The 72089-nt window shown below is 33.8% G+C and overlaps 2 non-coding genes across 2 annotated transcripts; both read right to left on the reverse strand.

The window, feature by feature from the left end:
* Positions 1-10834: 10834 nt before the first annotated feature.
* Positions 10835-10913, reverse strand: LOC149534386 (small nucleolar RNA snoR118). Its single transcript, XR_016358246.1, has one exon. It is a non-coding gene; the product is annotated as a small nucleolar RNA snoR118 (small nucleolar RNA).
* Positions 10914-10981: 68 nt separating this feature from the next.
* On the reverse strand, positions 10982-11058 carry LOC149534387 (small nucleolar RNA snoR117). Its single transcript, XR_016358245.1, has one exon. It is a non-coding gene; the product is annotated as a small nucleolar RNA snoR117 (small nucleolar RNA).
* Between the last annotated feature and the right edge of the window lie 61031 nt (positions 11059-72089).

Raw genomic sequence — 72089 nt, forward strand, 5'->3', positions numbered from 1 at the left:
CAAGGGTCAAGGAACCTTTGAAACTCCAAAATTTCAAAGGTTGGCCCAAGGGAAAAGAATAGAGAATAAAAAGATGTGTTGTTAGACCTTTCAAGGTTTTGGGGGTCTAGAGACCACTGAAATGCCAAAAGTCTAAAAATAACACAAACAAAAAATAAAAGGAAAAACAAGACGAAAAGTAAACCAAATAGAAGACATGTCATGACCTAAAGACCTAAAAGACTCTAGAAGGCTACCAGAAACCACTAGAAATATATCTAACTATGAAGAGTTCCTAAAAAGTGCTTACAATTTGACCCAATAGGAAACTAACCTAGCGAGACCTCAAAGGCTCACAACAACAAAGAAAACCAAAAGACTCAGTGAAAAATGGGGTCTCCATTTTAGACAAGTCCTTAAAATGGGGTGTGCATTGTGGAACCACAATAGACACCAACTTTAATATAAAAATTGTTTGATTGGAAAGAGGTTGGTTGTTGAATCTAATAAATAGAGTAGCATAATAAGGTAACATCTTCATATTATGAGAGGAATGATGAAAGTGTCAATACCTTCTAAAACATACTCCTTGTCATCAACTATCTAAATTAAATCTCCAATTTGGTGAGTAGCAAGAGTAGTCCTTTATTTGTTAGTACCAAAGTTAATCAACCAAACATCTTGTGAGGGTTTGGAGATTTGGGAGACAATTTCCAAATTTGGTTGGTAATACTAGGGTTTTTTACAAGTGCATCCTCATCATATACCTTGTTGGGTTGTGACATGTCCTGTATGCTTTTGTCGATGAGAACAACCTCTTAACTATCTAGAATAGATACGACCAAAAGCACCTTTTGTACTAGAATAGCCTTGGATAAAATCCTTATACCAAAAATGATTAGTGTTGGTATGGAAAATGTAACAACGTCCACTATTATGTGGAGACTTCTATTATGGTTGAAGCTACTTTTTTTAGGGTCCTTTAGATACTTTTGATCACATTTTTTGCTGAGAAACTAGTGCTTTGTCTTAAAAGTCACCTTACAATGATTAAATAATGTTTTTTCATTGAAGTAATTTCATCCATTCTTCAAATGGCTTGCTTGTGATATTCAATGTGATGAAGAACATCCTGAACTAGGGAGAAAGATTTCTAAGGGTGATCGCAATGAGAAGTTTCTCTTACACCTCTGTAAGGGTGACAAGCTCTATCCAGAGCTTGAACACACAACACAATAATTCCTCAAATTTCTTTCTAGCTTTCATATCAAGGGTATGAAGCTTGGGTTAGAGATAGTGGAAGTTAATATAGTTCTTTGTCTTTCAAACGGAGAAAGCATCTTAAGCCTTGATTGATGTCATCTCATATTGAATAAGGGAGTTAATCCTAGTTAGAGATACTAACAATAATCAATCTCAAAGTTTTGGCATCAACTTTTTCAAGATTCTTTATTCATCTCCATAAGTTGAACATTTTCTTGCACTAGTAAATATCCCATAGTTCTTCAAAATGAATAAGTATATGCATATTTGTCTTCCACGTCACATAATTAATCCCTTTGAGAAGTTGCACATCTAAAAGAAGTACCCTAGAAACAACATGATATCACCCAAAGGAAAAAATGTACTAAAAGAGATTGTTATTATTAAGAATATGATGACATACATGTATTATTGATGAAGACATGTCCTTTCATTGATGAAAAAATGCATTGCTGAGATTAGTTCAATAAGCTCATGGAGTGAGAGGGAAACACTTATGCACGTGTTCGTCTTTTCCTCCTCCATCATCATCATAGCCTTGTTTGAGTTGTACACATGTATTCTTAGTGTGGTAGCATATATTAAAGAGAAAATACTCCAAAAGTTGTTGCAAATTGACGCATCTGGTTGTGGGTCACCATTGTTCTGAAGAGCATCTAGCAAGGCAAAAGAAAAATTAGTGCTCTCATAGGCTGCATTTTATTCTTCCTGATTATTAATGACACTATTGATATCATCTGACATGCTTGACATTCACTTTCTCTCCCACATATGCTAATATGAATGCAAACCTTCACCTTCTGATATGCAATTTCTATTGTAGTACTTACAGGTAGATTATTTGTTCTTCATACATTATTTTCCAAAGTTAGGGGAAAGTTATTCTTTTATTATTTTCGTATGCAACCTTTGGGTATTGTATACTCTAAAAAATGCTATCATTTCTTTTCCTTTTCAAACTGCACCAAATGTGTAGTTGGATTGCAGATAATGTCTGTCAATAATTACATGTGGAACACTTACAATTTGATGTGAATTATGCATCTTTTTGCACTTTTATTTTGTATTCACTCACTCCTTTTATTGCAAAAGACTCGGAACTTATTCACCAACTCAGCCTGCTCATTCATTCCATGTACATCCATTCTTAAGCATTCAAATAGGAAATCTGCAATAAAGAGGGAGAAGATAAACATAACACATTCAATGATTTACATAGAGAATGTTATATTGTTGTAAACATGACAGGTAGTTCGAAACAATTATAGAAATGGTAGAAATGAGATAACTAATAGTAGACATTGAACACTCACAAAGAGGTGAAGAAGGTGTAATAGAATGCTGAACTGGTGCAATTTGTTGTAGAGTTCTGGGAAATGCTTTAGGTTGTTTGAGAGAGCCCAAGTTTGCATGATGAATGAGAATCAATATTTGGAAGATGTTGGTGATTGGTTGTCTCATAATGGAGAAGAGATCACTTTGCAAACTCTCATTTTTCTCTTTATGTTACAGGTGAGTTGTGTACCCATTCTTGACGTGGGTTACTAATTGCGTCAATAGTCGTCTTTGACCTTTTGTTGTAAACAATTACTTTGGTATTTGATTTTGATGCCTTTAGGGAGGGATACTCTGTAAGGGAAAACTTCTTTGTTTTAATATATTCTTGTGTAAAGATGGTATTCTCTAACTTTCTTATTTACATATATTCTCACACATTAAGCATATCTTATCCTTATTATTTGCAATTAAGTTTTATAATTTACCAATTCCATAATTTAGTACTCTTACAATTAGAATCTCTTCTAAATTAATTGTCCACCTTAATATTTATGCTTTCCTATCCCACTCATGCACCATGTCTAATTTATGTTTAAAATTAAAAAAAGTCAATTCAATTTTTGTTATTTTCTACCTAATTTTCTAGTCATTATGAGTGAAATTGATATATATTTGCACAATGTATTATTGTGCCATGACATATAAAAGAATTTAATATCTAGTTGATTCAAAAGAAATGATCCAAATGATTTCAAGGCAGGGGTCATTCTAGGATCATTAAAAGGAATCTAATCTCCATAACCTAAGACACTTGTGCACCTAAGATTGTAATATTTGATACTTTTTCACTATAGGATAGAGATTCTAATCAAGAAGGTTAATCTAAAAGAACACAACCTTCAAAATCCCTTTCACATTATCAAAAATCACAGATGGAAAATTTAGTTGAACAAGAACATAGTTCACTACATTAACCTTGCGTATTACAAATAGAATCCATGAATTAGGGCAATTTCATAGATTGTGGGATTGGTTGCGCAAGATGTACATATTTGATTCACATGTTATTTGGGGTTTGTTATAGTTCCCAAGTAGCAAGCACATTGTCTTTGTTATATTTGAGTATCATAAATTAGGCTTTCATGACATTAGACTATTTTCTTCATCACAACTCTCGTAATTATATATCCAAGATCCTCATTTAATCTTGAATACTCACTTATATTATAAATTTACCTTTTATCAATGATATTATTTTTTCCAAGTTAATTTATACTTTGAATGTGTATATTTATTTAATTTCTTAGTTACCATAAATTTCGTCGTTACTCTTACGGCCTTTAAGGTTTGAGCTTAGGTATATACATTCTTTTTCTATAGGGTTTTCAAATACAACATAGTTTCAATTTTATCATTCATTGTTGTATATCGCGAGATTTGCATTTAATCATTTTTCACATACTTTGATTATAGTTTTAGGTATACATAATTATGTACATATTTCACCCACCCTCCTAACCTTGTATAATCGACATATATGGCTCCTTCTAGTCATTTCTCTAAATTGATAAACATATAGATACTTAAAAAAATTATACTTCCCTTTTTTGATAATATATTGCCCTTCCATCTTGGTCTGTAATAGTTTGGCTATTTTTTTGTGTTAGAATGCCTTTGTTGGTTATGTTTTTCTTTTAAACCATTTTGGTTTTTTGTGGACATTAATAATTTTATCTTATCTTATCTTATCTTATCTTTAATCTCCTAGCAATGCACTATGTATCTTATGTTGTAAATGGTTTTGGGGACCTTTAATAATTTTTACCTATAGTAATAAAACGTATCACCCCTTCATCTTTAATACAATCCTAAAGTTTCATGTATGGATGAGGATGAATTCTCAATAGAGATTTTTTTAATAATTTATGTATTCACTTTTCCCTTATGTATTGTGTTGCTTAGGATTTGATGAACATATAACTAATGAGGAGTTAAAATATAGGGGTAACGTATCTAATATGATAGTTATTGACGATGTTACACGTAATGTTATTGGAAATTTTGATGATACTTTTTGTAGTTGGTGTGATGTATTTATAGCTTATGAAGAACTAGATTTAGCATTGAGATTCTACTCTAAAATAAACTGAAATTTTGCAGTTGTCAAATAACATAAATATGTGCATGTCACAATTTATAGTTATGGACATAGTAGAGTTTAAAGAGATTCAATGGCCATTGAGTAAAGATTGTATATTTGTAGTAAGCACTTCTAAGATTTGACCCAAGTTGAATGCTCTATCCTCCCTAAGGTAAAATTTAAAGAGATTTCAAATGTGATACAAAGGCCTTGTTGAGGAATATACATGTTCTAATACCAAAAATTGTGAAATTCAATATCTATCCAAATGACCAATCAAAAAATGAGATAAAAGGATTAGACTACTACAACATGAAAATCTAAAACTCATATAAGTTATCTTAATCTAGAAAATCCATCTTTAGATCCTCCTTATGAAGTTAAAAATTAGCCTTCAAATCATTCTTAATGACACTACCTTAAGTAAACTTATAATAGCAATAATTCATTCCTAACATCACTGCATGATAGAAGCAAAGAGGCACAATTGTTCACATGAATGTTGATGGTATTCCTATGGGGGAGTATGTTAGAATTGCAAGAGACATGATTCAGTGCTTATGTATTACATTCATAATAGATGTCAACATATACCTTATTCTATAAAAATTATCAGAGTTGTAGAGGAAGATCCGTTTAGTGCGATCAACGAGTTGGGTTATGTACAGTCAGGAATGTATTTGGTGATGTATATGGATGCTACAGTTATGAGAGAGAGAGAAAAAATGAAGATATGCTAGAGTTATGTGATGGTTTTTGGAGGTAGCTTTTAGAGAGAGTTTCTGAAAACGGGTACTAGTAAATTGATTATATATTTTAGAAAAGATGGAATTTGGTTAAGTGAGCTTAGAGGATGGTTAGAGACATGTTCAAGATGCCATGTTTCAAAGGGTGAAAACAAATGTTCATTTTGTGAGGTTTGGCAAAGAGTGTTCAATGTATGATTCCCTAGAGGGTTTTAATTGTAATGTAACATGTATTCATAGTTACACTGCCTAGGGGGGCAAGGGGGCGTTAGAACAAGGGAACAAAGGGGCCAAATTTGGGGACAGTGGGGGGATAGCGACAAGGGACAGGAGGGTGTGTGTGTGTGTGTGTGCGTGTGTATTCAATATTGAGATGTCCCCCATCCTCGGTGGAGGTGGCAGAATTTGGTGGCGCCGATGGGGATAGGGGGATGGACTCCCCGGTGAGTTGGGACAAAGGGACATACTCCCCGATGAGTTGAAGTCTCTAGGACATAGGGAAAATAAGGAGGGACATAGGGCAAAAAAGGGGTGGTGGTGTGGGGGGGCGGGGTGGGTGATGCATCCGCATGTTACTATGCATGTATTGTAATATTTTAATGATGTCTTATATTATCATTATAAATTGAGAAAGCCTCAAAGCTAACTCAATTAGTTATTAGGACATAGAATAAAGGAAAAATTATTTCCTTGGTTGTAATCATAGTGAGATCATTTTGTTGGTTATGCAAACTTGGATGTGAATTTGTACATGAACAGAGCAGAGATTGATGTTGAGGACGTATTGTGAGCTTCAAAGGAACTATATTGGCAAAGGATTGTTCTTTAGTCGGTTTAGATCTTGGATATGCTTATTCGAAAAATTATCTAGTGACAACTGTTTTGAGGCTATTTGAACAATGCGTTCAATTGCCCTCCTTTCAATTCCTAACAGGGTTAGAACATTCTAACAAGGATTCACAGTCTCCTAACAGGGACTCTATGTATTGATTTTATTTCATTGACTCCTAACGAGGTTTATCCTTTCACAAGGAGCTTCTATATTAATACATTATCTTGTGGGCATCATTCCCATTGGAGTTTTCCCTTTGATCAATAGATTCCCTAGTTAACACATCTAGTATTATTGTGCATGGTTATATTTCTATGGTTGTTGCATCTATTATTTATATGTTTCAACATTAGTAAAGATATTGAGAGTTATTTTAAGTGTATAATTGATAAGTGTATAACATGATGTGCAAAGAATGTGTATTGGCAAAAAGAAAAGTTCATTTCCAAGCTAGATATTACTACTTAGGCGAAGTTGAAGTGCAAAAACAAGTCTTTTACGCCGAAAGGTATTTCATGCTTCTGATTAATGATTTCACTAGAATGATATGGGTTGCATTTCTTAGAAAGAATTTTGAAGCTTTTGAGAACTTCAAGATAGTAGAGTTGAGATTGAATTGGTTTGAAGATTAAATGATTGAGATCTAATAGAGGATAATTTATTTCAAATGAATTTGACAACTTTTGTGAGGATAATGGTATAAAGAGACAACTTTCAACACCTAAAACTCTACAATGATAGAGGCAACTATAACAATGATGTTTGAGAATAATGTAGCAATTATATTTTGGAAAGAAACAATCAACACAACAATATACACTATGAACAAAGTACAAATTAGACAAGGTACTGGTAACAAACATTATATAAACTTTGGTTTGGACATACACCTAATCTGAAATACTTCAAAATTTTTGGAAGTAAATGCTGTATTAAGAAGAATCATGATATTGAAAAGTTTGATTCTAGAAGTGATGAATGAATTTTTCTTGGTTATTCATTTAAAATCAAAGCATATAGATGTTTTAATTAGAGATTGAAGACTATTGTTGGAAGTGCTAATGTGAGACTTGATGAAAGGTTTAGAATTCAAAAGAGGGTGCTTGATTAAACTAATCAAGAGAGGATGAAATGTTTAGAATTCTTGTGAAGAGACTAATAAGAGGACTGGCGATTAGAATGTTGAGCAAGATTTATTTTATGAAATCGACATTGATTTGTAGACTAAATTACAAGGAGAAGTATAGAGAAGAACATAGATTTGAACCTAATATAGAAATCAAAATTGAGCGACACCTAACGAGAATATTGCACAGATTCACCCTATTGAACAGATCATTGTTAGTGTGAACAAAGGAGTTGTGGCAAGAAACAAGGTTAGTGAAGAATTGTGTTTAATTTCTCACATTGAGCCTAAGAATGTCGATGAAGCTTATAAAGATGACTACTGGATAAAAGCAATGAAAGTGGAATTAGAGAAGATTGAAATGAACAATACTTTGGAATCGGTCCCCAAATCTAAAGATAAGAATGTTGTTGAAACTAAATGGGTATTTATAAACAAGATGAATGAACAAGGTGACGTTGTGAGAATAAAGCAAGACTAGTTTGTAAAAGATATCCACAACAAGGAATTGATTTCTTTTGCACCTCTTGCTAAATTAGAGGCAATGAGAATGTTTTTGGCATATGCAACTAACAAGAACTTTAAAGTTTATCAAATGAATGCTAACTTTTCTTAATGGAGAACTTGAAGAAGAGTATACAATGAACAACATGATGATTTTCCCTTAACAAATGAAGAACATATGGTTTGCAAATTAAAGAAGACATTGCATAGACAAAAACAAGTACCTAGAGCTTGGTATGCAAGATTGGATAAACATTTGACAAATTTAGGATTTGTGAAAGTAATGTTGATAGTAAGTTGTACCTAAGAAAGAATGAGGATGGTTTATTGATTGGTTTAGTATTTGTGAATGACATTATTCTTGAGGTAATGATGAAGCTAGCAAGACATTTTTTCAGAAGAAATGAAGAAATTTTTTGAGATGAGTATGATTAGAGAAATGAAATACTTCTTGGGATTGCAAATTGTGCAAAATAAAGATTGAATTTTCATATCACAAACTAAGCATCTTAGAGATTTGTTGAAGAGATTATGATTGGAGAATTGTAAAACTATTGTTAATTGGATGCAAGTTATCCAACAAAGATGAATCCCCTAGTGCAAAACAAACAAGGTACAAATCTATGATTGGTGGATTGCAATATTTGATTCATACTAGACCTAATATAGCAAATGCAGTTGGAATTGTGGCAAAAATTTATGTAGATCCTGGAGAGATACCTTGCAGCAAAAAAAAAAAAAAAAAAAATTCAAAAATTTGAAAGGAAGACTTTGATTATGGTTTATGGTATGATAGATCACATGATTTCACATTGTGTGCGTACACTAATGCTGATTGGGCAAGTAGTGGGGAAGATAGAAAGAGCACCAATGGTGGAGCATTCTTCTTGGGAGAAGAATGGTTTCTAAATTGAGCAAGAAACATGATTTCATTTTCACATTTTCATTTTCTATGTTATTCACATTTTCATTTTCCCAACTTGTTCTTGTCCAAGGCCATGAACAAGGCCATGAACCTTCTTTGGTCCATATTTTCTATCATATCAAAGCCTTGTATCCATATCTTCCTCATCATATCCATATCCCATTAATTTTATGTCCATATCTATTTGTAAGTTTTTATTTTTTATTTTAAATGTAAGGCACATCATATTCTCTTTGCCTTGGGGAGCGCCTAGGAATCTCATTATTTGGCAATCCCAATCTAGAAAAATGTGGGAATGAGTTTAAAGAATAAAATAAAATAAATGGTAATACTTATCTCTTGTTAGAAGGTTTCAAATATTAAGATATCATCTTTCTGACATTATTACTTTTGTCAATACAAAAGTCTTCTGCAATGATAGATATTTCTAAATCTACACTTTTGTAATATAAAGCTTCAACGATGCTTCAAAATCATTCAGCAGCATATCCCTTCCACCCCCATACATGTAAATATATAGACACTTCAAATGTAACTCACCCAGATGTCCCCGAATGCATTTTTATCATTTTAGTACTTCCAATGATAAAAACGCACTTAAGACTCGAAAAAGTCCGAGGATTACCACTTAGTGGTGTTGTACAACGGCACAACAGAAATTCGATGGTAGCTTCCTGTAAATAGTGATCGTGTAGTTGCCTTAAGATATATTATCAATTTCACATGCTAAGCTGTTCCTATCATTGCATTGCAAAATTTCAGGTATTGATACAGTCCGAAATCATTTTCCTGATGCCATAAAAAAGGGTCAATGATTTCTTGTTGCCAGCTTTGCTCTTTCCAGTTGACGACATGCCCAATGTTTATCATCTTCAAGCGATCTTTGATCATGAGACAATCTGCATATAATCGTGCTTCTCCAAAAACTAAATTTATCTTTACAGTGATTTTCTAGTTTAGCTGTTGAAATGCTTGAATCGTACTTTATTTTCTTCAAATTATATCTAGGATGATAAGATTACCTAAGACGGGAACTAAAATATGCTTCACCCTCTTAGCAAGACAAGATCACAAGTTTAAACCTCGGAATCCGTTGGAAACCCTCCTAAATTGTCTTCATCTTCACCAGTCGGTTGTTTCTAGCTCAAAGTTCAGCACTAGGAAATCTTGCACTGACACTTGAAATAGCTGTCTTTGCACAAACGCACAATCATGAACACACTAATTGTAATGTGGAAACTAATGTCTAATACCCATCCATTAGAACCAAATGATCATGAACCTTCCAACTGCTATCTAGGGTTCATAAGGATAATGAATCAAAGCATAAACCCTAATGGCAGGTATATTTTATTCTAATACAAATTAAGGGGTTCATCCCCTCTGTTAGTATCTGCACGATGCAATTGAATTTGTACACACTAAAGGCCAGACCAAAAACAAATAAGGGTAATGAAAGCGAACAAAGAGAGAAGCAATATCTCAATATCTTTTTTCAATAAAGACCTAATTGGCCCCGAAATAGATCTAACAGGGTCCCAATAATATACATATGCATAAAATGTACAATTGTGATATTTACTTGTAACCAGTCTGGAAAGAAACAAACGGGGATTTCAGTAATTTAAATTTCCGTAAAACTCACAATTTTGAAATTTACTTGTAGCCAATTAGACAGAATCGCCTACCCAACCTAATCCAGCAAGTAATTTCAACCTATACACCTTACACAAGCAAACATCCATCAGAGACGAATACTCAAACCCACAAGATAATAATAACCAACACGAAAAAATAGCAGAGACATGCCTACAAACACTGTTAGGATGCTGCATAAAACAGAATGCAACTAACCCCAGATGCTGAAAGCTGAAACAGCAATCAATCTTCTAACATGTTTTTATATCTGGAATAAAACTAATTACCGAAATTACAATCCACCCTTTGACAAAACGATTGTAAAACATTCTATGCAGCTTCGAATTTACACTCCTAAATTATTAGATTCATTCAAAAAATTAGCTATTCCTCTAATTCATGCAAGTCAGAAAAGGCTTTCTAGGCCGAGTATCTCTCATAGAAGCCAAAAGGCTCGGTGCCCAGTGCGTTTCATCAACCTTGCATAGAGATAAAATCAGACAGAAAAATAAAGAATCTAAGGAACTTGATCAATTAATCGATTGATTAACGGCCTCGGTAAGCTAGAGGTAATAATCTGCATAGACAATGTCTAAGATGGTACGGACAATTTTTTCGTCATCGGCCATTACAATAAATTAGACTGCGCCATAAAAATCGAAGATTTGTTTAAAAACACTGATCGCATTCCAACATAAACAGGGAGAGAGGGAAAAACTGAGGGAAAAATACCTAAGTTTAGGTTTTATAAAAGAAAAAAAAAAGCCTCCACTGTTACGAACCAGATTCAACACGAGCATGGGCAAACAGAAAGCCAACGAAACTACCAATGAGATCGAAAACAGATTAACCTAGACACCGCTGTGGTCGAAATACTACCCTGTACACCTCTAGTAAAATAGCTCTCCGATAATTTATGAATCGGCGGAAACCCCTGATTGGTAATACTTCAAACCCTAACCCTAATGCACACAAATTTGCTTTAGGGTAAACAAAGAAAACTAAGATATGCGAGCTTCGGAGATTAAATCCGTATAGGTAGGAGAGGATCTTACCGTTCTTATCATTTATTAGTTTTGGATGAGTTATTGAGACCTTCGCATCGGATTCCTCCTTGTACAGGAAATATCCCTCTACAAAATATTCAGGGTAAACAAATGAATGCGTTAGCAATTTGAGTACTCCACTACACCGGAGGAGCCGGAATGAGGGAAACGAATGCGCAGCTGGAAATTTGTTAGTATTCTTCTCAAGTTACAATTTTAAGTCGATAGGATTATTATGGTAATCCAGATTTTTTTGGGATAGGCTATTTTGATGGGGAAAGTTGTCACTTCGTCTGAAAGGGCAGTTTTTATCTTACTCCACTTTTATTAATTGTTATCTTCATTTTTAACTATCGTTTTTCTTTTTCTATTTATTTAACAAAAATTAATTACCTTCATTTCTATTTATTTAAATTTTGATTTTCAAAATAGATTTACCTTCATTTCTATTTATTTAAATTTTGATTTTCAAAATAGATTTAGATTTTAGTTCTAAAATTATTTAAAATTATTTTTATATTAGTTTAGTTTTCTTTTAACATTATTTTTTTAGTTTATATAGTTTATTTAGTGAATAAAATATTTGTTAGAGACATTGTTATTTTTTCATATTAATTTTTTAAAATTTTTCTAATTAATTTTTCTTAATAGATTTTTTGATTGGGTTTTACAAATATTTTTTTTCATATTTGATAAATTGAATTTGAATAAATAATATTTATTAATCTACTTAAAAGATTTGAGTAAATATTATGTTATTTAAATTAAAAATTAATAATAATATAATTTGTTCAAATTAGATTATATTTTAAATCTCTAATTTTAATTATTATTTAAAAAATAATTACTTGTGATCTCCATATTAGCTCATGTTGTGATCTATATTTATTTAATTTTTTATTTTTAAAATTGATTTTAGTTTTAGTTTTGTATTTCTCTTGTTAATTTTTCATAATAGATTTTATGATATGATTTTTTTTGATATTGTATTTTCATATTTGATAAACTGAATTTAAACAAATAATATTTATTAATCTATTTTTTAAAAAGTTATAGTAAATATTATGATATTTAAATTGAAAATTATTAATAATCTAATTTGTTCACGTAAGATTATATTTAAAAATAATAATTTTATTATTGAGCACCTATCAGCTTATCGTCACAAAAGCATGCAACTGTTAATTTTTTTATGTGGGAAATTTTGTAAAACTTTTTTTGTTTGATGGATGAAATATAAAAATCCTTTCATTTTCTAGCTGTTAAAAAAAATATATTAATTAGAAACTTCCTAAAATTTAAATTTCTAAGTTTGTCACTATTTGTATAAATTATTTAGATGATTAATGTTAAAATAAGAGCATGTAAAACTTGAATATTTGTTTCAATTATTGATTCTGATGCAATTTCTTGGGGTGAGTAATGTCATTTGCATATAATTTGTCTCATAAATAGAGTCATTATAGCACAAAAAAAATTATTTGTAGCTAAGAAGCAGGTATGTTTTCTTAAACTCCAAATCTTGGGGAGGTGGAATAATATTTTTGTATAGAGCATCTAGAGCTTATTCCATAGTTATATTTTCTTTTATTTATGTGCATAATATCATCTTCCCTCATATTGTAGAAAAAAGTAGGTTTCTTCAAATCTATAAACAAATTTATTGTAAATTCAACAAAATGAATTTATTGTAAATCCAACAAATGAAAAAACTTATTTTCAATTTCTTCATTCTTGATTTATTAATATAGCGTCAAATAGCACTGGAAGCATTCCATTGGTTGAGTGATAAAGATGTAGTCTTGTTTATGAACAACATTTTTGTTTTGTTAATGGTGAGCAATGGATCGATAAAATGCCCACTTGTTTCACAAGAGCAATCGATGTTATTCTCAAAAAATGGTTGATGGAAAAAAAATTTGTTTCAATGTTTTAAAAGTATTCATGGTATTTTCTATAGCATGTATTTTTTATGTGTTTACATCCATGTCATAGTAATGAAGTTTAATAAGTTTTTAAAAAATAAAATATTTTGTTGAAAGTGTTTTATTATAATAATGTTTAGACATAATTTCAATAATTTGTTAAATTTGATTTTAAATAAAATCAAAATTTTATAAATTTATAAATTTGATTATATTTTAATATTTATAAATCATTTAATTCAAATGCAAAAAGGGGAAAAAACACAAATTTAAATCTATTTAAATTAGTCAATCAACAAACATATCAAATTTAATTTGAAGTCATCAAATTTGTTATTGTTGTTAAATTTGTGAGAAGTATAATTGATACATTTATTTTCCTTTTTAATTTTCTCAAAGTGTGTTAAAATTAGTATGAAATTACTATTATGAAAAAAAATATGTAATAAAAATAAATCTAATATAAAATTATTCTTTTAAATAGACAATATTCATTTGCTAATTAAAATTGTATTTTCTACATTTTTTATAATGCATTTAAAACTTATTTTTACTAATTTCTAAAAAATTAAATTTATTCTTCTCCAATAATTAAACATTCTTGTTAGCATTCTCAAATTATTGACAAGTTTCTAGTTTTTGTTTTATATCCTTTATGCAAAACCACTCGCAATCTAGTTCTTTTACAAGAATTATTTTTAAGTAATTATTTATATAGAACATTTATGTTTCAATTGTACATATCTATATTTCTACAACAAAAATTAAATTTAATATTGTATTAAAAGAACCTTCCCCTAAATTAAGGGACTATTGAAACAATGAGAATACATTCATAGTTTGTATAGTTACCATATGCTACATTACCTTTTATTTACATATTGTATTATAGAGACTGATTTAGGTTGACACTTTTTTGAAGAAGTATCTTTGTTTTTAATCTTTCTTATCTTTATCTATTTTTACTCATATGTCAACTCAACACATTATTTGTCTCTTCCTCTCCGTAACATAATAAAAAATTTCTTCCTTTGCTTGTATTTAGTTAGACAAATCACTTCTATCGACTCCTATCGACTAATTGTTGCATGCACATAAACGTGCAATTGTTAGTTACATTAGTTTGTTAACTTCTTTTATTAAAGTGAGAAAGTTATTTTCACTTTCTTTTTTTCTATTGGTCATGGCTTGGCTTTTATGTTTTAGAGTCTTCTTTTTTACATTAGAAAATTAGCAGAAAATGGTTAGGGAGGTCGAAGATGTGATAGTAATCAATGAGAATAACACCTCTATAGTTTCAAAAAGGTTTACAAGGACCTCACCATTAGTGACTTTTGCACTTGTTAAACAAGAAAAGAAGGAAGAGAAGAAGGAAGAAATAATACCCAACATATCTAGAAGGATAAAAAAAATGGCTAGTGGGCTAGGACCTATGAAGAAACCAAAGATGTTAATGATTTATGATGCGAGGAAAATAGTAGAATAGAAGAGGAAGAGACTCCACCAAAGAGAATGAGAGCGTAGATTACCCCACCATAATCTCAGTCACAAACACAACTATAGCCACAACAAGTAGAGAAAGAGGAAAAGAAAGAGTTGGAAACCAAAGATTGACAAAATGAATCAAATGATAAACAAAGATGGAAATCTAACGAAACTTAAAAAAATTATGATCCATGTGATCCTTTGCAAAAGAGGCAGTTGGAGAATGCAGTGCTAAGATATATGATAGACTATAAACAACTATTTGTACATGTACATGGAAACATTTTAGAGGACTTGTCTAAAAGATTAGTTGAGAGGAAGGACAAAATCAAGGAAGAGGACAAGAAGTAAGAGAGCAAGCGATTAGGAAGCTTTGTGACATTCGAAGTGATGAAGAAATGGAAACCATATTGAAGAATATTGAACCTATTAAGGAATAAAAAGCCTTCAATTTTGATTATGAGAGGCTTGTATGAAAAAGTACTAAAAGAAACAGAGGGTGTACTATTAAAGTGATGACATAATCCACTTCTACTTTAGCAAAAGATGAGCGAGGTCATATTGCAATGGATACAAAAAGATGCATCAAACATGGAAGACAACACAATGATGATAGGGGGAGAAACAATTGCTCTTGATACTAGTGAAGATCTCTTTGCTAGTACTATGGATGACCCCTTTGCAAAACAAAAAGATCACGAGGTTGGCAATTGGGTGATAGTTGTAATTAAAGATTATAGTAGTTCAGAAGAAGAAGAGGATAAAAAGAGAAAACATGACCCTACAGTTAAGTGCGAACAAATAACACCTATAGAGTTATTTTTGATAACTAACCCTGTGAGCCCAAAGATTAACTATAAATCTAATTGGTCAAACATGGTGGAGAAAGCCACATCCAACACCATTCAGTTTAAGAAGATAGAAAGAGAAGAAGAGAAGAAAGAAGAAGAACAAACAGAGAAAGATAAGAAAGAAGAAGGAAAGGAAGAAGAGGAAAAGAAATAGGAAGTAAACGAACAAAAATATTAGATCGACACCCAACCATCATAGTCACCTAAAATTCAAGCACCTATAGTTGAGGAAAGACAAATAGTAGTTGTGCAAATACCTGCTAAGACAATAGAAACATCCCAAGCTAGTACTTCAAGATCACCTCTTGAAGCACTAATTAAAGATTTTCCACATGATCTTACCAAAGTGTTTGATGGTAACATGGATATTCAAAAATATCTTCAATTAACAACATTTTTACTTGGAAAGATTGCATAAGAATCAAGCAAGATGAGTAGGAGTGCATTGAACACACTTGACCAGATGACAAAGAAAATGCTAGATACCATTTAGATTCATATTGATGAGCCGAATATAGAATATAGAGCAAAAAAAATGGAAGAATTTGATAAAAGGTCATCTATATTAGTAGAAGTTGCTACAACAAAGGCTCCAACTACTCATGATGCAAAGTTAGTTAGCAATGTTTGCAATAACATTGCTTGAGACTTGTCACCATAAGATGCATGCAATAAGATACAATGAATTGTATGGTAAATTTACTTTGTCATTTGAGTGCAAAAAAGGTATTTAGAAGGAGATCAAGAAAAAGGAAGCAAAGTTGAAGAGCATTGTGGATGAATTGACAAATCCAAATGCACAGATCACGGACCTGGAATCAAGGATCAAGAACTTTCATGATGAGTTGAGAATACTTGAGTTGAGGAAGGAAAGGACCATAAAGAAGTTTTCATTGTTAAGGGAACACTTGATAGTGGGAATTGATCATGTGCAGAGGCAGCTTAAGGAATGTACAAATGCAAAAGAATCTTTTGCCAAATTTATTTATTTTTATGATAACACAGCTGAATTAGCATCCTATGGTTTATGCGCATTGGTCAACATTTCTGAGGTAGTAAAGGAAACTTGGTAGAAAGAATTTACCATCTTGAAGTAGAATTTTGGAGAGTGCATGACACTCATTAGCATGCCACAAGCTTGAAGGAAGGAAGGTACCAAAATTTTGACATGTATATAAGTTTTGACTAACCATTTATGTTCATGTCAAAGGGGGAGAATACCAAGGAAAATTGTAAACTATTATTTATACTTTATTGTAAGGAGTTATAAGTAGGATAAAGTATAGTGAAAGGGGGAGTAAATATCAATATAAGATGAAGATGATCCATAGTTTTTGAATTTTTTTACAAGGCTACAATTTTGAAGAATGTTATAATTTAGCCAAATTTTTTACATGTTGCCATCAATGCCAAAGGTGGAGATTGTAGGAATTTTTTCTAGGAAGATATGTAAGGATGATATAGGGTTGTTATTTATGGAAACATGTACTTTCTATGTAGAAGATGAAACATAATACTAAGTTTTGGATACTTGGACTTAGAAAATTGTCTGAGTATTATTGAGGAAAATAGGGAACAATTATACATTTTTCTTTAGTGTGGTTCACTTGAAGCACTTTAGAGTATGCATAGTTGAGGAAAGGAAGTACATGGTGTAATGAGAACATGGTTAAAAGTGCTAAAGTATATTGTATGTACAAACATAGTTATGGCAATTTTTCGTATAGGTTATACATGCAAAACAGAGAAGATAACATAATGAAGGCATTTTGGTTAAGGAATTGTTTTGGTTTATGAAAACAGTGACTTAACAAGGTTGGGACAATATCCTATATGTTAACCCTTAATCAACAAAAAATTATTTCAAGTTTTTGGGAAACATGCAAGATTTTGAAGGCCAACTGGTTAAGTAGTTTGGTATAAAGGAAGACATTTTTGTTTGTAATAAGTGTGGCATTGTAATGTGATGCTATAATGTTTGAATTCACACTTTGTATAATTAATAATGATGTGAACTCGATGATAGTACAATACAATACAGATGCATGATTAGTTTTTTGAAGAAAGCTACAAAGGACAAATTAGATATTGAAGATATCAACACAGTTAGAAAGGTTTTTGTATCTATACCTTTTTGTATATAGATTGTACTATTGTATATGTATGTTTGAGAAGTGGGATCAAATTGCTAATTTTTTTTTATAAAAAATATTAGGATCATCTTGTTACTTTTGTATTATAAAACTAACTCCTAATATGGTTCAGGCTTCTAACAAGGCCTAGTCCTCTAACAAGGACATATACATTATATGAATGTAATATAATCCTAATAGGTTTAATATCTTTCACAATATACTTTTGATTAGTGAACCATTTTGTGGATACTATCCCCACTAGGGTTCTTGTTGGCAATGGGCCAACATCTCTCACAAGGTTTGTGATATGGCTTAACCGCCTCTTGTGGTTCTATAAGAATATTGGTTGTATTAGGAATTAAGAGGCCAATCTTTTGGTGCAACGACAACACTGACCTTTCTAACAATTGGTATCAGAGTTTGGTTACAAGTTTGAATCCTGCAAGCCACAACAAGTGACCCTAGGAGGGGGATTGTTGGCAGTGAGCTAGCATCCCTTGTAGGGTTCGCAATATGGCTTAACCACCTCTTGTGTTTCTATAAGACTATTGGTTGTATCAGGCATTAAGAGGTCGATCTTTTGGTGCAACGACAATCCTAGCCTTTCTAATAGATTTTCCTTGGCTAGGGTTTCCCTAGTCAACAAATAATGGTGTTATGAGTTACATTGTGTTATTGTTATGTTTACTTTTTAGTTTGATCATTTATGTGAGTTTAAAGGTTGTTAATAATATCCATAGTTGGGAGAAAGTTTGTGGAACATTGATTCACCCCCCACCTCCCCTTAGTATTACCTATTTCTAATAGTGGAAATGTGGCAGGGCTACTCAAAACACAACATGTTGCATGAACCTTCAATAGTAGGAAACATTTCTAAAAGGCAAATGTCCTCTTTTTCATATTTCATATTCTTGAATTTATTGTGATCAATTTTAACGTGGTTTAATTTATGTATAGAGATTGAATTCAATACATCTTTTGAGCTAAACTCAAGCTAGAATGTCTCTTATGCATTTTCTCAACCACTTAAGAAGTTTCTTTTCAATACAATTAGCTCACTATATTGTAACAATGCACCCTTTTCAAAAAAGATTGAATGGTAATAGTGGTTGAGTCGTGCTTCATAATAAGATTTTAATTTCCACATGTAAAAATGCTATATAGAAACATATATGATATTTCATCCACATAAGCAAAATATTTGAAAGTGTATTGATTTTTCATTACCAGTTCATATTTGGAAGTTTTGTCTTCAATTGGCATTTGATACTCTAGAGTTTATTGTTGGAAAGGTGAAGATTGTTTTGATTCAAATAGAAATTTGATAAATAAACCCTAAATAGATAAAAAATTAGAATTAAAGAAGTAGATCAAAAACCACATTCCAAGGGTGAATAACATTGAGACCTTACTGAATAATTAGTAGAAATTAGTGTGAATTCAAAGGAAAACTCATAAATCTAATATTTTAAAGTGAAAAAATATTTCTATTAATTTTAAGTAGGAAAAAAAGTGAATCATATTTGTTGAAGTTGATGAAAGATCAACCCCACAACTCTTAAGGATCACCTGAATGCAAACACCTATCACAGAAAGAGAGAAGAAAAAGTTATGGAGTTTGGAACTCCTAGATCCACAGATGAGACATTCTTGATGAGAAAATAAATAAATTTCTCTTAGCAAAATTGAATGAATAAATTACAAAGAGATCAATCCTTATAAAAGGAGATCAAAACTCTAATAGGTAAAACCTAGGTTGCATGATAATAATTAATAAAAGAATTAATTATTATATGCCCAAAGTTTAGCTTATGTAAACTAGAGAAAATAAGTGACTTAAATCAATCTGATTTAATTAATAAGAAAAAACTTTATTACTCTAACAACCCCCCTTAAGATAAACTTAGGGAGTAGCTAAAAATCTAGAAACTACCGCTGAAAGTAAATTTGGGTCCCGACAACAAGGCCTAAGGAGGTACCCAAGCACAACCAAACCTCTGAAAAGAGGAGAAATAGAGAAAACCACATGGGAAAAACCCTACTCCAAAAAGAGATGGAAAGAATGTTCTAGAAGATAGGAACAAAATGATGATCATGAAGAACACCACTGAAGCATGAATGTACAAACACTGTGAAACTATTGATCTGAAGAACCTCCACTGTATAGAACATGACCAGGTAGAGAAGACTAAGTGTTAAGAGATGATCAATTGAAGATGGAAGGTATCTTCATGGCCTCCAAAATAGGAATGAAAGAATGTATATATGGTAAATGATCCACCTCACTAAAATGCATAGGTATCCAGCCACTGCAATCGCCTAGTACTTAGGATAAAATATTGAATACATAGCTAACTCCATCAAACCAAGAAAGCAATAAAACCAACATAACCAATGTTGAGAGGTAAGACATGAGCACTGAAACTGAATGCAATATCTCATGCAAAAAGAAGAACCAAGAACATCAAGAGTGCAAAAGAAGTACAAACACCTATAATGGCATATGTCATTGACACATCATGAGGCTAATGTCATGGAAGGAACACTTACTAGACAAAGTGATGCAAGATGCTCCTACATAAGACACCCATGGTAGGAAAATCACATTTTGTCATCTCTTTGTCTTCATATTTTTACGTTCTTGTTTGTGAGTTGGTAAGGGTGGTGTGTCCCTTTGTCACAAAGGAATATGGTGAATGTGGCTAACATGAAACCCCTCAAGGCACTTTATAATATAGTGCAAGTACAAAAAACACAAAGATGTGTAAGATCCTATAATGCAATAGAGTAACACTTTATCTTAGCATGTTTGCAAATATACTACAAAAGGATGTCAACAAAGATCAAAAGAGACATTAGGTTGATACAAAAGATAGTACAACCCATGAAAAATCATTTGAAGCAACAAAATAGAACTCTAGACTTGAAACAACCAAGATATCCACCAGAATGCAAAAAAAAATAAAAAACTAAATGGGATGTGCCTAGAGTAGAATCTGGAAAATAGAATATCTCAAGATATGTCTCTCGGAGTGCAAAATAGAACCTCTAATTTCAACTACATAAAATAGCAACCAAACAACATCAAAATTCCAAATAAATTATACTATCATGATTGGCTCGGAATTGACTTTCTAATGATATCTTGTTTGCAAACAACAGAGTTTGGATGAGCAAGTTACGACCAAAAAACCACATGTAGGTCAAAAAAGAACTGAAAGGACAAATTAAAAATTATTGCCTTAGGATCCATGCTGGATGCATCGAAAAGTGTGCCCACCACCACCAAAATTTACCTAGAGAAGTGCAATAGTTTCATACAAAATTGTCTCAATTTGTGTGCCAAGAAAATCTTGATTTGTGTGCTGAAAGATCATGATTTGTGTGCTAACAAATCTTGATTGTGTGCTAGAATTCTCGATTTGCATGTTAAAAAAAATCAACTTGTGTGCCGAAAATCTTGATTTTCATGCAAAAATCATCGATTTATGTGTTGAAAAATCTCAATTTCCATCCCAAAAAATATGTAAATCTTTGCCTAAAATTCCAACTGTGTCCAAATTGCACAAATTTTATATGAAAATATGGGTTTTTGGGTGCTCTGAGTTCAATGGTGAGGTCCGTTTGGGCTCAAAGTGCACCGAAAAGGTGACCTCTTAGATCCAATACAAAAAAAAAACTTTGAAAAATGAAAACTTTTGAAAGAAAAAACACATATCTGAAAGCCAAGACAAACTTATCATAAACAAAATAGGGGCATGAAGATCTAGAGCTCTGATACCATGTTAAATTTTAGCTTAACCAACAAATAATCTACGCTAGTGGAAAGCAAGAAAATTAGAACCAAAGATGAAAAATGAAATGTATCATTAATTACAATGAAGGAATTACAATAATATAGGCTTCCTTAAAGGATAAAGTAGAGGAAAAATAGGAAAACTGAAAAAAAAGAAGAAGAAGTATTCCTTTGTTAGCTTACACACTAAGAAAATAAACTTTATTCAATAAAATCATGGATAAAAACAAAAAACATGTTAAGATTTATTTTCTAACACACCTCTTTAGTCTAACTAAAGAGACAAAAGCCTAAGAATAGGAAAAAGGAAAGAGGGAAAACCCAGTAGGAGCAAAATTCCCCCTCAAAAAATGCACCTGAAAAGCATCTTTTGATACACAAGGAAAGTGTGGATGACTGTCAAATTATAACTATTACAGTGTTGAATGAAAAACTCCCTTTGAAACTAGGATGAAAATCAGGATCCACTAGTACATTTGACCTCATTTTTCGACCAAATTTTTTGACCATCTATTAAAATGTTTTAGATTGGTTGAAATATGGAAGGAAAAATATCTTTTTAAAAAAAATCCATGCCCATGTTGGTCAAAATTTTGACCAACATGAGCTTAACATGTTAAAATGAAAAAGGGTTTCCTATTTCATTGTTATATTTCACAGAGCGCATGCAGGAGCTACACAAGCATTCAATTTGGTTTTCATAGAGCGCGGGAGTTGTAGGAGTGAAGGAGCTAGAGCACCTTATACCCTTCAAGCAACTTATATCTGTTGATAAAATCTTTCAGTAACTTGTTCAAGGCATGCCCAATATGCAAATCTCCATTGGCATAAGGGGGACCATCGTGAAGAGTAAAAATATCCCCTGTGTTCTTGTTTTCAACCCTATTTAATATATGTTTCTCATCCCACAACTTCTCTATTTCTCATTCACGTGTTTTTGAATTGGCTCTGAGGGTGAAGCCTGTCAGAGGTAAGTCAGTCGTATGCTTCCATGGATACTTTTCAACTTATTCTAGTTAGGAAGAACTGGGTAGAAGTAATTTTAGAATAAATGCATATCTAACATCATTTGCAGTATTTATAGAGGGCTTTTTGAATATATTGAGTGTGTTCATCCTATAAAATTCCTTAACCTCCTCCAAGGAGAGCTTTATCACTCTATTTTCTAGCTTAATTGTAATGACACTTCGATTTGTTGTAGATAGATTCTAGAATCCTTGGGAATAGTATTAATCTGATTCATGACATCTCTTCAAAGAATCTTGCAATGTAATGAAATGATGCTCAAAATTTGAAACTGTTTCTTTCTCTAAGTTAGCATCTTGAGTAAATAGATCAGGTGAAGTAGCAAAGCTAGGAACTTGTCCCAATTTGACTCTAATGGTGACATTCTTTAAGATGTTCTTACAAATGACATTTGTCCTGAAGCCTATGCAGGGCTATTGAGTTCTAATCTAAAATTAAATGACAATTTTTTCTGTGATGTTTCCATTCAACTCCAAATAAAGTTCCTTGGGTAAAAATCCTATTGATTGTACCATTTCTTTACCCTCTGGAATCTTCATATTTTGTGACCTATTTCAACTTTGTTAGCAAAGACATTATGCATTTTGAAGTAGTATTTCTAGGTGAAATCAAGTTGTTGATAATATGATACTAAATATACTATTTGTTGTCTTTGGGATGGATTCCATTTCCTTTTCTTCCTATGGTGAAGATGATGGCTTGGACTTAAGTATAGGTTATTATTTTCCACTTCCTAAGAACAAACAATCATCTCCATATTATTATATACTTATAGTATAGGAATATGTTTGAGACCCTTCATTCAGAAATTATTAATGGAAGTAGGTAAGTTATTGATGGAATCAAGAATAGTAGATTTCTCTCTATCATTGCTCTCTAGTTTATCTTTATATTTCAAGTGTTGAAAGTATGTATTATAGGTGGCCCAGAATCAAATAACCATCCTTTTATAGATGAGGAATTAGATTCCTCAAATTCTTTTAATTGTAAATTGTTACTAGATATAATCTTTTGGCTCATTTCCTTCTGCAGATTGATAGAGTTTGCCATTTTTGATGCATTCTTGATGATATCATACTCCTGGCTATATTTTTTGAGTTACAATACACAAAAATGTTAGTCAGATAGGATAAATGAAATGGATTCTATGGTGACATCCTTTTTGAACCTAAATTGCCTAATATACTGCAAGAATTTTTTACAAAATTCTGACCTTTATTAGGCTCAGAAAGAGATTGAAAACAAATTTTCTTTGTGGAAACCTATTTTCTTTTGATAGAATTCAGCTATTGTTATGATGTTTGGATGTTGTGATTTGTCATCCAGCACAAATCTACTACTATATTCTCTGCACTTCACCTCTCAAGTGTCTTCTTTACTCACTTGGTAACTAACATCTATTGTTGATAAGAGAGGGTGATTCAAAAATAGAAAATATAGATTTTGTTCCTATTTGGTGTCTACATGAAAATTTGAGGATAATAATTTATTTCACACTTGGTATCAGTGACATCACAACAATTGCTATCATTGAATGGATGAAAAGACTATTATTATGATTTTAAATGTGGGATAAAAAAAAAAGAATGTTTGAAAAAATGATTAATGGATGGGAAATATTTCAATCCAGATTGATAGCAATAAAATCAAAGTGAATGTTAGATCCAAGGCTTTAAAATGTTGTGGTGGAAACATAAAGATTGTCATAGTTTGAAGACAATGTATGAATGCACTTCTATAGATGTTGAAACCATATTTATGTTTATGTCTACTAGGCTTAAACTTTAAAGCTTAGAGAGAGTAAAAAGGTAATAAAATGGAAACATTTCCCTTGAAAATGAATAGATGGAGAATTTTAAAAGTAGAAAGATGACATTTTTTCTCCAGCTAGAGTTTCTTCATATTTTTAGTTTTTTTTGGTCCTCGGGTTCCCAAGGTCATATACACTATGGATAATATTGAAAGTGATGTTCTATCATTCTAGGCGAATAGATGAGTAACAAAGGAACATACAATTCCTTATTACAATCAAATGTATGAAGATCACGACACTATCACCAAAAGGATACATACCCTTGATCTGAAGGAAAGTTGGCTTTGTCATTCTTAAAGAGTCTGGAGTAATGATTTTCAAACTAGTAAAGGTAGGCATATCAATGAAAGTAAAATGTGTGCTTATGGATCAATATGAAAAACACCATATGATTGTAGAATAGTGATGTAAACCCTTACAAAAAAACTATATGTAAACCCTTAAAAGTCAACTCAGACACCAAGACAAAAATGTAGAAAATTTCTTCTTAGTCATCATCTAGATACCGTGCCTATTGATGAATATGTGAGAACACTATCAACACCCACTTTATGAGATGGTTGTCAAATCCTGCAATTATAAAATTGAAATTTCCAAAATACATTATGAAATTGATACCAACACTATATATATAGAAAGCTATGTCTGCAAAGAGACCAAATTTCTTTGAGGCATTCTATAAAATAGTTCACATGCCTTGCCTATGATTTGACATTTTGCATGCATCCTGCACTCTGTCATCTTAATGATGGATTACAGAGAGTGATCTAAAATGATGATGCTAAAAAAAACACACAATCAAATCCAAAATGAACTTGCATTACAAATGGATTGTGGAAATATGATATTGTTAATTTTGCATGCATGTCTACTAGGACAATCACAACTTGAACATATATATAATCTCATCAAATCTATTTTGATGCATTTTTGGCAATCATGGCATGCCATGACCACACTTTGTTTGTGAATTCTATCAAAAAATTCACATGCCTTGTCTATATATGCTTCCATTTTTCAAACATGTCTACCATGGCAATTGTGAGTACAACATCTAAGAAAAATTCTTTATGCTTTAATGCATGTCCATAGCTTATTCCAAAGCTCTTGTTTTGGCATAGGCAACAATAATACTGGCAAAGTTTGTGTAATTTAGCTTTATACCTGCCAATTGCATTTTCTTGAATATAAACACACATGTTATATATGTGTTTAAACATATATACTTATATGTACATATCTACATATGTATGTATGTATATATGTATGAATGCATTGCTGCCATGACATAAACCTTCTCTCCAAATGAAAGAGTTGAGCAAGACCTATCAGAAACTAAAACAAGAAATGGGTATTGTTTTTTGCAACAAATAGATGCATTTCCAAATTGCTTGAAACTGGGGATGGATGTAGAGTTGTGTTTAAGAAAAACCCGCAAAGAAGAAAGTGCAAGGCCTGAAGAAGCAACCTTAAATCAACAAAAGTTGAGATTAGAAAACCAATAAGTTATATATATATATATACAAACTATCTCTCATAAGTATATATAGCTATATATGTATACATATGCAGATCAATAGTATAGCAAGTGTCTTTAACAAGCCTACTATAATCAGAGGTATCAAATATACTCAACTGATCTGTATACATATCTGTGTGTATATATGTATGCATATACATATATGCAAACATATATATACACAAGTATGTATATGTGAGTTAGATAATTACTTTGATAGATGCTAAACTTCAACAACAACAAAATCACATGCTCCAGCTCCTTTGTGTGCTCCGTGAAAACCAAACAATGAAATAGAAAACCTTTTTTCATTTTACCTAGACTACTGCATAAAGAAGCTGACCATTGATTGCAACAACAATGTTTCTAGGAATTGTCCATGGGGTTGTTAATTTTGCATGCATGTCTACCAGGACAATCACAACTTAAACATATATATAATCTCATCAAATCTATTTTGATACATTTTTGGCAATCATGGCATGCCATGACCACACTTTGTTCATGAATTCTGTCAAAAAATTCACATGCCTTTTCTATGCTTCCATTTTTCAAACATGTCTACCATGGCAATTGTGACTACACCATCTAACAATTTTTTTTTATGCATTAATGCATGTCCATAGCTTATTCCAAAGCTCTTGTTTTGGCACAAGCATCAATAATGTTGGCAAAGGTTGTGAGATTTAGCTTTATACCTGCCAATTGCATTTGCTGGAATATAAACACACATGCTATATATGTGTTTAAACATATATACATATATGTACATATCTACATATGTATGTATGTGTGTGTGTGTGTGTGTATGTTATCCAAATTGACCAAATTTGGCCAAATTGAGAGCAAGTGTCTCTAAAGCAAGAATTTGGTCTTAGTTTTCCAAGAGTCCCTAGGAAAAGGGAAGTAGCCTTAGGGAAGTGTAATCCACTTGAGAAGGAAAGATGTGGTAGGCTAGGATAGACTAGCTAGTCTATGCCTCTCATCCAACAATAGGATCTTGGTGTTTTCTCTACACCTATGTGGTCTATAGGATCGCCCCTTACCTTTCCTAACCTCCTCACCAGGTTAACTGATCCAAACTTGTAGCGTCACTCCCTTGCTCTTTTAGGAACACTATCCCTCCAAAGGTTTTATAGGTCTACTAGGGTACCATAGAACTCACTAGTCCAAAAAAGGTTTCCATGATGTCCTTAGGTGATATTGGAACACTCTCAACACAATAAAACTAATGGAAATGATGGGTTAGTACCTGATTTAGTAGTTTCTTCATAAAAAGTCTACTAAAAGAGCCCCAAATTAGGCCTCCACCCGAATTTGTAGGGCTTATAACTTCTTACCCTTAAGGATTAAAAATCTTTGGTAACAAGGAAATTTTCTCCCCTAGACACCTTCTACAAGATCATTAGGGTCTTGGGCTCCAAAAATGTCGTACAACAAATTTTGTAAAAATGAGGGTTTTGAAGGACTGCCTGTTGTCCTCTTGTTTTGAATGCCTTACACAACTCACAAAAAATTCTCCTCTTTCACACAATACCTTTAAATACTCCCCTTTATCCTCTCCAAAGGGAAATTCTTGATCTTACTCCCATTGCTCATGAGAACAAATTCTTTGTTGCTTGCTCCTAATTGGGCATCACCTAGCTCGCCTAGGGCTTTGTCAAATGATCACCTACACTTTCTTGTTGGGCCCTTACTTGAATAATGTTACAAGTTAGGGTATATAGTATTAGAATCCAAAGGAACAAGATTTAACCATAGTTGAAACAAGAATTACAACCCATTTTCCATTTGCACACCTCAAAACTAGGAATTTACAAACAAAACTTGAAAGTTGGAAACAAAACACTAACGCACTAAAACTAAAGTAATCTAATGAAAATACAATGAAAAAATAACTATGTAAAAACTATACCAATTCATAATTATGAATACCATATTGTAAATTTCTTCCAAATAAGACAAAAACCAATATTTTCTAATGCAAAATCATGCACAGTCTGTTGTAACAGCACTATGCCATACAAGGAAATGATTACCAACCCTTCATTAATGTTCCAAAGCCATTAAATAGGCTCCTCCTTGGTGTATGGGTTGAGTTAGTGAATTTTTAGCCACTTAAACAAGTTAACTTGCTTTCTAACAAAAGTTGCTCAACACTTTTACACAAGTTGCTAGCAATTTAGCAGTTCATTTTTTTCTTTCTTGCTTTTTTTGGAATTCCTTCACCAAGACCATTTTTGGGTCTTCCCAAGGAATTATTGGGCTTCAAAATTCCCCCAATACACCATTAAAATATTTTAGGAACACCCTATGCACTTAAAAAGCAAAAAATCACAAAACGACAATACATTGCCAACCACCTAGACCAAAAGCCTAAACTAGAGCAAAACATACCAAATGAGTTAGAAACTCTTATTCTATCTACATACTTCTTGGAAGAAGTTCATCACCCCAAAATTTGATATGGTGGAAGCCTTGAAAGGGTGCTCCTACATCAAGGAAGAAGCCACCTTTGGCAAAAGTTGGAAGATCAAGATTTGGTCTTGCAGTGGGTTTGGGTGCCACTTGAGGTCTAGGAACCAAGTGGATATATAAGGCTATAGACTTCACATCAGATTGGGTTCTTAATTATTGATATTTCTATGATTTATTATGGAATCTAATGGTGGATTAGACTATATGTTATCTCAAGCAAAGTTTGATATCAAATGGTTATACAATGTTTAGGGGCAGTATGAACCAACCCTATTCTAGATTCCATTGTTATGTAATCTCCACCCACAATAATAGGGCATTCCATGTTTTCTAAGGGATGGATATAACTGAAATTTTGAAGATCTAAACCACAAAATGTTCCCAACACATCAAGCTCAACCCCCACTTTAATTGTAGAGTACTAACTAAATCTGCTGCAACAACAATATTTTGGTTGCCTTCAGAAATATGCTTTTTAACACCTTCTATAGTAGTATCTATAGATGATTTTGTTCTTACCTAGACCACTGCATAAAGAAGCTGACCATTGACTGCAACAGTAGTGTTTCCAAGAATTATTTATGGGGTTTTAGTCTAGATAGCCAAACCCAAACTAGGTAGAAGTCCTTTGAGAAAATTAGGAGTTGTGTCTGCTATGTTAACCACTTTGAAAACAACATAAAAACTTCTTGATATGTGTCCCTTTGGATACTCCAACTCAACCTCAGCCAAAGCTGTGCCAAATGAGGGACTCTAATGAACTAGTTTTTGGCCTCTATAAATGTGGCCTTGAAAAAACATTTGCCCAAATACTTCAATCTATGTAGCTTCATAATCTGGAGCAAATATCAGATAGGGATTGTCCCACTCTCCCCATATTCTGTATCTCCTAAATGATTTCCTTTGAGCATCAACAGTTTTCTTAGCAGATTGAGAAGCTTTCTTTCTTAATTTCAATGGTGTGAGCTCTTTCCTTACCTCTTGTTGTATGGACTACAGAACTTTGAGCTCAAGCAACTTAGATCAATTTTACCTTGAGATATTTTATGCACTGTTGCCATGACGGAAACCTTCTCTCCAAATGAAGAATTGCCCAGTCCATAGGCCACAACAAAGATGAAGATCATCGGTTCGTGGTGCAAGTTAATCACTATTAATCATTGGTGCATGTTAATCTCTTGTATATATATGTATGTATGTATGTATGTATAGAGATTTATATATGTATATATAAATGTATATTTATATATATATTTGCAATTGTATTGATGTAGATATATATGTTTAAATGTATGTTTCCATATATGTATATATGTATGCATGTCTACACACACACACACACACACACACACACACACACACACACACACACACACACACACACACACACACACACACACACACACACACACACACACACACACACACACACACACACACACACACACACAAACACACACAAACTATCTCCGATAAATATATATACCTGTATATGTATACATATGCAGATTTGGATCATTCATACGCTCTCTTCTATATATGTATATTTCTATTTGTGACCAAAGCTAGAAGTGTAAGGTGCTAAATAGTTTTACAAATTCTTATTTTGAGAATAGGTGACTTGTCAGATATTTGTTTTAGGGGGGTAAGACCTATTAACCCCTTACCCCACTTCTTTTCATTGCCATGGAATATTCATTGCAAATCATTCAAAGATTGCAACATTTACCTCTAGTGTCCACCATTTCTTTAACCAGACTAGAGATCTCCTCAAAATTTTGTCGCTCCAATTTCCTCCAACATTAATATTTTTAACCCTCTTAGCCACTATTATTTGTAATCCCCAATATGTTGGGAAGGGAATCTGGCTGAGATAGATTTTGATCCAACATTGTATTTTTTTTTGGAGGTTCTTCTATCATAAATTCTCCCCTTGTATAAAAGGAGGTATGCCTTATTAAAGACCCTTATAAAGGGCATCTATAATGTATATAGGACTTCGATCCTAGGCTATACTGGGGGTTTTCTTTGCCCTATTCTTTTTCCCCCAGTGCCTACAGTTGAACAGGGCAAAACTTTTGTAAAATTTTCTGATAATATAATATAAAGTCTTGATTACTATTGCATATTAATGAATTTTATATCATATTAATGAATGTTATGTGATTATATTGATTGAATGTTATAGTTCATAAATGGATGAATGAAATGAATGAAGTATGTAATTAGATGTTAATGGGGAATTTAGATTGATGTCAGGGGGAGCGGGGTGAGGCCATATGAGCTTCCACCTTCACGTGGTTGGCCTTGTTAAGTAGATAATATTAAAGTATTCTTGAAATGAAGTGAAGCTCAAACTAACATACCTTATTTCCTTTATTATTAATGTTTTTTTAGTTGTTCTCTTAATTTTGTATGAAATAGAAATTATCATCTTCATCTTCAATTGGCTCTGAGGGTGAAGCTTGTTTGAGGTAAGTCAACCGTATGCTAAACTTGACACATCTTTTTGTTCCAATAAGTTATTGTTTCCTACTTGGGTTCTATCTAAAATTTGCTAAATTTTTAGGCTCTCATGCATATGTATAGAGGACATTGTGAAAAAGGATGGTTTGGATAAGTAATATTTCTTATTCATAATGGATGATTGAAATGTTTATGAAAGTGGAATGATGCTTTTCTCTTTGGTTTGGAGCATGGTAAATAACTAATGTCATTCAATTCATATTGTAGGGCATATGGTAGTGGAAAGGAAGACAATCCTTTGTGTGATGTCCCTGGATTTGAAAATGCATGCATGAAGCTTTTATGATATGTTTCATTTGTTGATTGCTCAGTGTGTATAATAATAACTTAGTTTAGTGTGCATATTATTATTCTACAAAAAAAATTGACCTAATCTAGGAGAGTGTAGCAAACAACTAGCACAAGGCAATTCATAAATTTATTCAGGTAATTTGAAATTCATTTTGTGCATTTTAAATATATTTAATCTCAATGCTAAATGCATTGATGATTGTTACCAATTTTGATATTGGCATTTGTTTTTCCTTGTGATACCATTGCTGATGGAGCTCTAGTTGTACCAATATTTGCACAACTGAAGTTCAACATTGATGTTGTATGTGAATACATAACAAAGAAGATTCCTATTCCTGAGCATAATTTAGGTTTATTTGTCATTAATAGGTTCTCTAATCTTTTCCTATTGTTTTTAATCTCAATAGTTCCTAATTTGATTTTCCAATCTTTTTTGTCCTCCAATCATAAGGATATTTATGTTTGTATGCTTCTTCCATGATAAGACATGAGTGTTCATCTAAGCTCTTAAAAATTGCCACATTTTCATCACCCAAGACATCCAAACCAGAAAACTCCCCACTTTCTTCAGTAAACTTGCCATTATCATCTACAGGAGACGATACTGGAAGCTTATATTTCATGCCAATCAAAAAATCTTCTTGGCTATGGCCTGGGGCAGTATGAACTAGCCCTATTCTAGATTCCATCACTATGTAATCTCCATCCACAACAATAGGGCATTCCCTATTTTCTAAGGATGGATATAACTACAATTTTCAAGGTCTGAACCACAAAATGTTCCCAACACATCAAGCTCAAGTACCCCCCACTTTAATTGTAGGGTACTAACTAAATCTACTACAACAACAATATGTTGGCTACTTCCAAAAATAGGCTTTTTAAACACCTTCTATAGCAATATCTACATATGATTTTGTCCTTACCTAGACCATTGCATAAAGAAGTTGACCATTGACTGCAACAAGAACATTTGTAGGAATTGTCCATGGTGTTGTAGTCCAGATAGCCAAACCAAACTGGGTAGAAGTTCTTTGAGAAAATTAGGAGCTGTGTCTGCTATGTTAACCACTTTGAAAATAACATAAACACTTCCCCTCTGGATACTCCAACTCAGCCTCAGCCAAAGCCATGCTAGACGAGGGACTCCAATTTGCCCAAATACTTCAATCTATGCAACTTCATATATACTCTCGAGCAAGTGTCAAATAGGGGGACCAGGCACATGGTGCACCTTATACCCTTCAAGTAGCTTATATCTATTGATAAAATCTTTCAGTATCTTGTTCAACGCATGCCCAATATGAAAATTTGCATTGGCATAAGGGGGACCATACGAAGAGTAAAAATATCCCCCATGTTCTTGTTTACAACCCTATTTAATATCTATTTCTCATCCCATAGCTTCTATATTTCTAGTTCATGTGCTGTTGAATTGGCTCTGAGGGTGAAGCTTGTTTGAGGTAAGTCAACCATATGCTTGTACTCATTTTCATCTTTAGTTTTTCCTTAAGATATTTTATGTGCTACTGCCATGACAAAAACCTTCTCTCCAAATGAAAGATTTGAGCAAGACCTATCATAAACTAAAACAAGAAATGGGTATTGTTTTTTTGCAACAAATAGATGCATTGCCAAATTTCTTGAAACTGGGGATGGATGTAGAGTTGTGTTTAAGAAAAACCCGCAAAGAAGAAAGTGCAAGGCAAGAAGAAGCAACCAACAACCTATTTCCTCCTAGGGTTGTACATGTAACAGTTAAAGAGGATGTAATGCTGCCCCTAATTGGACATTGAAGAATTTCCTAGTCCATAGCCCTTAAATAAATAATGTTGACCAATTTGAGATTAGAAACCTTATTCAACATGCTTTCTTTTATTTTTTCACTTTGGCTTCTACATCAACACTCACATAGGGGATAAGAGCCCACAACAAAGATGAAGACTGATGGTTTGTGGTGCAAGTTAATCAGTGAGGAGGAGGAGTTCTTAATCCTTTTTTTGTGTATCCTACAATCATGGCTTGCAAAGAGACCACATTTCTTTGAGGCATTCTATAAAATAGTTCACATGCCTTACCTATGATTTGATATTTTGCATGAATCTTGCACTCTCTCATCCTGATGATGGATTATAGAGAGTGATATGAAATGATGATGCTAAAAAAAACACACAATCAGATCCAAAATGAACTTGCATTACAAATAGATTATGGAAATCTGATATTGTTAATTTTGCATGCATGTCTACCAGGACAATCACAACTTAAACATATATATAATATATTTGAGATTATATATATGTTTAAGTTGTGATTGTCCTGGTAGACATGCATGCAAAATTAACAATATCAGATTTCCACAATCTATTTGTAATGCAAGTTCATTTTGGATTTGATTGTGTGTGTGTTTTTTAGCATCATCATTTCAGATCACTCTCTATAATCCATCATTAGGATGAGAGAGTGCAAGATGCATGCAAAATTTCAAATCATAGGCAAGGCATGTGAACTATTTTATAGAATGCCTAAAAAAAAAATTGACCAAGCATTGGTCAAAATTTTGACCAATGTCTGGTAGTTTTCTACCAAGCATTAGTCAAAATTTTGATGAATGCTTGGTATTTTTCTACCAAGCATTGGTCAAAATTTTGACCAATGCCTAATAGAAATTGTGCTAGGGCTTTTGAAAGATTTTGACCAATGGATTAGTCAAAATTTTGACCAAATAGTGAGTTGGTCAAAATTTCAATGAGAAATTTTTTGACAAACTGGTTGGTTGACATTTCAACCAATCGGGGTCAAAATTTTGACCAATATTTGTCAAAAAATGAGGTCAAATGTACTAGTGATCAATCTGCATGAGTGCCCCCAATGACATTACTCGAACAATAAGCAGATGACAAACTAGGCAAAATATCTGTCAATAGAAGATACAAAAGACAATAATCTTCATAGAAGCCCACAAACAATGAATTGATGGAAAACAAAGACAAAACATCTATTAGTTAAGGATGTAGATGACACATAAATATATATGAGTAACTTGAACAATGCTACTCAACCATGTAAAAATTAATTACTAGTTGAAAATAAAGGTGTCTTGTCTACAAAATCAACTATGGAACCAAGGAAGCATCAACACAAATAGTAGAAAACCCTCCAAAAATCTTGAAATTAAAGGCATAAAAGGTCCACCGAAATTATGTGTCACTAAGAAGAACATGAAGGTAAGGCCCATGCAAAAAGAGTATGATCTTGGCCTATCTGTGATGGACCAAAAGAATTTAGTTCAACCTCTATTGCCATTACTATTCCATGCAAGTCTCTACTTCTGAGCTTAAGAAAAATCTTTGGCTTCCATTTAAAATAGCAATATAGCTTCAAGAAAGCAAAGGTAGAAAACTCCATTCTTCAAAAGCTCTAAGTTTCTTCAATACCTAAAGAAAAAATAAAATGCATTCTTCTTTCTAGCGGCCATGAGCTTTGATAACATGTTGAAGTTGATAAAATATCAACCCCACAACTCTCAAGAATTAGCTGCATGCAAAAACTTGTCATAGAAAGAGATAAGCAAAAGCCATGTAAGCTAAAATTCCTAGATCTATAGATAAGACATTCTTGATGAGAAAAATGATAAACTGCTATTATCAAAAGTGAATAAATAAATTACAAAGAGATAAATCCCTATAAAAGGAGATTAAAACCCTAATAAGTAAAACTTAGGTTGCATAATAATAATTAATAAAATAATTAATTATTATATGCCCAAAGTTTAGCTTATGATGCAGTGCAAAGTAGGAGAATCCCCAAAGGAGATGTCCTAGCCCCCAACAATATAACCATGCAACGGAAACACAACAACAATGCAATAATGATACAAGATCTAATACCAAATTACAATATAACTAATTACATGCAATATGTTTGGCTATAAGGCCTTCTAGGTTAAGGCCAAATACAAATAGAAATTACAAAATTAGTTCTACAAGATCCAACTAGATCCAACTTACAAGTTGATCTTAGCTAGCCCCTATCTGTAACATAATAACAATCTGGAAGAAAACCACCAAGGAAATGTAAACTTGTGCTTGCAAGCCTACAAATAAATCTCCTTATTTTCCATCTTCAACCCTAGCTCTACTCCAATTTATCCAAGATCCAAGTGTAAACTACCTCACATTTGGTGCTCTATCCACACATTCACAATTTCATCACAATCTTGTTGTAAACTACCTTACATTCGGTGCTCTACTCATAGAATTAGGAAAATTCACCCTTCAACTACTCCCACACTCACTCCTCTTCTGAATGAATGACTAAAAGACTCCACAAGACCCCTACTTATACCAATCTAAGCCAAAAGTTGGCCCATAACACAAATTAAATACAAATACATAAATTAAATGCCCAAAAATCGATATCTGAGTAAAATAGCAATATCTCCTAGCTCTGATGGAATTAGAACTTGTGCTTTGAACCATAGGTAGAAATATAGGTCCTCTACAACTCCTTAAATTTACAAAAGCTGATTACCCAAGGAAAAGTTTGCATCCATCCTAAAAGTCACCCACAAAAACCTATCACGTAGTTTGTCAAAAATTGATACTATAGGAGAATTGCCATATCTCCCAATGTATAAGGAGTTAGAACTTGTGCACTTGATAAAAGGAATTAATATAAGCCCTCTTCAATTCTTGAAGTTCATAGCTTCTCATTCATTAAGGATTATTAGTTACACCTCTCACAATAGGCACCCAAAAACCAAAAAAACATAGTTTCAATAGCAAGGTTCAAACAACTCAAACTTCAACTCAATCCATCTAATCGTTATAAAATCATGAGGAAAGGTTCCATAATGTGTCTCCAATACATCCCTAACCATGAAAAGCATATCTCCACCAAAATCCAATCTTGATGCTCCTGCATTAGATTCCCCAAGTAAATAGAAAAGTATGTCCCATACTTTGATGCCTAAAGAAAGATTAGCAACCAATTTCATCTTCACCAAAGGCTTCCACTTCATCAAAGTCAATAGAACAACTCTAAAAATCAACCATCTATGCTTCATCCACTAAACCATCAGAATCAAATATATATTGACAACCCAATCAACATGCTCACACCCAAGAATAAACTAAACATAATGCTTCAACAACATTCCCTCATCCACATCATCACCTAGTGAATCCACACTAGAAACAACAAACTCCACATTAGTAGCAATATATAGATCTCCATCAACACATGCCAAACTCTCAATGCCAACCATCTCATTTCTCATAACAAGATTCTTTGCAACATACAAGTCACCACCAACAACAACCAGATCATCCATGACCAAGTGCTCTACAATTTCCATGTCAGATTCAACCAACTGATCATGAAAACCAACCTTTGTCCCAGCATCAACAAGGTTAGGAATATCTTCAGCAACAACCTCTAGCTACTCTACAAGTTTTGTATCAGACTTCACAAACTGATCAACAAAACCAAACTCTTCCATCTCAACCTTGTCATGCCATCTTCTCTCACAAACAAGTCTCTTAACTAGCCAAACAACTCTCTTCCAAATTGGTAGACTCTAGCTCCACAAACATGTACAAAATTCCTTCCTTACCCCATCCTTAACTCAATTAGCCAAGCTAGCTTCAAATTGAGTAGACATCTTAGAAAACCTCCTCTCCACCACATCACAGAGATTCACAATCATCTTAGGTCCAATCCTCTTGGAGCCATCTCCCAAGATCTTTGCAAACCGTTTGGAACAAATCCTTCCCACACTCCTTATGACAAACCCAAATTTTTTGCAAGTTAGATCACAACTTGCCACCTCACATGAACAATCAGGAACCACATCACACATCCAAGACCATGGATCTACAATCCATAAACTCTCTATGATCATGCCTCAACAAGATCAACCTTCCATCTTTGCATCCATCGATCCATTTATAAGCCCTCTGCAATTGTAAGTTAGAACCATGATCTGCCACCTTGCAACCAAGAGATCTATGACTCCAGAAAGAAAATCCACCACTAGATCAAGATCAAATCAAATATACTTCTCCAACCCAAGTCCTAGTTCAAACTGCCTCAGCTTTGGCGATCTATCTAAACACTCAGGAATAACCTTTTCTCTGATACAACTGACATAGTGCAAGGTAGGAGTATCCCCAAAGGAGATGTCCTAGTCCCTATCAATAAAACCATGTAGTGAAAACACAACAACAATGCAACAATGATACAAGATCTAATACCAAATTACAATATAACTGATTACATGCAATATGCCCAGCTGTAAGGCCTTTCGGATTAGGGAAAAATATAAATAGAAATAAAAAAATTAGTTATACAAGATCCAACTAGATCCAACTTACAAACCAATCTCAGCTAGCCTAGATCTGTAACATAACAACAATCTGGAAGAAAACCACCAAGGAAATCTAAACTTGTGCTTGCAAGCCTACCAAGCAATCTCCTTGTTTTCTAGTCGCAACCCTAGCTCTACTCCAATATCCAAGTGTAAATTGCCTCACATTTGGCACTCTATCCACACATTCACAATTTCATCACAATCCTATTATAAACTACCTCACATTCGGCACTTTGCTCACAGACTCGGGAAAATTTGCCCTTCACTTGCTTCGACACTCACTCCTCTTCCAAATAAATGACTAAAAGACTCCACAAGACCCATACTTATACCAATATAAGCCATAAGTCATCCTAGAACACAAATTAAATATAAATACATAAATTAAATGCCACAAGTCAGCCTACAACAACAATTAAATGCCCAAAAATTGATATCTGAGTAAAATCGTGATATCTCCTAGATTTGATGGAATTAGAACTCATGCTTAGAAATTTAGGTATAAATTTAGGTCTTTTACAACCCCATAAATGTGGAAAGGCTGATTCCCCAAGGAAAAGTGTGCATCCATCCTGAAAGTCACCCACAAAAACCTGTCGCGTAGTTTGCCAGAAATTAATATTGTAGGAGAATTTCCATATCTACCAATATATAAAGAGTTAGAACTTTCACGCTTGACACAAGGAATTAATCTAGGCCCTCTTCAATCCATAAATTTAATAGCTTCTCATTCATTAAGGATAATTAGTTACACCTCTCACAGCAAGCACTCAGAAACTAGAAAAACATAGTTTCAATAGCAAGGTTCAAACAACTCAAGCTTCAACTCAATCTGTCCAATCTCTATGCAATCATGAGGAAAGGTTCCCCAATGTTTCTCCAACACATCCCTAACCATGAAAAGCATAGCTCCACTAAAATCCAATCTTTATGCTCTTGCATTAGCTTTAGTAAACTAGAGATAATAAGTGACTTAATAATTAGATCAATATGATTTAATTCATAAGAAAAAACTTTATTTCTCTAAAAATATTAACACATGTGGTAACAATTTTTGCCATAAGTTTTTATTAGTTTTCTTGTGAAGAGAAAGGTGCAAACATCAGATACAAGGGAATTAGTGTTTGCACACCAGTCATCAACCAAGCATCAATATATCTGAAGCCTTTGATAAGGGTTTTGCAATAATTTTTTCACTAAGTATACCAACTTGAAAGGGAAATTAAGGGATAAAAAGAAATAAGACTCCTTTAATAATTAAGAGGATATCAACAACCACATTATTGGTAGAAGATGAACTACAACATATAGACTTTAAGCCATGACAAGGGAGGGGACAAACATTCCAAGAGAGAAAAGTGAACTAGACAACAATACTAAGGCCCATATCATCGGACAAAGAGATTTGGTTCTCTACATATTTCTTGCCAAGGATTTCTGTTGCTAAACCATGAGCATAAAATTTGTAAACTGTTCCAACTGCCATATTTGAGGTCGGAGGTTTTTGTTGTTCAATTTTTTTATAGTTTATGGTAAAATTGTGATTCACAACTAGGATTTCTTCTTGATTTTCTAAAAGTTGTTATGGTATCTTGCTATGTTCTTCTAAAATAAATATTTGAGAAATAAGCATATATATTAAATTTGCAAACCCTATAACAAATCTATTTAAACCAAATCTTATCACATTTTGAAACAATCAAAAACTTAAGAATGAAATCGAGCATCCAAGTGGGCAAAATTTTAGTAGAGATCTTATATTACATTATATTATTTCATTGAAATTTTTTTACACAAAACCTCCTTGAGTTGGTTACAATTTGGCACTAGCAACTGACTTAAATTTTGTGACTTTATAAATTAAGAAAAAATTACATTCGAGATAGATTAGGTGTGAAAATAAATCTTAAGAACTCTATGTATAGTTTGATCCATGCAAACCAAAAAGCTAGAGAAAAATTTGGTAGGCAATGTTTTATCTTTTAGTGCACAAAATATGTCCACTTTTACTAAAAATTGATTCTAGACTTGTTTCCTTGGAATCATTTTGAAGCATAAAAGAATGAATATGAGGATGAGTGTTGGATTATTTTAAAATCTAAACAATTCAGACAACAAGATGCAACATTCATTCCTCCAAAAACTCAAAATCCTTTCCACCCTTATCCTAGGAACTCTAATAGGTCAAAACAACCCTCTAAAAAATGACCAAGATTGGCTCTATCCATACATAAATTGAATTCAAATCCTTTCATTCTTCTAAGAGATATGATTTTAAGATCATCCTTGCCTAAATTCAAATATAATAACATAGCTCAACCAACCATGAAGGAAGTCCCAACAAGCCAACATGTAGTAGTCGTCCCTAATCCAATGGTGACTAACAAGGAGGAAATCCTCACTCTAGATCTTCAAGGTTATGAAGTGGAATATACCCAATGATAATGCCAAAAGTATGGCCTCTATGCCAAATGGAGAAGAACATGTACATAGGTAGAATTGTAAAACCCCTCCTCATATGTACCTATTTAAATATGATTTTTTTAATTAAATCCTTTATAGGGGAATTGAATGGATGTATGAACACGATAAATAAATAGTAGGGGAAATGATGTTGTTCTTGATAAAAACCATGTAGAGGATATTATGATAATTATGACTATCTTGCATATTATGATTTGATGATTGTGGCAATAACATAACTTAATATTTACCCTCTTATGAATCTTTTTAAATTCAAAGAGAAATATTATCAATTCTCTAGAAGTTCCTTAAGTAGCTTAATTTTAAATACTATATGTACACGATGATGTGCTAAGGTTGTTAGGGTGTTGTGTACAAGAGGTTATACTTTTGTATTGGGGTGAGTTATTTGGTTACTCAAAATTATGGTTTAAATCATAAACATTGTGTTAGTTTTCTAGGATACACCTGCATAACTAGGTGATAGAAAGTTATGGACTTATATGATTGTGATGATGGATATGAATTAATATTTTCTAGGATACACCTGCATAACTAGGTGATAGAAAGTTATGAACTTATATGATTGTGATGATGGATATGAATTAATATTTTTTGGTTTAGGTGTCCTAATGGAAATTGAGATCAGTTGATATGTTTATGTTTTGATACCCTGTGATCTAAGGCTTACTACATTGTTCAATTGTTTGAACATTTATTTGTACTAATGATGTTATGAGTTGTTTCACCTTATGATGATGATGTTTATTTATGGTACCTTGATGATTAGGTTATATGCATTTAGATAGTTCAGTATGCTTTATTGATGATGTCTATGATGTTTTAGGTATACACATGCATTATGATAATTATTTTAGCATTTTAATTCCAGTTGATGAATATGTTATGATGATTTAATTATGAGATTAGTGATGTTAATCTATGTTCATAAATGGGAAAAGTTTATTTAAATGAAATTTATATTGTTTTGATCAATTTGATAATGTGAATTTGGTTTATATATAAATGTGATTTTATCAAACTATTGATATTCACATTGAGTGTGTAGGAAATTTAACCATGAAATTAATCAGAGCAACAATAACTGACCCTATGTGCAAATTGTCAAACCAAGGTTGAATCCAATAAAGTGATTCAAACCTCGTTGTCACGTGTTTAATTTGTATCATAATTTGAATGCATGTGTATCATTTTGTATTTTTTGACGTGTCAAATGTTATGTAAAAGTAAATTGTATCATGACACTTAACACTCTTTATTTATATATGTGTACTGACATGTCAATTAGGGTTGGAAATGTAACCCATTAACCTAAGATTGATTTTGTTAGTAACCTAAATTAATTCCCTTGATTGGTTTAGTGGAAATGTTACATCCTCAGGATTTTGGAGATCAAATATTTCAAGCCACTTGTATAGGTCATGAATTGATCCTAGAAGCTAAATTTAATGTAATACAAGTGCCCAAGTGGTAGGGGTATGGGTTAAGAACCTCTTCCACTCTCCTAGAACTTCCTAGCAACATTTATGACCCCTCAAATATCCCAATTTCCCTTTGGTGCGAAAATGGATCATCTCCATGAGGTTATACAACTTTACACTCTTGCTAAGAGGTTGCCTTTATGATAGGGGCAAGTGGGGAGACCAAAGGAGGCTTAGAGTCAAGTTGGAGTTATTGCTATTTTTGGGTGGACAAGTTTAAAAGCTATTTAGAGTCCATTTTAAGAGTTGGAGGGTGTTCACCCACTCTCTATTTTTAAAAGTTAAGCTTTGAGATTGGAAGGAGGAAATGATTAAGCTTGTCTCAAAACTCATTCTTTCCATAACTTTTGTGAAGGTAGGTTTCTCCATTGTCATGGATATGTTCATTTTGTTCATTGCTTAAGTGTGTGTGTAAATCTCCTGCATGTTTGGAGTTGTTTTTTGTGTTGTTATCATGTGAGGGATGGGTATTGTGGGTTTTTACTTGATTTCCTTTTCATGTTCTTTTCCTTGATGTTGAGAAAATTGCGAACCTAGAGTGTGGTATTACTCACCCTTTGATAGGGAAGAAGTGGCCACATAAGGGGAAGGGGTTAGTTGGACCTCATGTTAGTGTAGACTCTCTTCTCATGATGATAAGAGGAATGAAATACAAGGTGCATGGGCCTGTGCATGCCACTGCCTGTTGATTTTGTTTGGAGAGAAAATGAGTATGAAAAATGGGAACCCATGTTAGGTTCTAACCTTGGAAGAGGCATGTTTCTATATGTTTTTAGCATTGGTCTCTACTGCATGAAAGATCCACCTTCACCCTTGTTATAGGTTCAAGATGAATCTTGTTGTGAATACCTTGGATGGGAATTGTATGTTGAGTTATGTACTAGTGTTTGGATTATGAATGTCACCTGGTCGGTTACAGTTTCTCCCAATTCGGTGGGTGTCCTTTTGAGGCCTAGGATGGGAGGTGAGCACTCTATGGTTAGTTTTGTATGTTTTTGCATATTTCAGTTTGGCCTTATGATAGGGTCATCTTGGAATTAGAGCATTGAAGGTGTCTTGATGTCATTGTGTTGGAGACTTCTCCATTGTCATACCTCCTCTTGTGTATTTTTACATTCATGTAATGAGGAAGGAATTGTATCTTGATTTTTATTATGAAATAGATCCAATATGGTAAATTACATACCTATTAATAAGAGTATCTCATTCCATGAAGAAATATGCATGGTTTCATTGTATAACATATCCCTTGTAGTTTCATGATTGATCCTTGCTTGTAAAAGGAATGAAAAAATATATTGGTTTAAATGTTTAAAACTTGCTTCCTAATTTATTTATTGTAAAATGTTTTCAACCATGGGAGAAAGAAAAGAATGCTCTTAGTATCTCATTTAGTTATTAAATTCAAGTATGAATATACCTCCCTAAGTTCAAGATTTCAAACCAATGTTTTAGTGGACATACTAAGCAATAGTTATGCTTAAATTTTACCATGTAACCTTAACAATAGAAACCATAGAATTGAACCTAACTTTTAAGCATGTAAGTTACCTATTAAATTTCCATCTAAATCACTTCAAATAAACCCATTAATACTACCCTTGAAGGTGTAAACTTTATAGTCTACTCATTATGCATGGAAACTCACTTTCCATTTTTCCTTCAAAAAGAGACCCTACATGTCTCTGAAAATTGTATGGGAGAAAATCAATTCCTTCCCATACAAATTCCAATTTGCAATAGTCACTAAAATAATAGACATTAAAACCCATTTGAGCAAATAATCATGTTAGTAAATTTACTTTATGTAACCCTTCATTCAAACAATTTTTTTTTGTTTAAATCTATGCCTGAAGGCACCTACCCTTTCTCTTTATATATTAAAAATAGAACTAGGTGGGCATGAGTGGGTCCTATTCCACCCATCCTCCTCCTTTCCTAAGCACCCCCCACCCACATGAGGTTGGCAGAGTGTATGAAGCATGTTTGTTTGTCTTGCTAAAAGTCAACTAAAAATTTAATGGGTTACCTTTAAACTAATCACCCTCCCCCCTTTCTTCAACACATGCCTTTTTAGGCATACCATTAAGGAATGGGTTGTAAGGGACATGCCAGTCCTTTGAGAAACACCCTCAAGGCCTAAAGGAGCACTCATGCACTTGGAAAGTGGGTTGCAAGTGGTGATTGGTAGTTGGGGTTTAGGGCTAGGCATGTATGATTGAAGGGTAGTTAGTAGTTGTTAATTGAAGTTAGTGGATAGCTTTAAGATAAAGAAATAATGTCTAGTGTTTTTTAAATTTATTTATTATAAAGAAATCTATTGTTAGAGGACATGTTAATAAAGTTTAGTGGTTAGATTAATAAGTGTAAGTTAGATTATGTTAGTAGGAGTTTAGGTGAAAATTTGGGTCAAGTAACTTTAGTTAGTAATTAATGGTTGTGTTAGGAGTTAGTAATGTTAGAACTAGTATTAAGTGATGGATTCTTCTTTTTGAGATTTATTATTTTAATAAGTTGGTAGTAGTTTTATTCGGCAATGGTAGTTAGTTAAATAGGTGATAAGTGGTAAGTGTAAAGGGTTGAAGTTTTAAGTTAAGAAGTAAGTGTATAGTTTAAATACATTTTATGGTAGAATATTATTGGAAATATATATTATTTTATTAGGGGATTTATTTTAGTGATGTTTCATGATAACATTATGAATTTAATAATGGGTTTTAGTTATAGAAAGGGTCATGTGTTAGAGTTGAATAGTGCTAGGAGAATGAAAATGAATTTGTGGTTTCAAGTTTGTATAATGTTAAATTATTAATTGATGACTTGATATTTTAATGATTTTAGGAAAACATTTATCAATGATAATAATAAAAAATTAATAAGGCTTAAGTTAGTAACTTGATTATTCGAGGTTGTTAAGGTTAGGATGTGTTATGAGTTAGAATTAACTAGATAACTTGATAAGATGAGTCGGGTTATGATAGAAGATGAGTTGGATGTTGTAAATGTTAGAGTAATTAGATATTTCCTAGTTAACTTGTCTACTTAATGAATCTGATTAGGTTTCCACAATCTATTAGACTTTTTAATCTTTTGCTTTTGGATTTGATTGTGTTCATTTTTTTAGCATCAACGTTTCAGATCACACTGTGTGATCCATCATCAGGATTAGAGAATGCAAGAATGAAAAAGTGAGTAGATCAAGCTAGTCTAGGGGTTAATAAGGGAAAAAGGTTGTTAGAAAGAGAGGTGGAAAAAGAAGAAGACAATAAAAATAATAATAATAAAAAAGCTAAAAGGGGGGGGACCCATGGGAGAGAAAATGAAGAAGAAACTAAAAAATAAGGAGTAAAAATTGACATTACCCCTAGGAACAAGAGACAAAATAAAAAGAACCTAAACTAGAGCAAGTGTAAGAGCCTACCAAGCAATGAATTAGAGATATTAAATAGAACAAAGCAACCAAGAGGCAAAAGCAAGTAAAAAAGGAAAACTAAAAGTGTTAAAAAAGAAAGGAGAAATTAAATATAAATTAATAATAATAGTATATATATATATATATATATATATATATATATATATATATATAAATATTGTTATAGCAAATTAATACTATACATTGATACAAATAAAGCATAATAATAATAATATAAATATACAATAAATATAAATACTATTGTATCTAAGGCAAAAAATACTAATGCAGAATAATAATGAAATATATATAATACTATAGCTATAATAATAATATATATATTAATACAATATATTAATACTATTATGGTCTAGTATAAATATATATATTAATACCAACTATTGTCTACTTAAGTTAAATATTAGGCATATAAGAATTAATTTTTTTATTAATTATTATTATTCAACCTAGGTTAGACCTTTTTAGGGTTTTGATCTCCTTTATAAGGATGGTCTATCTTCGTAATATTAACCAATTTATTTTTGATAATAGAAATTTCTTTTTTTCTCATCAAGAATGTCTCATCTATGGGTCTAGCAATTTTAGCCTCCATAGCTTTTTACTTCTCTCTTCTGTAACAAGTGTTTTCATGTAGGTGAATCTTGGGAGCTTGGGATTAACCTTTCATCAACTTCAACATGGTATCAATGCTTTAGATCTTCATGCCTCTATTATGTTTGTGAGATATTTAGCATCAGTTTTTAGATTTGAGTTTTTTTCTTTCAGAGGGTTTTAATTTTCAAAAGTGTTTTGTATTGGATCTAGAGGGAACTATCTTTTGGAGCACTATGAGCCCAAACAAACATCACCTTTGAGCTCAAAGCACTCAAAAACCCCAATTTCCATATAAAATATGTCTAGTTTGGATGCTGTTGAAATTTGAGGCAATTTTTTTTTGTATTTAGGATGGTTTGCCCTGGGCACAATCAAGGGTGATGATTGTTTGATTTTATTTATCAAAAAATAAAACTTTTTTAATGTGCATGTGATTTGATGTATTCAAATTTTAAAAGTGGAGATCAATGTTATTGGGGGGAGCAATTTTCAAGGGAGGCACCTTTTTTATTCAGTCGCACACCTGCTGTCCTTGGCTCTCTACATTGTTAAAAAATGTGGATTTATTTTCAAAGGTTGGGGACCACCCTTTTTGCATCCCACAAACCTATGTTGGCCTCCTCCTCATGCTTCTTAATGCACAAGAATCCTTTTCCCTTTGTACTTGTGCACACCTCGAGCCCCTTCTGCTCCAAGAACTCAATGATTTTCATAGTCCATGTGCATTTTTGATCACCGACCCTTGCATTTTGGATGTAGGTTGCAATATTATGAGAGCTGGGACATGCATGGAGGGTGTGGTAACAACCACTCGACGCTCACATCACCAAAACTTTTGCAAATTTTTGGGCTCCTTTGATCAAGGCTTGAATCACCTCAAAGTCAAATTGCAATGGACATGTGAATATCCAGTTGTGTGAGTTGGGCACAAGCTGCTTAGGCTATGCTAACTGGAACTGCCAAGTTTTATTCCCCATCACATGATTTTTACGCACATTATTAGGAAGAAGAGCTTTCATCGTGATGGTATTTGACATGCAAGCGATCAAAATTATAGTGGGTAGTATTGTAGTTGTCATTGTGTTGGTGAGTATGAAGTCTTTGGCAGGGGATGTGCCATTGTTCGGATAGAAGGACATGGTCTGGAGGATTATCTTTGATGCAGGAACATCTTGGGCTTGCTTGTAATCCTATACATTGGAGGGATTTTGGGTGGAAGTTGTGGACTCTGTCACCAAAGAGAGTAGTGCTTGATTGCTATTGACCATAGTTTATGCTTGGGAGCTCAACATACTCTGGGATCTTGGCATACACTATGATGCACAACAATGCTTGGGAACTCAACAAGGTCTAGGAGCTTGGTAATGCTTGGGAGCTTAGTAAGGTCTAGTAGCTCAATAATGTTTGTGGTGCTTGACATGCACTGAGATCTTGACAGTGCTCATGAATTTGTTGATGCTCAACTTGTTTTTTTTTGGCACTCGACTTGGTCTTGGTTCCTGTTGGTTCCAAGTTGTCTGTGAGCTAACTTTTGGCATTTGATTTTGTATGGGAAAATAATTTTTGTTATAGCTGACTTGTTTCTCAACATATATTTAATGTAAGGGATTTAATTTAATTTGTAATGAATTGTGCCAACTTTTGGCTTAGTTGGGTATAAGTAAGGGGTTCTGTGGAGACTTTAGCACATTTTTTGTGATCATCCAGCTTGGAGAAGAGGATGAAGGGTAGATGTGAATTTTGAAGAGCTAGTAGCTATGGCTTGAGAACCAGAGGATTGCTTGGTGGACCTTTGGGTACAAGTGTGGATTCTTCTTGGTGTTCTTATCCAGTTGTCAATTTGGACTAGCTAGGATTGTGATTGTAAGTTGGATCTTGCATAACTAATATTGTAATTATTGTTTGTATTTGGCCCTAACTCGAAAGGCCTTACAATGGGGCATATTGCATGTAATTAGTTATTTTATGAATAAAGAGTTGTGTTTTGGTATCAGATCTTGCACTCTTCTTGCTTGTTGTTGTGTTTTCATCGTGTGATTATTTTTTGGGGGTTCAAACATCGCCTTTGGGGATTCTCCTTCTTTGCATTATGTCAATCTTGATGCTTGGAGTCATTCCCACTGGTTTTACATATTATTGGCAAATGAAAATGCTCGAGATCTCTTGATATACTGCTTTGGTGTCCTAAAATGCCACACAGTCGGCAATTGACATGTCAAGAGTTCTAAATTTGACTATTGATGAAGATGAATAAGATGTTCTTAGCATGGAAATATGGTCCACGTAGTTTGGATTGTTCTCGATGGATTTTGTGAAGCGACACGACATCTACTTGGTTCTTTATGGATATTTCATACTATAGTGGTAACCTATTTTAGGACAATTTATATCATACTATTAGATGGTTAAAATGTATTTATGATAATTCATTGGAAGGAGTTATGGATGTTGCAAGTTCATAGACATTTATTGCATTGAAGTTCCACACCTATCCTTGACTAGTTTCAACATTTTACTCATCCACGAGGTTGTAGATTTATAATACATATGTTTTAAAACACATGTTTTATTTTGGCTTAGTAAGCACCCAATACCACCTTTGAATCATCCAATTGAGTGTTTGACTTTTATGTGGAATTTTCACACATGAGCTACTCATGGCTCAAATGGTGTTTTCCAAACCTTAACTAGCATATTACATTTTTTACATGCAAATTTGATATTTTTTTAAACACATGCTTATCTCTTTTGGCCATCAAATTTTTATTCTGGTATCATGCCTTTGATCTGGTGACAATGTCCTCTTTTCACATCTCTGTATTGTTTCTAGCAGCTGGATTTATATCTGGTAGTGATCATTTTTTAGGGTTTTTTTGCCTTGATGACCGTTTGACAATCAAATTTGGGCTCATCACTTGTTGAAATCAATGACATGTCAGCATTGCATCAACACTTGTGTCACCTCTTCAAGTTCTATTTAGACCTAGATTCATGTTTTTGCTCATATCTTGAGCATACTGACTTCATTTTTTGCAAACAAGATATCACTGTAAAGCTAGTTCCAAGCCTATCATAATGGTATAGTTAGTTTTCAATTTTTTTTCTTTTTTGATGGCTTATTCTATTATAAAAGTCAAGGGTGCATATTTGCACTCCAAGAGACATATCTTGAGAATTTGATATCCAATTTGGGATTTCTATATATCATTGGAAAGGTATTTTTGAGCTCTTTTGAGTGATGTTGGTTGTTTTTCCAGATTTTGCTCCAGGCACATTTTATTCAGTCTTCTGTATTTCTACATTCTAGTAGATATCTTGGTTGTTTAAGGTCTGGAGATCAATTCCATTGCTTCATATGATTTGTCATGACTTGTACTATCTATTGTATTACTCTTATGTCTCTTCTGGTCTATTTTGACATTATTTATATGCATTCTTGCAAATGCACTAAGATAAAGTGCCATACTTCATCTATATTTTCGTTTAAGTAGTTTTTCCTTGTTTTGCATTCTAATTCAAGCAGTGTCATCTGAGGACACATGCATAGATTATTTTATTCTTGAGATTCGCCATATCTCATTCCTTATTGTAAATGCACTACTCATGATTAAAGTACCATGGAGGGTTGATGTTTTGCCTTTGTTGTCCATCTTCCTTTGTCTAGTGAGTGTCCCTTCCATGACATTAGCCTCACGTTGTGTCTGAGATTGATCACCTCTATATATACATATGTATTATTTTGTGCATCTTCATTGTGATTTCTTGACATGTAGTTCTTTTGGCCCACTTTTCCAGTTACCTGTCACCTCACCCTTCTTTGCATTAGGGGGTTCTCCTATTTTTTCTCATACTTCAATGGTTTGATTGATCATCTCTATAGGATTTGGTGTTTCATACCATCTATATCTTTGAGTTTAGCCATTTTCCTTTGTGTGCCTCCTAATTCAATGTAGATTATAGTCTTTTCTACCTAGTCAGGTTATATTTCAACAGAGGTTCTTCAAATCAATATCTACTTTTGACAGATGTTTGCAACTTCTACATGCTTCAGTGGTGTTCTTCATGATCATCTTTTTTTCCTATCTTTTGGGACATTCCCTAGTTTGGAGGCTTCTTTAGTCCTTCACTAGTTTCTTTCAACATTATTTCCATCTCTTTTTGGAGTAGAGCTTTTCCCATGTGGTCTTATCTATTTCTCCACATTTCAAAGATTTGGTTGTGCTTGGGTACCTCATTAGGCCTTTTTATTGGAACCCAAATTTACTTTTAGTAGTAGTTTCTAGGTTTTTAGCTACTCCCTAAGTTTATCTTAAGGTGGGGAGGAGGGGATGTTAGAGTAATTAGATATTTCCTAATTAACTCTAGTATACTTAAGCTGAACTTTAGACATATAATAATTAATTATTTTATTAATTATTATGCAACCTAGGTTAGACTTTTTTAGGGTTTCAATCTCCTTTATAAGGATGATCTCTCTTTGTAATTTTAACCAATTCATTTTTTATAGTAGAAATTTTTTTTGGTGATCAAGAATGTCTCATCTATGGATCTGGCAATTTCAGCTTCCATAGCTTTTTGCTTCTCTCATCTATGACAGGTGTTTGCATGCAAGTGAATCTTGGGAGTTGTGGGGTTGATCTTTCATCAACTTCAAGAGTAAATAGTTAAATGTTAAATGTTTTTAATTAGTTCTAAATAAGTTATGATAATATCCAAAATTAGGTATTAGTATGTTATGATAGATTAACTTTTAAATGCAGAAATAGATTCTCCTAAAGATTGATCTAGTATAGTGTAATAAGGGATAGTATTATAGTCAACTTAAGAACTTGGAAACCCTAAATATATTTGAACTTGATGTCATATCTTTGTAATTTGAACCTAATGTTTAATCAATCCACTTAATCAACCTGTGCTAAGTATTATTGTGGCACAATAACTTATGGTTTTGAACCTGTGCAGTGAGTTGGAATACCAACTCTGCATCCTCATGCAATGCAATCAAAACTCAATTATTGCCTAGACCTTACGAGTCAAAACTAACCTTGTCTTGTTGACATCCCTTTGTAACATGTTTTATGTCAGTATATTTTTAGCATAGTTGTTATTTCCTTTAAAAGAAAATAAAATTCTTGGTGTGTTTTCATTGTGATTTGTTGGCATGACATTTTGGTATCAGAGCCTAGGTTTGTAACACTTGGGCAACAATGGGTCCATGTTAAGTGTAGAAGTTTAAATGTTACTATATGAAGTAGGAATTTCTCCTTGCCAAATTTTCATAGGCTAATGCATTCTTTCTAAAAGGTGACACTAATGAGAAAACCTAAGTAAAACTTGGAACTAGTATTAGTGATTGTAAATGGTCAACCATATTAGATGACTCGGTCTTAATGACTTGAAACAAATGATTAAATGAAAGAATATTGTGATTGTATAAGGTAGATTTTGATCTCATAAAGTAATTAAAATTTTATTGAACACTATCACCTTGGGGTAAAACTAAGTTAAGAACCCTAAAACATCTTTCAATCATGTGTCTGGAAATAATTAAATAACCTAGTAATTAGAGAGAAAGTGTTTAGCATCATCTTTAGAAAAAGTTGAATAATGCATGACCATATTGTTGGAATTAACAATTTGGGAAAGTAAGTTGGGGGGGGGGGGGTGTGTGAATCAACACTTAAAAGCTTTTACCACTTAAACATTTCACCTTACATCCATCTCATAAATTAACATGTAAACTGAAAGCATTCATCACATCCAAAGAATGAAATAAATCAACACATAACACATAATATTTTGGTTACCTAGAAACCCTCCAAGGAGAAGGTAAAATTGGGTCGGGGATGACACCCAAAAACCTTCACTACTACAGTTGTAAAGTGTGGCCTATTATGGCCACAAGATTTTGATCATAAACTATGATCTACCCTATTAAAGGCTTACAAAGACTACTAGGTCTCATCTTGCTAAATGATTTAAACTCACAATGAAGTAAGCACTCGATTAAGAGATTTACAAAAGTTGTTAAGACTACTCTATTAAGAGATTTACTCTCTATCACCTGTTAGAGTGATTCAACACCTAATCCTTTGGTTAGCACCTTACTGCTTGATGTCAGATCTCTTCTTTACTGGTTATCTCTTGATCCTCCTGATCAAATCTATCTTCTCTAACCTTTCACTACTTGTCTTTGGCTAATTCTTCATTGTAAAACTCTATCTTAGTCATCTTCTCCATGTTTCTTTTGCACTAGATACTTTCCTTACTATCCTCCTTCATAATATATGTTACCCTTAGGCTTTATTTCTTTTATAAACATCGGGGAGACAAAATTAGGTTATAATCAATGGTTGTGGTTGATCCAAATTGTCGCCTAATGCTTCCCTTAATTTGATTGGTTGCATGTATAACATAGGGATGTGTAGTATGACTCCCTCTTTATTTCTTATAATAAAAAAATCATGTTCATGTCAACCAAAAATGGTTTACATAAGAGTTTGTGTCATTATAAACATCTATGACATAGACTATTCACTTAGCATCAATAGGCTCTGATGCTCGGCTGTCACTATGCTTTATATACTGATACTCAACTTTTGAATGGATTGAAACTCACTCTTTCTCAACACCTAAATCACTTGACACACTTTTTTAGCTCGACTCCTTCTATTTGCTCGACACCTAAGTGACTTGGCACATATTGACTTCTTGACACAGAGTAGTGCTCAACACTAACTATCATATTACTTTAGCATGTATTTTCTAGAGACTTAGGCATGGAATGCTCTATTCTATTGGCTCACACTAATCACTCAACTCACTCTGTTCACTCGACATGCACTATGCAATCAACTCACACTATTCTTTGCTAGATAAAGACTAACTGTTTTGTCACTACAATGTCAAAACCACAATGAGATTAACAATCTCCCCCTTTGAATTTTTCAACTGAAAATGGCAAGCACTAGAAAGGGAGGGAAGAGCGATTTTCAAAATTCAAATCCTGAGAAGGGCAGGATTCCACTGGCTTGTCAGAATTGGATCCCTAGATTAGAGCATGGATCACAGAAGGAGGCCAATCAGGGAGCTTCCGGTACAGGTGATCAGTGGGAGAAAGATTATGGGGACCCAAATGCTCTCCCCAAGGTGGTGGTCAAGATTCCTCTAGGTCCCAAAGTGGGTCTACCTAGCCCTACTAAATGGTTGTCTCTTTTTGGGATCAAGCCTACAAGTAAGTCTTCTTTCCCACCTATTAAGATTTTTCCTAAGATGGAGAAAGGTTCTTGTGCCATTTCCATTCCAGACGAGCTTGTGGATCATAGTATTAAATCCATGGCTTCTACCTTGGTTGATAAATTCTTAGGCCCAAGGCCTAATATTGACATGGTGAGATCTTTTATCAAGAAGAAATGGGCCCTCAAAGGTCAAGTTTCTATCACGACCATGGCAAAGGAATTTTTGTCCTTTTATTTCACATGTATGGAAGATCTTTCTAACATTTTAAGTGAGGGTCCATGAGCTATTGGTCGATTCACCCTAGTTCTCTAGAAGTGGTCATTAAAGTTGAATCTGAATGACTCATTCTATGTGCAAGCCCCTATCTGGGTAAGGTTACCCAAGCTAACCTTAGAATTCTAGAATGAGGATGTCTTTGTGGGGTTAGCCAGCTCTTTAGGGGAGCTTCTTTCCATAGATTTGATCATTGCCTCTAAACGATGCCTCACTCATGCTCATATCTGCATTGAGGTAAGGGAAGGTACTGATATGCCAAAAACTATAGCATTTCATTCCAAACAGGGAGTGCATGTTTAGAAATTGATTTATGAGTCTATGCCATTTGCATGTTTCCTTTGTTTAAAATCAAGGCACAAGGCAAATCAATGTCCTAGGGTAGAAAAGAAAAATAGCAAGCCAACTGGTATGTTAGAAAAGAAAAAGAGTAAGCCAACTAGTATTATTATAAAGGGGAAGAAAATGATCTAGAAATAGAAAGATTAGAAGCCTACCGAGAACCATGTTGGCATCGTGAATTTGAAAGAAGCCATTCTACAGGAAGGAGAGCAAGTCACTCAAGGTGATAAAGGATCTATAATCTCTGAACCCATAGTTTGTGTTAAGATGAATGACTTTGGCTAGGAAGGAGACCAAAGTAAGGATAGAGATATAGAACCTAAGGTGATTAATGTTGAAGGCCAAGCCACTGATGCTTCAGTAGGAATGGTTAATTCCTTAACTGAGGAAGAGAAAGATGTTAAGAGGTCAGAGGCCCCACAGATGGAGATTTTGCTGAATACTGATTCGGTAAACCTAAATTTTGGTGGCCCCCTAAGGTTGGAAAATCTCAACCTAAGTGAAGAATTCATAGATGAGGGGATTAGTTGAGCCAGTAATAATCAAGCTCCACTTATTGATCCCATAGTGAATCCTGCTGTCTCCAAAGATGTGGGGATGAAGCTTTTAGAATTTATTACCAAGTCTTCCCCAAAATAGATCTCAATATGGGAGGAATGGATTAATAACTACTCTCATGATGGTAAGGGTAATTGGAGTGTGGTATAAAAGAAGAAGAATCAAAATTGAGACCATCCCCTATTGTCTCCAGTGATGACTAGAAGTAGAGTGAAGGCTGATGTTGGGGCAAAGACCAAAACTCTAGGAAGGAGAAGCTTGAATTAGACATTGCAAGACGAGACCAAAAAGAACTTGAAAGATGGGAGCTAGAGAACCATTAAGGAATACTCTGGTTAAAAGAAATGAAGATCATATCTTAGAACATAAGGGGCCTAAATGGTACCCACAAGCAGGAGATAGTTAGGAACATGATTAGAGATCAAAGACCTAATTTTTAATTGATCAAAGAAACTAAAATACGAAAAGATGTGGTTGGTAAGTTGTCTTTTAACAAAAACATGAGTAGTGAGGCTACAGATTTAGAGGGAGCTACAGGGGGGTGCTGATGATCTACATTAACAAGGCTTTTTAGTTTTTTTCTGTTCATAATGAAGGTAATGCCCTCCTTTGTAAGGTCTCGCATGTTCATAGTGGTGATTCTTGGTTTATTTTAAATCTATATGCTCCCAATACCAAAAGAGAGAGAAGGATTTTTTGGGCCAAAATCATTGATGTTATTCAAAATTGCAACATAAAAAAGGGGTTATCATGGGGGTTTTCAACTCCTCCCTTATTGATGATGAACAAGTTGGAGGGTTGGCCCCTGATCAAGAAAGTAAATTAGACCTCTCAATTTTTATAAACAATCTAGCTTTCATGGATGTTGATCTTTCGAGGGGCTATTTTACTTGGTCTAATAGGAGAGTGGGTGGGGATTGCATCCAGGTCTAACTCGATAGAGCCTTAATCTCCCTTGATTATCTACAAACCCAATGTTGCAGACTTTCCCTTCTCCCTAGACTTGGTTCAGATCACTCCCCCATTTTGCTCTCTTTAAGCCCCTTGATGGTCAAACGGAATTTTCCTTTTCATTTTGAGAGGATGTAGATTTCCCATCTAGACTTGGAAGAAAATATTTCTTCTTGGTGGAACATAGAGGTGGAAGGTACTACAATGTTTAGGATTGCTCAAAAATTGAAGAATGTGAAAAGGAACATTAAAGTTCGGAATAAGTTAGACTTTGGGCATATCTTCCAAGTGAAGGATGAAAGGCTAGACTAGCTCCACATTTTCTAGGAAGAGATTTAGTTGGAGAGATATAACAACCTGAATAGGATAGAAGAAAGGTCTATTCTAACCGATCTACATAATATATAAGAAGGGAGGAACATTTCTAGAAGCAAAGATCCAGAGTTAATTGGCTCAAAGAGGGGGAACAAAATACCAAGTTTTTTCATTTATCCACCCTAAAGAATTAGGCTCATAACATAATTTCAAGCATCAAAAGGGGGTAGACTATGTTTACTAACGACAATGAGATAGCGGATGAAGCTGTGAATTTCTTCTCCTTTCTTCTTTTAAAGGATCAGTTTCTCTCTATGATAGATCAAGAGGATATCTTAAATGCTATTCCCTTACTGTTGTAGGATCACCATAATTCCATACTAAAGGCTATTTCTTCTTAGCAAGAAATTAATCAAGCCCTTTCTTCCCTTCCTGGTGATAAAGATCTTGGCCCAGATGGTTTTTCGACCTTCTTTTTCTAGATATATTGGGAGGTGGTCAAAAGTGACATTATGAAGGTAGTGCAAGAATTTTTTGGAGCCAAGAACAACTTGAAAGAACTTAATGCTACTTTTTTGGTGTTTATTTCAAAAGCCCTCGGGGCCGAATTGATGGATAAGTTCAGACCCATCAGCCTTTGCAACTCTTTCTACAAAATCATCTCAAAAGTTTTGGCTACTAGGCTTCTCAGTGTCCTTCATCTAATTATTTCCCCACAGCAAATTGGCTTTGTCCCTAGGAGATAGATTCTTGACTGTATTATTATGGTCCATGAGGTGATTCACTCTTTGGAAGCTGGGAAGAGAGAAGGATTTCTTCTTAAATTGGACTTGTCTAAAGCTTATGATAGGGTGGACTGGAATTTCTTTTTGGTTGTCCTTAAGGCTTTTGGCTTTGATGCCTAGGTTTGTCAACTTATCCATTAGCTTATCTCAACCCCATCTTTATCTATTTTTGTCAATGGTTCCCCCTCAAATTTCTTTTTTCCTTCAAGAGGACTGAGATAGGGTGACCCTTTATCCCCTATTCTCTTCATTATTTTGGTGGAGTGCTTGGGGTGGCTTATCCTAAGAAAGAGACAGGAAGGGAGCTTGCATGGTCTCAAGCCTTCTTCTGGGCATTCCTCTTTCACCCATCAAAAATTTGTGGATGATACTATCCTGGGTGGAGATGCCTCAGTTCAGGAGGCTAGAGTACTTAAAGGCTTGCACAATTCTTACTTGAGTGGTTCAGGCCAGGCTATTAACTGGGAGAAAATATTAGTCTACTTTATCAACACACCTTTGGAGAGACAGAGGAAAATTGCTTGTATTCTGGGATGTGGTGTTGGGTCTCTTCTTACAAACTACCTTGGTTTGCCTCTAGGGTCCAAACCTCCAAAATCCTTCTGGAATAGCATCATTGATAGATTCAATAAGAAGTTAGCAGGTTGGAAAGGAGCCACCTTCAATCAAATAGGAAAATGTACTTTGGTGAAATCTACTCTTCAAAATCTTCCTACTTATGCCCTCAGCCTCTTTGGGATTTTGGTCAAGAACACTGACATAATGGAGAAGATTCATAGAGACTTCTTATGGAAAGGTGTTGAAGATAATAAGAGATATCATCTTGTTGCTTGGGATCATGTCTCTCTCCCTAAATGCTATGATTGTCTTGGCATTAGAAAAATCAGACATCTCAATAATGCCCTATTGACCAAGCAGATATGGCAAATTTTTCAGAACTCAAGGGAATGGAGGGATATAATAGTGGAGAAATATCTGAGAAGGCAATCCAGTTTTTTGCTTAGTGAGGCTAAGATTCCTCAAGGATCTTACATATGGAATGGGATTTTAAAGTCAAAATTTTTGGCCAAGTCTAAGGCAAAATGGAAAGTAGGCAATGGTGAAAACATTTTTTTCTGGCAACACAATTAGCTTTTCTAGGGACCTCTTATTGATCACCCCAATTATGGGAGATGGGCCGAAATATGCATAAGAAGATTTGGTTTGAAAGTTAATAAATATAGAGCTGGTCATGGTTGGCAAGACCTATCCTTAGTCTCATAGGATCTTAATCTTTGATGACTACCCTGAACACAATGATCCTTAATAAAAAGAGGGATGAGGTCATTCGGGGAGATAACTCAATTGTGGGATAGATTGGAGAAACCTATTTGGGCTAAGGCCTAGATTCCCATTCTTACTCCAAAAATTAACATTTTCTTTTGGTTGCTTCTCCAAGAAAAAGTTCTAACATTGGACAACTTGGCAAAGAGAGGTTAGATTATCCCTAACAGGTGTAGCCTTTGTAAGAAATATTCAAAAATGGTTAACCACCTCTTTATTCACTATCCCTTCTCTTCTCAGGTCTAAAACCTCTTGACCAGGGACTTTGGGGTCAGTTGGCGCAATCTAACTAATTTCCAAGGTTTCTTTGGTCAATGGAATAGTGTGCACATAGGAATGAAGACTGAGATGTTAGGATCCTAGTCTCTTCTACACTTCTATTGGGGAATATGAAAAGAGAAAAATAATCGCATCTTCAAAGACACAGAATCCCCTACTTTCGTTATTGCAGAAAAAATAAAAAGATTAATGGAGAATTTTTCTACTAGAAAGGGACATAAAATAGAAGAAGGAGGAAATAGCATAGAAAAGAAAAAGGACAGGAATAAGAAAATACATGAGGCAAGATGGCTTCTTCCCCCTGAAGACTAGCATAAAGCCAATTTCGATGGAGCTACCAAAGGAAATCTAGGGCTAGCAGGTTATGGAGGAATAATCAAAGATAGTCATGGGGTGGTATTATAGCTTTCTCCTAGCCACTTGGGACTTAGACAAACCATTTTGCTGAGGCTAATGTAGCATTTCATATTGTTAAATTGGCCCTAGCTTTTGGGATTAAGGGATTCATTAAATATTATTAATTATTTAACCCGTTAATCTTTGCCATCGTGGACTATTGTGAATATGGTAGAGGAGATCAAATCTGACTTGGCCAAATTTAAAAAGATCCATATAAGCCATGCCTACAAGTAGGCCAACTCAATTGTGGGTTGGTTTGCAAATGAAGTAGTAATAAAAAATACGATGATGATGTGGCAGAACGATGAAAGTTTTCTGAGGGCAGTGAAAGAATTAGTACTACTGGAAAAAATCCAAGGAAGTAAAAAGACAATCCAAATATAATTATGGAAAGATTTGTAAGATTGCACTTCAGACAAGGAGTAAATGAGAATCATGTGAAGTTATTATTTTTCCATCATATCAAGTATGTGTGGCATGCTTTTTGGATCAATCTGCCTTCTACCATTTTTTTGTCATATGTAAAAGCTTTTTCAATTTTGAAAATAGAAGGAAGTTAAACTTAGTGAGAGAATAAGAAGCAGTTGTAGTTTTCATGAAATAGAGGAAATAATGGTCAGGGAAAGAAGCAAGAATGAGCTAATGGGGGAGGTAGATAATTAGAGGAATAACCTGAAGGTATGGCATAAACTGGAGAAGGGTGGCATTACAAAATTCATGGAAGAACTCCATGGTTTTGATAATAAGGTCACCAATTCAATGGTGAAATCATGGAAGGACAATTGAGTTAAAATCAATGGGGTTACACACCAGGTTGATCTAGATTTGATTGCCTAGGTTGCAGAGCTCTCCTTGGAGGGGATAAATTTCTTCAGAGACAAGAAATTGTTGGCTAATGCAATCAAGGACTTTGTGAAGGATGATAATGAAAAGAAGAGACTTGTGAAGACTAAGACATATTATGAAATAGAGTCCATTAAAAATCTCTAGAGGTATGTCTTAAGAGTTATTATCGAATATATATATCCTTGGATACTAGATTCGATAGGGTCAAGACTCCTAATTTTGTGCTTTTAAATCACTTTAGGCATGGAATAAAGATTTTTTTTCCTTTTTATCTTTTCACCTCTATCAGCAAGAGCATTGAGGGTTTTAAAAAGAAACCCACTGCTAATTTTGCCCTTCATGAGGGGTTGCTCCTTCTGGTATATGAGTACTTGAAGACTTAGACTAGGGGAAAATCCCTTGGCGAAGCTAGAAATGCTTTTGAGGAAACTGAGAGCTCAAATTCTAAGGAAGTTTAGAGCATCAATTTGAAAGATGAGGAAAATTCCCCCTCTAAAGGTAAGAATCCTAAGGAAGGGGAGAAAGTTTCACCCTCTACTAGCATTGCTCCCAACAGAAAAAGCCCTAAGGGTTTAACCCCTAGCCCCTCTAAGATTGAGGAAAAAGAGGAGGAGGAGCACAATGTTGAAGAAGAGGATACTAAATCAGAGGAAGAGAGGAAGGGGGAGGATAGTGAGAAGGTTGAGGAGGAAATGGCAGTTACACTGGGGAACCCTAAGAAAATAAAGGTTGAGGAGGCCTCGCTTCTAGAAGAAACTAAAGACCAGACTCCTTTGATCCTGAGCATAGTATACCATTCCTTCACCATAGGGGAAGATAATTTCACTAGTGGAAGATGGTGGGGAGGTGGTTTTGAAAGAAAGGAGGGGATCGTGGAGAAATTTTAACTCTAAAATGATGAAGATGGGGATAGTCAGAGAGACAATGAACCCCCAAGTGATGGAGGAAAAAGATGGTGAAGTCCATTTTGATGAACTTCTTGAGATGACTCTTATTGCAATCTCTAACAATGTGAGGGAATATGGGCTCAACCTACTCAACAATGCTAAAAATAACATGATAGGTAATTTTTGATCTATCAAGTGGCTATTTCATGAGATAGAAGAACTCAAGGAGAAAGTGACCCAGAAGGACAAACAAATGAGAATAAATTACTAGGGACACCAGTTTGACTAGGATGATTGCATCACAATGGTTGAAAAAAGAATTCTAAGGATGGAGACTTTTAATCAGAATCTGGCTAACTAGGTGATTGCAACTTTGAACACTTTGACTATAAACATCAATAGTTTGGGAATTTATTTGAAGGAAGCTAGCTTTTGCAGAGAAAAAGAAGATAAAGATGGTATGGACTATGGGAAAATTGAGGAAGAAAAGAAAGAGACCAGGGGATCGGTGGTTGATCAGAACTAGGATCAAGTAGGCATGGACAATCGGAAGTCAAATGTAGCTGTAGAGACTTTGCAGGTTCTAGATAGGGAGAACTAATTAGTTTTAGTTTTTCATTTTTTGTTTCACCCTTATCTAGGGTTACTGGTTTTTACATCCTGGTTGTGAGCCTGTGTTTTTGTTTTGGCTTTTTATAAACAGATGCATACTAGCTGGACTTTACTTTTTATTTATATTTTTGTTATTATGTAAAACTTTCGGGTTTTAGGTCCTTATAAAACCTGTTTTACTTAATAAAAAATAATATCCCCCTTTGACATAAGTGGAAAAAATTCTTTACATGGCATATACATTCCTTCATGCATAAGTCAGACAATGTATCTTCTCTACTTGGCTTGTATGCAAAATCTTCAAAATTTCAAAATTTGCAAAAAAATGTTGAAGTTACCTTGTTAATTTTACTCCCCTTCAGTAAATGTCCCACTTCTATTCTATAACTCCCTCTAAGTAGATATTTTCCTTGACAAAATCTTCAAAATTTTCAAAAATTGATATAATCCCTTTTTTTTGACACTTATGTCATTTGGGTGGTACACTTAAAGTGTATTTTTCCAAAAATTGTTTATGTAGCTCCATGATGATTTTTAATGTTGAATCCCACTATCAATGGCTACATCTAGAGATTGAATTTAAATTTTGAGCTGTGCTGCCAGATCAACTAAGCCTTCATGAGTAGAAATATGGGAATCTTTCTTCATTAATGTCTCAACATAGGCTAGTTCCTTCTACAAAACTTTCATGTGAGGAGTTAGCATGGACTGTATACTAATCAATGCTAATCTTATGTTTGCATCCTTGGCTTGCAAGTCGGCAAGTCTACTTTGTATCATCAATAACCTCTAAAAATGTACTTGAATAGTGCTATTAGATTATTTTAATGTAGTTCCTATGAATTTTAAATATCCTTGCAGTTGGTCAGTAAACTGTTAGGTTTCTTTGGTAAATATAACAACACTGCATAACTTAGTATATAGAGAGAAAATGTTCTCTAATACTATTTTCACAATGTTCATTTTGGTTGACAAGTCAACCTGTTTCAATACAATGGAACTGGATATCTTATCCAACCCCTTTGTGTGAAATTTTCACTTAGACCATTCCAATAATTTAACATTGCTCTCAAGGTCCTCATCCTTTATCTTGTCAACTATGTGGACAAGTTGCTCTATAATAGGCTTATCAGATAATGAATATGAGAGACTAAAATAATTAATGAAAATGTCTTTGATTTCATAAAAAAATTGATTTTGCTTGTGCTCTCTTCTTAATATTTCTTGCCTTTTCTTCCTTTGTGGAGCCTCTTGAAGAACATTCATTTCTTCAAGTGTGATCATTGTCAGATAAAACATTGATAATACAACTACTCCATGTAAAATTACATCCTCAATTGATGTAGCTTCAACACTCTTGGGTGTGTTGGTACTCGACACTAATACCTACAAGGGTGTGGCCTAAGTACTCAGTACATGAAGAGTATGGCTACTAGGAGGAGGTGTAGTGACTAGTAAGGTAATCGATGTCTAAATGGAAATTTGCTCCTCTGTCTCACTAGTCATCTTATCCTCTTCCTTTTGTTCATTCCCCTATTGTTCTTCACTAGGTTTTAGTGGGACTATTGTTGGGTTTTCTTCCTTATCATTGCTCTTTTCATTTCCCTCTTGTTCAACTTCCACAATATCTAGTAATCTTGAACTTAGTAGACTTGGAAACTATGTGACAGGTGGTACTACCTCCTTCTCCTTCATCTTAATAACAAATGTTTGCATTAAAGATGGTTCTTTATTGAGCTCTTCTCTTTGTTCAAGAGTTACACTATGATTTGTGGTCTTTTCTTGTGGTTCATTATCTTTCACCTCAGCAACACTTGATGGCACTGATGATGTATCTTCCTGTTGCTCGTTGTAAGTGGATGTAGCCTCAACCTATTGAGATTCATCAATCCTTACCAGTACAAGATTTGTGCATGGTAGAGTAGTATTGGTGGATTCCTATTGTAGTGACTTTATGTCCTCCTCACTCAATGGATTAACATTCTATGTAGAGTTATCAGGTATGTATTCAATAGTTATAGACTCTTGCTCTGCATGTGGGGGACTGGTGCTCAGAACTTGAGTATCTAGTGCATCTTCCTCATCTATGTCATCCTTTTCTTCTACTGTATCCTCCTTTTCTTGGTTTCCCTTCTCTTCCAAAACTTTGGTGGATAACCAATAGATAACTTTCCATAGTAACTTTCTCTGGGTTACCGCCTCTTCTACTTTATTCCTCAAAATGTTAAAAGCTTGATACTTGGGAGAAAATCTCCCTTTGTGTTTCTCTACAACCTTTGTAATCATCCTTTTGTCAAGTTCAGGCATGACTTTTGCTAAAGTATCCTCTCTAATTTTTTTTTCAGTCTCCAAACTAAACTTCCACTTTTGCTCAACTCTCTCATATAGGATTTTAGGAATAGAGTTAGAAATATCTAATGGCGTGGTCTTAAATGTAGCCATCATATCATAAATAGCCTCTTCAAGATTATTTTTATCCTTACTCGCTAACTTATCAAAATAAAAATGTGAAAACTGAGATAAATCTACATTGGTCTTTATATTTTCATATAAATTTTCAATGTCAAATGATAGATTGTGGCTTACCACTTTGAATTGACTTAATTCATTAGATTTTGTCTTCTCATCATCTGAGTCACCTTGTGGTTTGTACTTTCTCCTTGGCTTCTTAGTAGGCTAACTTAGCTCTACTGTGGCACTTTCTCTTTTTCATTTTTCCTTTGTCTATTTGGCTGTTGCAGTGGTAGCCCTTGTGCTTGACCTTGTCAAAGGTGCAACTAGCTTCTTTTTAGTTTGCTTTATTTTTTTCTTTGGTTTCTACATTGCCTTATGTTGCATTTTCCTCTTCTTGCCAATTTCTTTAGTTTCCTACTTGGCATCCTCTTCATCATCATCCTTGTCCTCACCTAATCCTTGAGTTAGTTCCAATGGTGCTTGGTATTCTTCTTCTTCTTCTTCTTTTTCTTCTTCTTCTCCTTCACCAAATTTTTCTTTTAGCTTCTTCACCATCTTGTTCTTCTTTCTTATGATTGTGGAAGTATGTAAGTTAATGGCGATCCTTGATTTTGCTTCCTCATAGTTCCCAAAGGATGTAACATGCTTATCAATCTCTTCTGCCAATAATGTAGTAATAGCTGTTGAAGCTTCATCAACATAAATTTCATATGGTAAAGGTCTTAACCATCTTGCCCATGGAATTTTTGCCTATACATATGTGTAGTCAACGTCAACTAGAAAACATGCATCATTATAATGTTGTTCAACTAGTGACACATGAATTCTTGACCTCTTCTTCATAGACTTCTTAAAGTCTTCATAATAACTGGTCATTACTGATTTAAAATTATCACTTAATTTCTTAACGAGCTCTCCTATCTATTGAGTAATAGATTTGTTTGACTTCCATGCAACCTTTCCAAATGTAGGAAATGTTTTTTGCACATAAAAGAATATGAAAATGATAAGTGATCCAAACTTACATAAGGAACTCTTTGCTTTCCTTATAGCTTCCAGATTTTCTGATAGTTGTTGAAGCTATAGCTTAGCTAAGTCATAGCTATGATCTCTCTTCACAATCTTATAGCCTAGGTCAATGACAATGCATGACATAGTGTTGAGTCAACTTGAATGGTATAATCTATGTGTAATCACTCTTACAACAAATACTATAATAGTATTTTTGATGGTGTCAATTAACTTTTCACGTTTGATCCACATGACTCCAGTATTCTTCTCAATAATCTCTTTTGCATCACTTCTCAATGTCTTTAGCTTGTCTAGGGTAGGATACCCTATCACTCTATGAATGATACACTTAGATATTCTGATTGGTCCATCTTCTAACCATATTTTATTGTCATGAATCTGACTCAACACTATTTTTATCCATTCAATCTTTAAAAATTGGGGAAAATCTAGGACACACGTTAGCCCTTTTCTCTCTACAATCTTGTTTTGTTCCTTCAACACACCATTCTCACACAAACTTTGGTAAGTTTCTCTAATTTCTAAATCTCCAACCTCACCTACCTTGTAAGTATAACAACATTGTACATCTTGGGTCATTAAAACCTTTGGTGGTATCATTGATAGCACACTAGATGGATCTCCTTTATACATGATCTCAGGAATGACATGAAATGTAGGTTGTCTCACATTATTGCTAATCAATTGGACATTAAAAAATTCCTTCCCCTCTTTCCTAAGTGCTACTGAAGAATTTGTTGCCATCTCAATTCTCCAGGGTTTGCAAAACACAAAATAGTGTAACTCAACACAAGTTAAATACCTTTCAAATCTATTGTAGGATGTCGAGTTGCAGTAGAATCCGGTTTGCAAACACTTGAATCTCCTTTTTCAAATCACCTTCATGCTCTTCAAACTTTGGTAGGTGCAAATGACTCAAAAAATTGAGCATATAGCCTTCAAAACCTTGCATTTAATGCTTAGTGCATATACAACTATTTGCTTCATTGCTATAGGGTTTTCTAGTATGGTCGACTATAATAGTGAGCTCGACTATACCATACCTTCATTACTCGGCAATAACTACAAAACTTTCAATACTTGGCAACAACAAAGAAAGTAACAAAATGATAGATTTTTTCTTTGTTCTAATCACTTTATTGCATCTTAATTTATGCTGATAGATCCTTTTCATTACTTGAATGTTCAAAACTGATGCAAAATATATCATTTCGAATGTTAGTTCCACACATACCTTTGATTGCCTAGTTGGGGGTGATGTGATCACCTGATCCATTGGATAAAGTGACCTCATTTGGACTTGATGTGCTATAATCTTATTTCTTTCTCCATGTCTTATTCATCTCACTACTACATTTGGGCCCGAATTGCAACCATAGGTCACCGCAAGTACAACAGTAACCCATCGCCCAACTGACATCAATCAAAATTGGCTCCTGTCGAAGGGTGTCAGACTTTTGTTGTTGCAAGTTGCAATGACCACAAGTGTCATAAATTGGGTTATTGTTCTGGCAAACTATTCATTTTCACTGTAACAATTGTGATGTAAATCTATTTACACCATCACAATTGTGACATATGTGTGAAAGAAATGCTATGGGCCCCATGACAAGCCATTAGAACCATCCATTGCATTTGGGACAGGCATGTAGTAGGAATGGGGTGGGATTGATGACCAATCATCATAATTGTGATAATGTGTTGTATTAATAAAAAAAATGGTAGCAAACCTTGAATAGCTATGATGCAATCATAGGTTAATATTGAGCTTCACTTGGTTTCGAGAATAGTTTAATATTCTCTACTAATTAGGGCCAATCATGTGAAGGTGGAAGCTCATTTGGACCCACCCCCTCGAAGATCTAAATTCCCTTTTAACATATAGAACTTTAAAAAAAAAGATCAATGTTTAAAGTACAAAATGGTTCTAGACCTACAAAAGTGACATCATTTTCCCATCATCTGGTGCATGTCCTTTTTCCATCACATCCAAAATAAGATTTTGTCACTCTAAATCGAGAATGCATGTGCAATTGCGTTCAAATGCATGGATAGTAGGCAGAGCTAATAAAACACAACACAATTACATTTATTTAATAGGTCTATTAAGTTTTTAAAATTATAGACCATCATCATGAACAATGTTCATGATGGTCTATAACATAAAATACCTAATTAAAGACCTCTAACAAAAATGTAAACTTGTTGTGTTTTTTAGCTCCGCTTGATGTCATATGCATATAAATTAATATTGCATATTGAATTATGGTATCCTTCTACGTTGCCTAAAACCAAGAGATTCACACAATTAGTTGTCGTATAATCATATGTTATTGTTGAGCTCCACTTGGTTTCAAGAATATTTTAATATTCTCTACTAATTAGGACCAACCATGTGAAGGTGGAAGCTTATTTGCTGCCCCCCCCACCCCCTCAAAAAAAAAATTCTAAATTCCCCATTAACGTCTAAACTATTTAAGAAAGGATCAATCTTTGAAGTACCTAGAATGTCCTCATCACCTCTTGCAACTCTCAGGGGAAGTCCATCTTCATTGCTCACCAGCAATTCATCACATGAGTACATCTAGGAAAGTCCTCATTGTCTCTTGCATAAAATGAATCCAATACTAGAAAATGCCCCCGAAGAAATAATAGTTCAAGTGAAATAAACACATGAAAAATGAGAGAGAAAAATAGGAATCTACTTACCAATAGGTGTTTCCATCGCATCTGTGGCCATGCTACTTGTTGAGTGAGTTTTACTATTTTTTTGTTTTGGCAAGATCTCTTTATTTATATACACACATACATACATTCATACATATACACACATATATACACATATGCATATGTATATATATGTATACACATGTATGTATGTATGTATATACAAAGAGATCTTTTTTAAGGTGCTAAGTGACTTACCTCAAGATCCTCCACAAAAATAATGCAGACCAAGAAAAATGGGTAGAGTTCATAAGAAATTTTACAAAAACATATCATAGTAGATGTTTTTAGAAAGAACAATGATGCAGGAGCATCCAGTGGTGTAAGGGCAATCCTGTATCACCCAAAAATATGCTTAGAGATAGTTTATGTTTAATGTGTTTTCATTTTTGGATACCCACTTGGGTCAAATAAAGGTTCCAACTCTCAAAGTTCCATTATTAGTGTTATGGGTTAGAGTTTTTAAGCACCTTGGGATACATGTAAATGCCAAAAAAAAGGACTATGTAATTGAGCCACAATTATGGTGATTTAGAGGGTGTAAATTGAGGGATAGTTATATTTGTAAATTTAAAACACTCTAGAAAAAAGAAACAAGTCAAAAGGCTTCACAGTTAGAAAGTTATTGCAATTTTTTAGTTTCTAGAGACCTCCTAAGAGCTCTTCCAAGTCAGATATGGGGCACTAAACAGCCTCGTATGGGGCCAAAAAATGGTGAATGAGTAAAGCTCATCCATAAGGCTATAGAGCGCTTCGAGAGCTTTTCGAAAATATAAATGATTTGTCAATCAGAGTTATGGTTCAAAAGTTATGCCTCCTGAAAGTTGGACTACCATTTCTGGATTCTTCTAATTTTACACCAACTTCTAATGTGATTTTTGGAACCTTCTGTTTTGGTGGTGGATGCCAACTAGCATGTTCTAGAATGTATTCCTAACCCTAAACCATTTGGGGCTTATTTAAGAGCATTTCTAGCATTGTAAAGGCAACTTTTAGTGGAGTTAGAGAGAAGGTATTGTGTGGAGGATTTCTTTCTCTAGAATCATACTGTTGTAAGCCCAATGGGAATTTTTCATTGATAATAATATTCCTCTTTTCCTCTGTGTTCATTCTAGTCTTTGGATGTGTCTCCATCAAACAAGCCATAACCTAGTTAAATAGGTCTAGTTGCTGATTAGCTAGGTTGATATATATGTATATTTAACTAGTTTATGGATTTTGCAAGGGAATGAGCCTCATGATTATGGCATTTAAATAGAAGCATAACTTGCTTCTTTAACTCCTTACACTCAACCCTTCACTAAAGTTATTCTTCTAGTAGTGAGAATGGTTGATACAAATTCCTAGGAGCCAAGGGACCTTGAATCTATGCTACATTTTTTGGAGACATGGGAGAAGTTACTACTAGCTTCAGTACTTCATAACATTCTGGATCATATAGTGATGTCCAGATTAACAACAACAATAGATACTTGGGATGTAGAGATCACAAGGGCACAACAAAAAATTCCTATATAACTATCATCATATTAGGTACAATAATACAAATGAGATGCAAAGATAAAAAACATATGACAACGTGATGCAGAGATCACAAGGGCACGACAATGAGATGCAATGATCACAACGGCATGATAACAAAATCCTAGATCTCAACATGATACATACATAAATACATAAATACATACATACATAACATACATGTATGCATGTATGTATGCATGTATGTAGAGAGATATTTTTTAAGGTGCTTAGCACATCTTAGCACAACAGAAAAATTGATCCAGCTACATACATATTCTATAATCCAAATAAGAAAACAATAATACTCACTCAACCCTTGCTAAGTGACTTAGCTCAATATCCTGCACAAATATAATGTTGATTGTTCCTTTTATTGTACCTAACCTGATGGCAATTCTATAGGAATTTGTAATCAACCCAAGTAATCAACTACTAGACCCATTTAATTGGGTTGTGGCTTCTACAAGGGAATGAGCCTCATGATTATGGCATTTACGTACACAAAAGCAAAACTTTCTTCTTCAACTCCTTACACTTAACTCTTAACTAAAGTTATTCTTCTAGTAGTGAGAATAGCTACTAAAAATTTTTGGGAGCCAAGGGACCTAGAACCTATGTTATGTTTTCTAGAGACATGGGAGAAGCTACTATTAGTTTCAGTACTTCATTACATTCTAGATCATATAGTGATGCCCAAATTAACAATAACAATGGCTACTTGGGATCTTCACAGGGAGAGTGTGCCGATACATGCATAGTTACATCCTTGGCTTCTATTGTTGGGCTAGTGTATGGAGCCTTTATATCCAACCATTTTTTATAAATTGGGGAATGTGCTTCATGCCTGACATTAAAGTGATGCATCTATATATTTAATTTTATCACCTTGGAAAACTATATTTGATCCTACTAGCTGGGAAGAATAGATTGTTCATTTTATTGTACCTAATTTGATGACAGTTCTATATGAATTTTTAATCAACCTAACTAATCAACAATTAGACCAAATTAATATTAGAAGTAGGTACTTGCTCATAGGGAGAGCATGCCAATACATTCATGGTTAAATTCTTCACTTCCATTGTTGGACCAATATATGGAGCCTTTATATCCGACCATTCCTTATAAATTGGGGAATGCACTTCATTCTTGGCATTCAAGTGATGCATTTTCATATGCAATTTTACCACCTTACAAAACTGTATTTGATCCTGCTAGTTGGGAACAATAGATTGTTCATTTTATTATACCTAATATAATGATAGTTCTATAGGAACTTGTAATCAACCTAGCTAATCAACAACTAGACCAGATTAATAGTATTAGTAGATACTTGGGATCCTTATAGGGAGAGCATGCCAATACATGCATGGTTACATTCTTGGCTTCCACTGTTGGGCTAGCATTTGGAGCCTTTATATCGAACCATTCATTATAAATTGGGGAAAGTGCTTCATGCCTATAATTCAAGTGATGCATCTTTATATGCAATTTAATCACCTTGGAAAACTGTATTTGATCCTACTAGCTGGGAATAAAAGATTTTTCATTTTATTGTACCTAATATGATGGCAATTCTATAGGAATTTGTAATCAACCCAACTAATTAGCAACTAGACCAAATCATTAGTATCAATAGATACTTGGGATCCTCATAGGGAGAGCGTGCCAATACATGCATGGTTACATCCTTGGCTTCCATTATTGGGCTAGCATATGGAGCCTTTATATCCAACCATTCATTATAAATTGGGAAATACGCTTCATGCCTCAAGTGATGCATTTGAATATGCAATTTTATCACCTTGGAAAACTATATTTGATCCTACTAGTTGGGAACAATAGATTGTTCATTTAATTGTACCTAATTTGATGAGAGTTCTATAGGAATTTGTAATCAATCCAACTAATCAGCAACTAGACCAATTTAACTAGGTTATGGCTCAGGCATGTGCTATTCCCATTTATCATATGGTTGCAATGTTGGAGGCAACATTTTTTATTTGTGTAGGATATGGAGGAAGAGCAGTGGTGTTGGAAAACTTTAAAATTTAATAATGTGAAGTCACCTTGAAGAAAATGTGTATGCTCTTAAATATGCAAAGTCACATTCATTAACAATAGCACATAAACACATAACATTCAATAACATGTGAAATAAGGTATTTAAACATGCCTCAACCAATTATGATTTAACTTTGGATCACCTACTTGATTAGTTTGGAAATTTTTTCTCACCAAAAATCATAAAATGTAAGAACAAATGTGCCAAAAAGAGTGTAAAAAGATGATTATTGTGCACCAATCATGTTTTAAAGCTCTTTTGGCACAATCGTGCTTACAATTTTTTGGCTCAGTCTCCAACTAGTCAGTACGTGTTTTGAAAAATTATTGTTGGACTCGAGTTAGGAAAAAGAGAATTAATTTTTAAACTTCAATTTTATTAAGTTATAAAGATAACCATAGATTTATAAGAAACTATTGTGGTTTGTAGTATTTGAAAATTATAGTTACAAGTGATAAAGTTATATACATTTGATTTAGAGATTGAAAATAAGATTTGAAAATTATAGTTACAAGTGACAAAGTTATATACATTTGATTCAAAGAGTGAAAATAATGGAAATGAAGTGTTGCAGAAGGTGCAAACTCAACTGCCCCACTTCCCACTACCATGTGGATGGCATTGTTAAGTAGATAATAGTTACATACATACATACATACATACATGGTTTAGTGTTACCTAACTATGTCCAAGGCATCTCCAAACTAGAGGCATACTCCACCTATCAAGCTACCTAAATACATGTATCCACAGGATCAAGACCCTTGAACTACTCACTCTAACAAATATATAGTTATGGTTTCTAATTGTTTTGATGTAGCTGTATTCCTATAAATACTAGTGAACTTTACTCATTGTTGCCCCACTTTTCACTCTCTAACTGATTAGCAAAAGTGAGTACTTGTGTTTAAATGAAAAGAGTGAAGTCTCAATTTTGTTTGAGCCTAGGTCTAAGTCCTTTTAGGCTAGGCAAGTTTTTATTGGGCTCTCCCTTTTCTCCCTCTCCTCATTCCTAGCCAGCTGGTTTTGCATTTTGTCGAGTGATCTTATGGGTAGGTTAGTGCCTAGTCCAATAGAGATTTATTCTACTCATTCAAAGACCAACTACAAGCTATATCCATTTATGGCTTATCACTATGTGAAAAACTGATTTTGGTAGAAATTTGGAAATCATCTTCTCTTTGGCAAGTTTCCTTCTCATGAGGACGATTTCTTGCAAAGAGCACTAAATGGTGCAAACACATCACAAACATGCAAATAACAAGGCATCATGCAGATAATCAATGTTTTATTTGTGATTATGACTTTGAAAAATGGTTTAGATTCATTGTGGCACTTGTAATCTCCCTCAACAGAAAACTCAAAATTGACTTCTCCTTGGTGGGGTTTCAATCGACGAAGTTGGTTTTTTGAAACGGTAGTTTGGAATGAAAAGGAATGTTAAGTGGTCCTTGAAAAGGTCTTTGTGTCTCATATAGACATTTCTAACTCTAAGAGGGGTGATTGTCCAAAGTCCATCTAAGAAAGGAGACAGTAATTGAGAAGTAGAAACTGTCTTCTCCTCGGCAAGCTTTCAACCTATGAGGATAGTTTCCCAAATTCCAAAGAAAATCAAGTTAATGATCAAATTGGATTTGCAAGTCATGTTTAGAATATTCAAAATGATAATAAAGTGAACCTAAACATTATAAGAAAGAAATAATGATTAGGATCTAACTTGGAGGACATTCTCCCATGGAGTACCCTAATGGCAACTTTGTGAAACTTTAAAAAAAATGGGAATGTAAG

Source organism: Cupressus sempervirens, chromosome 10 (assembly GCF_028749045.1).
Source record: "Cupressus sempervirens isolate cs-2001-9-10 chromosome 10, ASM2874904v1, whole genome shotgun sequence".
Classification (NCBI taxonomy): domain Eukaryota; kingdom Viridiplantae; phylum Streptophyta; class Pinopsida; order Cupressales; family Cupressaceae; genus Cupressus; species Cupressus sempervirens.